This window comes from Onychostruthus taczanowskii, unplaced genomic scaffold (genome assembly GCF_017590055.1).
Source record: "Onychostruthus taczanowskii isolate IOZ18803 unplaced genomic scaffold, ASM1759005v1 scaffold34, whole genome shotgun sequence".
Lineage (NCBI taxonomy): Eukaryota > Metazoa > Chordata > Aves > Passeriformes > Passeridae > Onychostruthus > Onychostruthus taczanowskii.
In genome coordinates this window covers 2,691,680-2,762,671 of record NW_024500794.1, presented here as the reverse complement: position 1 = coordinate 2,762,671, position 70,992 = coordinate 2,691,680, and the positions used below count along the sequence as shown (strand labels likewise).

Sequence of the window (70,992 nt, the reverse complement as noted above, 5' to 3'; positions counted from 1 at the left end):
TGGTATTGCTGTTGTTCTTCTTAGTGTGTTTAAGACACATGAGTTTGGTTTTTCCCCAGTGGGAAAAGAAAACAGGTTCTTTTTTTTCCCCTTGCCTTTTGCAGTGACCTTTCACCTGACTGAGGCCGGTTGCAGTGGCTCCTCACAGTCTCCTCCAGGCTGGATGAAAACACAGCCCATGCCTTCTCGCCTCCCACCACAGTCAGAGTGGGGGAGGCAGCTGAACAAACCTTTGTGCAATTCTTTCACTGTCTGTGATGGTGGTGATACAGAGGGAGTGGGTAAAACCAGAACTGGTCAGATGCCATCCATGCTCTCTACTCACAGAGCTCAGCTGGGAGCAGTTCACATGCATCAGCACTGAGGTGCCTTCTTCAAAACATCCAAAGGCCTGAAGCTGTGATTCTGCAAAACTGCCCTCATCATCATGAGTCACTGGACAAAGGAGCTGCTGGATTTGGACTCTGTAACCTGCTTTGAACCCTCTGCTGATATGAACCCTGGGATCTCTTCTGCTCTCACTCTTAACCTCTTACACCACTGAGCTTCCAGGAAGGCTTGGACTGAGACCCAAACACCCATTCTGTGTGGGCACGTTCAGAGGCAGGTTTTTGCAAGCCGGTCTTTGCTTCACCCATGGACAAAATTTTAATTTGGATGGTTTTCCTCCAGCCCCATCTGTTGTTGTGGCCTCACATATACAGTTCATGGCTTGTTCTTGCCTCCTACTCCTTGGCCTGCCAAAGTCCCATCCCTGTTGCAATTACCACAGCCCTGAAGCAGCCAGGTACAGTATTCCTCTCGCGGAACTGGAAAATCAATCCTTTTCATCCACAGAGAACTAGAACTGCATTTAACTATTTTCTGAGTTAGCACCAGTCTTGAAGCTACTGAAATGTCAGGATTTGGTCCATGATTTCTGCAAGGCTGTGATACGGTAAACTTAGGCTGATTCCTTCTGTGTAGATGAGGCCAAACTCTGTTTATGACAAGACACTGTTCCGTATCTAACCTATTGCACAGGCACACTTCCTATCTTTAGTGTTATTGTCTAACCCTCTGACACCCGGGTCACCCCAACAATATTGCAGTGGAGTGCAAAATTGCCTTGCTGTATTCAGCAAGACGAAATCATGTTTGCAGGTAACATTTCAACAGCTCTCCTTAGAGCTGAAGCCTGGGGCATTTTTAGGTGCTGGGAGGTTCCGCCTGTGGAAGGCTCTACAAAGGCAGTATGAGGCCCCTGCACTGGGGCTTTTGCTGGGACGCAGTTGTCACTGCACAAGAGATCTTTGTGATTCACCCCAGTGAATGGGCTCACAGAGGCTTTCGAGAGCAGGCGAGCAATTTTCACAACCACAGCAAGTGTGTGTGCAGACCAAGGTGCACTTCATGTTGGTGGCTGGGTGCCATCTCCCAGTGGCAGGTTTTGGTTGTTCACTGAGGCAGGGGCCACACTCAGTCCTCACCAACCAGCACAGCAGTGCCTCTGGCAGCTCAGCATTACTGTGCTCATCACTGAATGGCCTCACCTCCGTCCCCAGAGCAGCTCTGTCTCTGACCTTGGAGATGTGGTAAATTCAACCTCACAGGTCCCCACGCAGGCTGCATACAAAGGAAACATCCTCAAAATCATAAATATCTCATATATCCCTTCTGTTGAGGGCACAACTCAGAATTCCTGCCCTGATAAGGGAGTTTTCCAGTAGTGATCTGTGCAAAGGGTCTGTGGAAACACCTGTGATGGGTTTGCTTTCTACATGGGGTGCAAAAAGTATGAATCTTTTTGTGACTCTTATGAGTCACACCTCTATTGCAGAAATGCAGATCCTCCTACAAACTCTCCTGATGTACACTGACCAAACACTGCCTGTCTTCTTAGGTTCCCAGCTCCAAATGATGAATTTTGAAGCTCCTGGCAGAATTTATTCTGAATTAATATTCTAGAAGAGCAGAAACTGCTCATGCATTCCCTTATTCCAGAAAAGAAACTATTGGATGTTGACCTAGCCTTTAAGGTGCTGCTTTTGTTCAAAGGGTTTCTTACACTGAAGGTTTGGTGCTTGCTTAGCTGCTTTGAGCAGCATGAAAATGTTGAATTATGTGGATGTCAGAAAACCACGATGAGGATTGTCCACTTGGGAAATTTTAGGGATGTGACTTCTGTGACTGTGTGAATTATGTGGTGTAGCTAAAGAGATGATAGATATGACCACCTATGACATGTCGCTCCTTAGCTAATACCATGCGAAGATTGCTCGATGTGGGCAATACTCTGTTTTGATGTCTCTGGCCTGCGTCAGCTCTGGCTTCCTCAAGACTGCAATCAATTCCCAAGATTGCACAAAGGGTATGGACTGCCTCCAAACTTCCAGCCTGAGACCACTGCTGTGTGCAGGGGTATAGTAATAGCTAAACTATATAATTACATCTGCTCGCATTCACATGAGGGACTTGGGGACCTCCGCCACATCTGCTACCACTTAGGGCTGGGCAAACGCCGATCTTGGGCTTCCTGAGCTGTGTCAGCAAGCCCTGCTGTGCCCTGCACAGAGGAGCTGAAATAAACTACAACTGCTAGCTGCTGTAAAGCCCCTCATGGTTTGCTGTACAATGTAGCGGTGAGCTACATTGAGAAGGAGTTTCTTAATACAGACTTAGCAAGAGAGAGGCCAGCCAAGAGAATTTTGAAGCTGGCAGCCAGTAATCAGTCTGCATGAAGAAAGTTTGGGGGTCTGAAGGGCAGTAATGCCCAAAGCAACTGTGTCCCACAAATCCAAGCAGTCAGATCCCCGCAGTGATGACAGCAAAGCCTAACAACTCTTTGTGCCCTGCCTGGTCCTCCCTGCCTATGGACACCTTGCTGGCTTCACTACCTGCGGGGGGAAGCAGGCTCCCAGCAAAGAGAATGGAGATAGTCCTCTTCCACCCTGTCCTACATCACCAGCCCCATCAGGATCCCAATAGCTCTGGAGATGGGCAAGACAGAAACCCTACAATTCTACCCAAGTAGAAATGTCAGACATCTCTTTTTCTGCAGCAAACAAGCAGAATCCAGTCTTTACCATTTGCTTATGCAAGAGGGATGATGAGGACAGGGCAGAGCTGGGAGGCTGAGCAGCCCAGGTATAATGGAGATGCATGTTGTGCTAACAAAGAGCCCTGCACACACGGTGCCATTTGCTGAGCCGCTGTTTGGCCAGGTTCCTGCAGCTCAGCCGGTCACACAACAACCTCTCGCTCTCATTAATGCCAGATTGGGTTCCTGCCGCCGCTCCCCTGCTGCTTTTAATTATGTGGCCACCAGCCAAGGACTGCTGGGGAAAACCCTACCCCTCAGTTTGGGTGTCAGCTGATCCTAACTAAAACATATGGCTCTTGGAGGGGGAAGAGGGCATAAAGGAAAACAACAGAAATGGAAACAATTCACGGGAGAAAGAGGATGAAGGTCAGAGGTTAAAAGTGTAAGAACAGGGAACCAGGAGGGGACATGGAGCAGAACACCACCATTTCTGCCCACCTCTCCCTACAGGCATACAAAGTGCAGGGAGGGAAATAGTCTGTGGTCTAAAAAAACTGTGGTCTCCTCTCTTCATCCTCCTTCTCCTGGGGCTGCAGGTGGTCAGTCTCACCAGGGCAAAGAGGAGGCTGCCGAGGTCTTGTGGCATAGTGGGCCTGGAGGTGGAGAAGGTGCTGGCACAAAGGCAGTGAGAAAAACACACAGCCCTTGGGGAAGATGGGAGGGGCACTGGGGCATGCCAGGTGCACGTGTGCCAGGTTCTGTCTCATGCTGCAGAAGGGATTTGTGTCCAGGAATCCCATAAATCGTGCTGTGACCGTGCCTGTGCCTGCTGCTTCTGCAGGGTGTGGAGCTGGCCCATGGAATTATCAGTCCCACTGGTATCCTTCAGCATCTTCTGAGGGTGTTGGAAAAAGGAAGCGAGTGGGGTCTAAGCACCTGTAGCTCAGAAAAGTGCAATTTTTGGTGATACCTACCAGGACTGCTCTCTGGAGAACTTGGGTCTCTCTGCCACTTGCACAGATGTGGAAGATATACAATGGGGACTGATCAAGGGCATTTCCCCTCTGTCCCTTGGTGGTTGCAGGAGACCTGGCTGCTCTGAGCTGGAAAGAAATCAGTAGCAGAGACAGTTCTGGGCACCCCGGGACAGCACAGAGCATAGGCAAAGGGACACACGTGGCTGGTGCTCTGAGCTGCACTGATGTGGGCAAGGGAGGCTGCCGTGGAGGTCTCCACATGCCCCAGCTCTGCTCTTCAGCACATGCTGGGAGCAGCACCTCCCATCCCCCCTGTCAGCAGCCCCCTCTCCTCGCTGCACAGAGAGGCAGTGGTCCCTGGCAATTGAGAAATCCCAGTCTGGCAAGGCCAGCCCAGAGGCACTTGCTGTGCTGGGATATAGCACCAGTACTGGGTGGTATTTTCAGGGGCAACGACAGCTGTGTTCCCAGGCATTCAAACACAAGGTCAATCTGACCCTGATACTCCTTCCTACTGCCCAGCCTCAGGCAGTTCCCCACACAGGCCCTCTGAATTGCTTACCAACCTCCAAAGAATTTAAAAAATCCCTAACAAGTCCCTAAAAATCTCCACTGTCTGCACACAGGGTCTTGGGAAGGGGGCAGGCCACCTGAATGACAAGACAATGGTACAGTGACCATGACCAGCTGCCCACTCAGCCACTCTCATTCCCCCCACCTCAATAGGTCAGGGGGAGAAAAAATCCCCTTGTGGTCGGGATCATTGTGGTTTAACAAGAAAAGCAAAAGCTGCACGTGGAAGCAAAGCAAAACAAGAAATTAATTCACCACTTCCCTTTGGGAGGCAGATGCACTACACAGGCTGCTGTGAAAAAAGTTGCCATCCTAACTCCATTCCTGACAGACCCAGCACAGACAGTAGACATGTCTTGTGTAACACACTTGCAAGTGCTCACCTTTTTTTTTTTGTTTTTCACACTCCTGCTATCTCACTTGGACCCGGGTCTGTCTCCCAAGTGATACCCAGTTCTTAAATGCCATCATGTCAGCTCCATCATCATTACAACGAATGAACCATCCTCAGATGCCCTCAACAACCTCAGGAGTGCTCCCACCCACAAATGCCCATTTCCCCTGTGCACCTTACCACAAACACCTGCAAATGAGCCATTACACAGGTCTGTGCTCATACACACCCGTTTGTTCCTACCACAAATACAGCTCCGACATGAAGCTGGACCTCTGTGCTGGCAAGCTACTTAGCAACATGAACTCTCAACATAAATTAGGCTGACTGCACTGGTGAGCAGCTCTTACAATAAAAATCACATTACCTTCCCTTCTGGCTTCCCATGCAGACAATGTGGCAGCCTGGGAGTCATGTTAGGTCAAGAGATGTAGAAGTCTGAACTAGCTGCAGCTGCCTCAAACAGCTCTGGAAGGATCTTTTCCTCTTTGTTCATTTTGATCCTGTTTTAATAGGCGAGAGTAACTGGTTTAAAGCAGCACACAGAGTCCCTGGGAAACCCACGGCTAGAGCAGACACTTGGCTTTGTCCGGTGCCTGGGCACCTCATGCAGAATGGGGACTTTGTATTTGCTTTTAGAAGATAACCAATTCATATAGGAGGTTCATGAATATTCAGCTTGTGCTTAGGGCTGGGGAGAACAATCCTTAAAACAAAGAGGCAAATTCTTTTACTCTTCATTTGGGGGAATGTGTTTTTCTGCCCAAGGGCTGCAAGTAGCCTGCCATCGCTTTCTGTGCAGGATCCATTAACGACCGGTGTTTTTCCAAGCCTGAGCGTGCATTGCTGCTGAAAAATAGATGCAGTCAGTGAGGGCTTGGGGTTAATGTTTCTGGATGAAGGAGAATTTGGAGGTGAGTCCAAGAGCATAAGGAGCCAGGCTGAAGTCAGTCAGTCTTGCTGTTGTAGCCTCTCCGGCTTTGTCCCATTTCTGTGGCTGCACCTGCCCTGGGAATCTCTAGCAGAGCAGTCTCCCAGCGGTGGGAAGACGTGGACATGTCTTTTGCTGCATAGCCACTGCAGTTATTCCTCTATGCAATGAAAAACAGCCAGCGAAGCCTCTTCCCCAAAGAGGTTTGTTAGTTGCATGCTATTCCCAAAGCTGCATTTAGCCTCCCCTCTCATTTTCCTTGCACAGCACACATTTTAGGGCTTAGAGACACTGTCTGGGTGTGGTAACAAACTACCAATAAATAATGACTGTAGCTTGTTGTCACTGCATCTGCAATGACCCCACTTGTGTTGTGAACTCAGCTGTTCCACCCCAACAAGCAGCAGATGAGCGGGAGTTTGCCATACCGCAGTGACCTGAGTGCATTTCTAGGCTCTTGTATGCATACTTCTCCACACAAAAACACACCTTGTTGGTGTTGTTTACAGGAATTTCCAAGTGAATTAGGCTTTCCTTGAAAAAGTGAAATAACCCTTCCTATTAAAAGTACTCCTTTGCAGTGTAACTGTACCCATACTTGGGTTGTTGCTGCTCCGAGTACTGTCTTCCCTCCCCTTCCCAACCCCCCTTCCAAAATGATTACACTGGTAACACTTTTAAATACAGCCCTGTTTTCCTTGTCTTCATCTTCATGGGAACTGTCCTGTAATTGTTCCGCGTCGTCCAGCCAAAGCAGCAGAACAAGTTGGGTGACCCCTGTGTGACTGATCACCACCCTGCCACGGAGAAGACAAACAGTCAGGGCTGGAGCTGGGCAAAGTGGGCACTGTTTGCACCAAATGAAGGGGATGTTACTTCTGTGGATCTCTGGCCTGGTCCCAAAACTGTTCCAGCATTGCCAGGTGAAGCTGGTTGCTAACTGAGTGCATCAGTGCTACCAGGCACCTGCCTGGAGCTGTGTGTGCTGCAAAAGAGCCTCTGTGTGACCTCTCATCTTTTCTCACTTGCCAGGAAATGTGTGCAACACCAGCTCCAATTGACAGACCCTCCTCCATGCTTCCACCTGCTGCCTTTCTTTTGCAAGCATGTCTGTGTGCTCCTTTCTCCCCCTCCAGCTTTTACCTTTTTTTTTCCTTCTGTTCAGCTCCAGATTTTCCATCCCACCCCCTGCTGCAACCCTCCATTCCCCCTGCCTCCCTCCAGCCTTGTCCTTCCCTCTATCACCATTCCTCTTCTGTTTTTCCCAGGTGAGAGGCTGCTCAAGCTGTCCGCCTGCTGACCAAGGGCGAGGAACAGGGATTAAGGAGCTACACGGCCGTGGGCAGCAGGACCTGGTGCTCTTTTAGCCCCAGCAGTGATGGAGAGGGCTGTCAACCTTATTGTTGTGTTGGCATGGCAAAGGTGGGAGGAAGGAGGCAGAGGATGGGGCGGGGGGAAGGGATTTGAAACTTCAACTGCCCCTTTGTGTTTTCACCTCCTCCAGTTTATCTGGTGCCCTGTGGAATTTATGATCCTCCCCCCTGCAAGGAGCTGTTGTATTTCAAGTCACAGAGTGATAGACCAGCTAGCCTGCTCTTTAACAACCTCCAAGAGTGTAATGAGCAAAGCCAAACTTTCTCCCAGCAACAGTTTTAGGAAGACTGATTATCTCCCTTTTATGAGTGGGAAAACAGTGTCAATCCATTCCAAATCCCCGTGGTGGAGCAGAGCAATGGATACAGCCCCTGATTTATATGCTATTCCAAGGCTGCTAACAATCTCTTTTCCTTTCTCCCTCTCCATGTTCAGCCGCACATTTGCCCGACTTAGGGAGAATAAGGAGACTGACCCTTGTCATTTGAAGAGGCAGAGAACAGGTAAAGCAGAGGAGAACAGGAGCAAATACAAAAGTCAGACAGAAAACTCCCATCTCAGCAGTAGGAGTTGCCATCCAGGTCCTGCTTTCCAGGCACCCCAGATGAGGGACTTTAGGACTCTCAGCCTTATCTGTTTCTCGCCTCATTGCTTTGGTGGGTTGTGAACAGGCCAGGAGGCACATTTTCAGAGCATGCAGCCCATGTGATGGGCAACTGGAGAACCACAGCTCCCAGAGCAGCTCTGCCAGTGATGGATTACACAAACAGAGCAGCCCCTCAGTGAAGCCCCAGTGCTAGCAAGCATGAGGAGCAGCCCCTCACTCCATCACCCTGTGTCAGGTCACTGTCCAGGGTGCACCCACCCTTCCCTCTCCTCCAGCAAGTTCACTGTGGGATGGGCCCCAGGTCAGCCCTGGCAGCAGACTCCTTCTGAGCACCTGTGGCTTTTTCTGATTAAGGGACACAGAGCTAAGAGGCACTGGGAATTCGAGATAAGTTCCAGCTCTGGGAGCACTTCTGACAGCCCTGTAGCACCTAGAGAGACAGAGCAGTGCAGAAATGAGGATTTCACGAGCCCTGTGCGAGGCTTGAGGCACACCCAGCTCTGGAGGATGGAGTTGAGCCCTGAGCACCTGGGAATGTGGCAGGCTGGCCAGAAGCCCTCCGAGGAAGGTGCTGATGCAGACAACTGCACACTGAGTGAAGTACCAAGTGCCCCACTCCTGGAGCAGGTGCACAGTTGCAAGGTGTCACATGTTCCTGGTGGCTCCATGCCCTTTGCCAGCTCAGCCAGGGGTGGAAGGACACAGAGCTCAGACAAGCAGGATGCCTTGCAGATATTACTTTCTCCAAACATCACCAGCCCAGTCTGTTTTGCCTGCACACCTGGGGTGGCTTTTATCTTTGTGGTACAAAATGCAGCTGCACCAGTGCTGCTGTGTGCAGCCTGAGAGCCCTTTGCTTCCACAGGTCACCCCAGACTCCCTGCAAGCCTCCCTTTCTGTATGCAGCCTGAGGGCCCATCAATCCACCCCTCCTCTCTGCCTGGGCACATCCTGTGCCTTCAGGCAGGGGTAGGAAGCTACAAACTGTTAACTCCCTCCTCCCTGTCCCAAGAGATAAAGACACAGATGCACTGAGCCAGGCAAAGCCTCCTGGCAGCTGAGATCCACACTGGCTGCTTGACAGGAGTGGCTGTGTATTACCTGGCACTCCAGATGTGTGAGTCTTCCTTCTGGTTGCTAAACTTCAGAGGTCAAGCTGCTACCTGTGAGATTCAGCTCTTGCTGTCACTTTCTAACACATGGTTCTCAGTTACTATGACAGGAAACATTATTTCATTTGCATTTATTTTTGTATTTATAATTATGAAACGTGAAAGGCCCATTCTTCCATAATCTCTGACACAGCAGTACTGACATCCTCTCAGTGGGATTTGCAACAGGATAGGCTGGTGGATTGCACGTTTATTGGATCAATTCCAGCTTGCCTTCTTCGTGCTCTGCCACAGCTTCTCTGGTTACCACAGGTAGATGTGCTGAAACCCAGAGCAGTAATGCACACCGTGCCTTCTGCTGTCCTTGCTGGTGGGACAGGGAGAAGGAATGTCACCTGCAAAGGCTCCTCCACCTCTGCTGTCATAGAGAAGTCACGCAGGCCTTGGTGCTGAGACCTGCAACTCAATCTGTGGACATGACCTTTTGGTAAGTCAAGCTGAGGGTCCCAAGTTTCTAATTCTTGTGCATTATTAATGTCTTGCTCAGGAATTAATGTGGGTCAGGCTCTGCTTATGGGCCCATGTGTGCATTTCAAGTGTAAGTTTATCCAGAGTTCAGAGATGGATAAAGGCAGGATTTTGGCTCAGTCTTTTTTAGAAAAAGAGTCTATGAAGTAATGACCCAGTGACAAGTATCCTCTTTGATTTGGTTTCTGTTCTCTCACCAGGGAATTTGTTCACTTAGGGCCACGGTGAGTCTTATGTAGGGGCCAGGATACAGACTTATGTTTGCACCATATCAGAATAAAGGGTTGGAGAGGTGAGCAAAAATTTTAAGAGAAATTAGCAAGCTGGCAGAGGGCTCAGAAAACATGACCTCTGAGGAAGATGTGGTAGACTCGGTCATGTTTTTCCTCTAGGCACAACTGTAAAAGTCGTGATGCATTATTCTCCATGTCCATGGATGCAAGGCAGGCCTGACTTGATTTACAATAAAGGTGATTTATGGTAGGCATAGGGACAATATTTTCAAGTTTTTAAGGATTGCTAGTCTTCCAGTAAGTACCCACAGACAGTGCTGCTGGGCTACCACCCATCGGTCTTTAAAAACCTGTCTCCACAGTCGGGGGAGGGTGAGGTATCCCGGATCCTGTCTCAGAGCAACGGGAGGCTTAGATCACCATGAGCTAATCGCTGAGGCAATTGGGCATGGCCCATGGCCTTTTTGGAAGAAGGCTTTTAGGAATGCGTCCAAGCAGCATCCCCTTCATTCAGCTGGGTGGGGCTGGGTGACAACAGCCAGAGATCTCACGGCTGAACTGCAGGAGAAAATGTGGAGGGCACCTTGCACAAGGAGTGCGTGGTGCAGTGGGGAACTACAGTTTTCCACTTAGGATATAGCTGGAGTTTCCTAGGCTCTGTGATGAATCCCCATCAATCATGGTATTTGAGATTATGTAAGGCTAAAAGCAGGGCAATGCCTGTGAAGTTTACAGCTTGATCTCCTTCACAGTTCAGGCCTAAACCCTACCCTTTGGATCAAACTTTTCTTTCTCTTTCAGATGTTGGGTAGAAATCTAGTCTTGCAATCCAACTAGTGTAAAGGTCTAGTAAGAGTAACATTGCAGCTACACAGTGCTAAGCACAAAATTACCTTTTTTTATTACACTGCAGTGTTCCTTCAAGGCATTCCCTTTTATAGAGGCAAACCCAGTCCATACTCATTAACTCAGATGGACTGACGGCAAGGAGCTTGGCTTTCCTGTCCCAACCACATCAGACAAACAAAAAATAATCCTGCATCAACAGAGACACAAGACTGCGTGCCAACAGGAGCCAGAGGTGTAACCTGCATCTATTTCCATGGTTGTTTTCCATCCCAGCCTTCCCTGACCATTACATTTCCTAATGGCATTGCATCTGCAAGAGACATTTTGCAATCTACTGCCCTGTGACTGAGCAGAGAAATGAGGCTCCACACAGCATAGCAGGAGAGTGGAAATTTAAAGAGTTAACAGCACAAGATTGAATACCAGTCATGGTCAGGTCCCTCTGCAGTCCTGAGGACCTCCAGGTGAAGAAAGGGAGCTGCCATCTTTTGACTGTATTCTAGCTTGCCACACCTGCCTCATGGCACCCTGCCTGGTGGCACCCTCCCCATATCTGATCACACACCCTTCCTTGTCCTGTGATCTTTTTTCTTCCTTGCCATATTATAGGGTGATTTGAGGATTGCTGGATGTCCACAGAGCACAAAGGCACCTGTGTTTTGCTGTCAAGGACTCTGGAAATGCTGCTAGAATCTAGCTGACTCCTCCCACCCCTCCCCCAGTGCTGCCTGTGTTGGCAATATTAACAAAAAGTTATTTCCAAAACTGAAGAGCCAACTCCCTGATTGGAAGAGCAATAAAAGAAATCTCACTCCTCTTTTACCCTCACAATTTTTTCTTTTCTTCGCGCGCCCTCCCTTACTTCTCAGGGGGTTATGCCTTTTTATCACCATATCTGTTCTCTGTCTCCTGGGAGAGCTAAAAACTCCAGCATGAGAAATCCATCTTTCTTAAGGTGGAAGCTCTCCCAAAAGCCTTAGCACACTGGTGAAATCCTGTACCTCAGAGAACCACCCACTTCACTCATGCTAAAATCATTGCTTGAAAGATCACATAAAACAATCTGTTACGCAACTCTCAGAACACCAAATAACCCCCTTATTTATAGTATATACACTTGCAACAATAAACCTCCCTTTTGAACTGCATTGGTCAATACAGATTTAAAAGGCTTTTCCTATTTCAGCCAACATCTCAATTTGTTGTTTAAGCGTTCAGTGCTTTGGCTTGAGAGGAGCTGGCTGAGTGACTTCTTTAGGAGTAGGTGATTAGGTTTGCAAAAACTTCTCTAGTGTGGTTCTCTGGGAGGTGGTACTGTTCCAATTTTTTTAATGCCAGCTTCTTCCTCTATACATTCAGCCTACGTCAGGAATCCTATGTTTTGAGTTTGTAAGTATACCTAGAAAATGTTGCCCCAAAAATTAAGGAAGAAGATAAAGGCTATTTCTTCAAGCTGCTAAGCAAGATTTTTAAAGCATCTGTAACATTTGAAAGGCCCTTTCTGCGACAGGTCCAGCCTATAAAGGCCAGCAGCAGAGCACCAACCACTTGCAAGCGATCCCCTGCATGCCCGTCACAGCCCCTTCGGTCAGAAAGCAGAAATAATGTTTTTCCACAGTGCCCAGGGCACTACACCAGCCGCCAGAAGCAACAGATTTCTTCAAGCTCCCTCCCCGATGGCCAGGAGAGCCAGACCAGCTCAAGCTGGGGGACAGACACTGGGCAGGTGCAGTGCCTGAGCCATCCCAGTCCTGCCAGCAGGCCGAGCTCCTCCCAGGGCCACCACAGCTGCTTGGGGTGGGCTGAGCCACCAGGGGAACTCTCTGCCCCATTGCCCAGTGCTGCTGGCCAGTGTGGAGGTTTTGGCTTCTCCATCACCCAGCTTCATGGAATCACATGATATGCTGAGTTGGAAGGGACCCACAACGATCATGGAGTCCAGCTCCTGGCCCCGCACAGAACCATCCCCAAGAGTCACCAAATGCCCAAGAGCATTGTCCAAACGCTTCTTGGATTCCGTCAGGTTTGGTGCTATAACCGCTTCCCTGGGGAGCCTGTTCCGGTGCCCAGTCACCTTCAGGGTGAAGAACCTTTTCCAAATATCCAACCTAAATCTCCCCTGACTCAGCTTCAGGCCATTCCCTTGGGCCCTGTCACTCCCACCACAGAGAAGAGATCAGTGTCCCTTTATTGCAGCGACCAACACTGCACACAATATTCCGGGTCAGACCCCTGTTATTTCAACTAGAGAAGAGCTGACCCCCTCTAGATCTTCCCCAGTCTTTTCCATTTCTTTATTGCTGTTAACTTCCTCAGGGCAAGGAAATACTTTCTTTTATGCGTTGGTTACAACACTCAGCGAATGATTTGCATATTTTTATGGGCCATGCTCGAGCCCTTGCCTGGAGATGCAGGAAAAGAGGATTGTATGGGTGTGACATGCATTAGCTCTTAAGAACATACCTCCTGGAGGCTGTCTGGTGAGTTAGGCAATACCCTTGGAGAGGTTTGTGTGCACACTGTGAGGAAATAAGCTTCAAAGAATGAAGGCAAGGCTGGCAGTGTTTGTTACTGTTGTCTTCCTACTCAATGGGGCATAAATAAGAGACAGGAAGCTCCCTCTGTTTATGTAGGAACTGGAAGCTTTCTCATCTGTCCATTGGGATAGACTGGAGATTACTCAGGCTGTTTTCTTCACCACCTCTTTGCAATATAGCTATATTTCTATGTATTTACTTCAGTGATGTCTTAGTCTTAAAATTTCCAGGTGTAGGTATTCTAGAAGAGCTGTCCAAGCAAACCTTCCTTGTGCGAGTACTGCTTTTGCTGTCACAAGAGAGTTCTCTTGGTTTAGCTGATTTCGATAAGTGAAACAAAAATGATTACATATCGGCAAAAAGACTTTTAAGTGGATTCAACTGCATTGCACTAAGGTTCTTGTCATTATGGAAATTTCAACTTCTCTGCCAAAGGGAAAAAAAAAAAAGATGAAATAAAAAAGGAGCTGTTCCTTAACAATATTGTTATTCTGGCACAAAAAAGCCTGTCACAGACATGCCTTAAAATTAATTTTCCCAGATATTCACTGAACTGATGATTATCCTCTCCCACTAAATATTTCCAATTTAAGTAGAGACCAGGCTTGAAACAAGATAATGCATCCAACAGTCTATCTGAACATTCATATATATATGAGAGCAAGATCTGAACTCTGACACAGCCCTCAAACCAAAATAAATTCCTCAGGCTTTTTAGAAGTGAGAAAATTCAGCTTTGAAAATGTTGGGTTTGGTTGGGGTTTTGGGTTGTTTGGGTTTTTTTGGGCTGGTTTTATTTTTTTTTTTCCTCCTTTTATCGGCAAGAGAGGAATCTGCTGGATTTGAGCACTAGATCAGAAGATCTTGAGGCTTAAGGGTGGATCTCAATTATCCAGCCCAGGTCTATCACTAACCATAATGGGCTTTTTGCATCGTTTCTTGAGGACATGCCCATGCAGACAATAGCTATGTGCTGGCAAGCCACGGTCTAAATGTATCTAAATACCACATAATCATTACAAAAACCACACCGGGGGACGGGGAACTGGGCTGCTGTACTGCATGTACTTGGCAGATACCTGTGCACTGTGCAGGGCAGTGTCATGGGGGGAGCAAGGCACGTCCTCCTGGGACATGCTCTTCCTCAGAGCTGCTCCCCCGCTCTGCCGTCTCCACTGTAATTGCCTCTTGGAGTGCTAGATGTTAACGCTGTGGCCCCAGGGAATGCTGCTTTTTCAGCAGCCTGTGGGAAAGAACAAAGCGGACAACAGGAGGGCGCCTGGAGTAAAGCACAGGGGTAGACATCTCGCACTTCATCAGGGGAAAACCCAAGCTCCAAGTCAGCAGATTTACCACAATTTCAGGTGCTGTTAACATAACAGTTGAGGTCCTGCTACACATATGTGTATGTGTATGTATGAAAGGAAATCTGCACTTGCCCAAAAGCAGCCAGTGCCAGAAGGACTTCGAAAAAAAGCATCAGCATTCTGGTGAGGAGCTGATGATATCCCCCTAAACAGGGGCTGGGCTTTCAGGTTTGCCTGGAACCTTGTGATCGTAATCAGAACATAGGCAGATCTTCCCCATGAACTTTCCAAAGACCTGAGCCAAGACTAGTGTTTGTGCAATTCACTGCCCCTAACTTTAGCTTACTGAAAAGTTTAAGTCTTTGAACAAGGTCCGAGTTAGTGGGGAAACATGGGGTCTTCCAGAGTGACACCTAGGATCAGTGGTGGATATCAACAGAATGAGTTGCTCTTGGAGAGGTGCTTTCGAGTGAGTTTGGAAGTAGCACACATTCAACTCTGTCCTCTTTGTGCTGTGTTTCCCTCTCCCTCCTCTACTATGTAGACAATGACATGATGGGGCTTTTAGTATGGGACTACAACTGGAGAGTCAGTTTGCCAGCTGGGTAAATGCACGAGTGGCTAATGCAGTGCATCAGAGCAGCCAGGAGAGCACAAGCAAGCTCTCAGAAGGGTGTACCATGTGCACTTCTTCTGACTCATGGCAAATGGGCAGCATCCTGTCCTCAGCCTTGGGCAGCCACAGGAACGGATGCATTATAACCCACACGCTCTTCCCTGGCTATAATTTGTTCCCATGGGCGTGATATGTGCCTCTATCAGCTGCCAGCTTGTACTTTTGCTAATTTCATCAAACACAGGACCAATTTCTCCTAATCTGGGCGTAATCCCTCAGACAGAGCTATCACTGCCTCTGGTCTATGTGCAACTTTTATCTGGGGCAGCCAGAGGAGTATGACAGCTGCATGATAGTCTGCCTGGCACAATGGGTGGCCCCACAAGAAAGAACTTGCCACCCTGTTCCCCTCAGATGCACTGAGGGATCTCTGAGGTGCCTTGATGGTGCAGGGGAGTGCCTGGAGCAGCCTGAAAGTTCTAACTCACCAGCATATCAGGATATGTCGCTTGGAGTAGCCTTGTAGCCATCTCAGCACAGGGCTGTAAATCCCCTTGGCCTGCAAAGCCCCCCAGGGCCAGAGAAGGTGGAGGAAGCAATGGAGCAGCATCCTCTCCAGAGCTTGCCCTTGGCATCTGCCTCTGCCCTCCCAACACAGGACTATGTGACCTGCACGCCCAGAGGAGATAAGGCAGGTCCTTCTCTGGTTTTAGCCTGAGCCATCACTGTTCTGCAGGAATTTTTGGAAAGGCAGTGAGGTCCCTACTGCACTGCTGTGCTCTGCAGTCGGGCCATGGCCGTGCTCAGCCATGGCCACGAAGGGGTGCTGGGCTGGCAGTGTCCAGCCGTGCTCCTGGGAGTGTGTCACACACCAGTGCCCATGGCCCATGCAAACCCTCTCTTTGCAACACATGCTGAAGCTGATTAAAGTGTGAGAGCCTCTGTGTCCTCTGGTCTTTATGCAGACTAAGCAGCACTAGAGACAACACTTGCTAGGACTTTGCTCTAATTTTTACAGGTCTAGTGAACTTCATCCACAGCACAGGTGAAACTGCAGGTTTATGCAGGTTCTTTCTCAATTACTTCTAGCTGAGGCTACTTTTTAAGGTATCTTCTTTGGATTCTGAACATGAAGGCACAACATTTTTAAAATGACACTCTTGTTAAAGCCAGTGACCTTGTCAACTATGCCTGTCATCTGAGTTCTCTCTCTCACTCAGCAATTCTCCTAATTAATTTTCTTACTTTTTTTCCATGGGGTAATATTACATTGTGTTGATAAGCTGCTCTTTTCTTTTGCCCCAGAACAGTGATGAGTGCAAACAGGGAGATTTTAAAAACCTTGAGGAGAAAGATTTTCTGCAAACAGGACTTACTACAGAATTAAATTGTTACAGAATTAAAATTCTAAGGAAGACTTGAAGCAAAAAAATCTATAGCTGGTCAGTGTTTTGCTTGCTCATGCCTATTTGAGTTGCTCTGAGCTGTAAGTACTGGGAATATAACACATCCTTGGGCTACAGCCCATCTTTACAGAACAATTTTGCTGCTGAATATGCACTTCTTAATAAGGGTAACTACTCATGTCAAGACTATAATGATACCAGTGCACTCATGCCATGGACTGCAACCTACTGTTCTGGCAGTTCTCTTGTTTTATTTTCCCACCACAAGAGCTGGAATGAAATGTATTTGTTGGTGAAGCTTATTTTTGCTGGCTTTCCATCTCATGCAGTGTAAGATTTTATGGAGCTATCATGTCCATTTCAAAGCCTTTTTTTAAATCATCCTTTTCCCCAAGTTACATTGTCCTGAAGTAGCCCTGTATTTAAACATCAATCATGCAAATGGGCTTTGTGTTTCCCAGGGTACAAAACTCCCTCTGCAAGCACAGCGTAGGAGAATTACTGTGAGCCTGCACCTTCTAACCACCAGCTTGGCTCTGGTTGCTGTAGGTGACATGCTTGCTCTTTCCTAGATTCTTGTGCCTCTCAGCTAAGATGGCAACCAATTTATCTGCACATAAATTCCAGGAGTAAGGAGTACTTCTGAGTGTCAGGAATTAGGACCATACTCAGAATGTCCCAAACCCAGTGTGGGGTGAGACTTGTGTGTTTCACAGCCCCTTCCCCAACTCTGTCACTTCTGCAGGAGCCCAGGGGGATCCTACTTGAGGCCCTGCCTCTGTTCTTCAGGAAGACAAGAGCATTTCCTTAGTAACTCCAGGTGGGCAGGATGCTTTTCCTAACAGTGAAAGACTTGGCCATTATAAACTATAGGAACTCCAGCTGATTACCACCAAACCTGGGGACTCCTGTCTCCCACACTGTGGTGGCAATACCAGTCTATGACAACGCTGCCTTGTGCTGGCAGTGCTGTTTGTGTGGGTCTGGTGTAAAAGCAGATCTCCAAATAAAAGACTCCATGGGAAAAAAAATGGGGGGATGCTTTCTGCATGTTTGTTTCAAACAGGACCGGTTCTCCAACCTGTTTCAGTGTTTGTCCATAGCACTTGAGCCCACGTAGCTGCTGGGGGAGATGGGAAGTGCCAGGGCAGCAAAAGGAAAGGCGAGGGGATTGTGGTGGAGAGACAAACCTTTTGCCTTGTGAGTGTTGATGGATCTTTTGGGGATATCCAGGCAGTCTCACACTCCTGAATGATGAGATTGCCCTCCCTCTTTCTTATTGAGGCATGTACCTGGGGGATACACCTTTGATCACTTTGATTTCCTCTTACCACATGGTGGTTTTTAGACAATTACACTTCAGGCACTACTAAAATATCTCCTCTGCAGTATTTGCTTTATCACAATACTAGACTTTGTTACTTCTGCAAAAATCTTAACGGGGGCTAGATTCTTATACAAGTGAACCTGCAGGAGTGACTCCATTTCAGAGCCCAATACTATCAAATTTTTCTCTCTTATCCTAAGCCTGTACAGAAGAATTTCCCTGTTTCAGGGAAAGAAAACCTGCAAGAAATCAGTGTTCAACAACCAGTGCCTTCCCAAAGCTCAAGCACTGCAATGACAGTTTGATAACCAGCTGAAAAATGTGTCTGGTGGAAGATCCAGAGTGGGAGTCTGGGCCTTAAAAACAGGGTCCTAATCCATAACAAATTACTGTGTGCAACACTTGTCCAGAGAGCCCACACAGTGAGGCAAGGTTGCACCATGCTCTCTCTCCTTCCTTGAATAAAAAGTGCCTGCTCTAATGAGAGACAGGTCCCTGATTCAGCAAAGCACTTAAGTGTTTTGATGAACTGGGGCCAAACTGAACATCTTGTGCAGAACTCAGTTGTCTAGTGAACAATATCAAATATTTTATTCATGGATGCAGACTTAAATGAAAATTAAAGACATGGCTATTTAAGGCCTTAGGTGCCCAAACTCATATTGTTCATTTTTTATTATCTTAAAGTAATCATTTGTACGGGAAAAGAAGCAGCCACCTCCAGAAAATCCATCCCTGTCATGCTGGGAAGAATATTCTCAGTTCTCCCCCAGCACCCTGTCAATTTGATGGCTTATGTAGCTTGCTTAGAAACTTGTCACATTCAGGCTATTTCAGATCAACAAGTTCTAGCCTACCTACCAGGAACACCGAACTTTAGTACCCTTATTGGCTGCATAAGGTGTGGGCAAGAAAGGCACAGCCTCCAGTAGGCCAGATCAGATATTAGAAGGGTCTTAATTATTGTGCCATCACCCTTACCTGGCCATCAGTCCCCAGACAAGGCAGAGAGCTCTGTGCTGACCTCAGCCCCTGAGGCTGCAGCCAGCAAGCATCCCTGTCAGGCTGCTCTCCTCACTCCAACACCTTGGGCTGTCCTGCTGAAAGGGTCTCTCCAACCCAGAGAACACCAGCCTTGGAAAATGGAGGATTACAGCAGGTGAACACAAACCTCAGCCTATGAAAGATTTTGCTGAGTAGTGCTTCACCTGAAATGCTGGATGCAGCAGCATGCTGTGGCTGAAGGCTGCACCACAGGCATGTGGAGAGAGCAGAGCCTGGACTTGGGCACATCCTGACTGCAGGGTGTTTCTCCTTAGAAACATCATCTTTTCCTAATGAAAAATTTCAGTAGAACATTATCTATGCCTTTTGTGTATTTGAAAATATTTCCATAGATAGTAAAATGCCAGAGAGAGCTGTTTCTAGTATGGCAACACATACTTTATTTTCTTCTCCTTGTCCACCCTACAGCAAGAATCTTCAACTCACTTTTACTTATCAACACACCCACTTGTCCTCACAGTTAGGCAGAAAACAGTCAAAGTATGGATTGAAAAGAAAATCTGGCATTTTTTACCACCTTGTCTATACTTAGATGCAACCACCTCCCTGCCATGGAATACAGACAGATGCAAATGGGAAGAAAATGAAAAAAAAAATTAAAAAAAACCAGTACATGCAGACATTTTTTGATAAATCTTATGCTCTCTTTGATTTATACAGCTACTAGTGCTCAAATGATTTCCAGAGCAGGCATAATTTACATGGCACTCAGTTTATCTGCTCTGGAATGGCAAAGTGCACATACAGATATACACTGTGGTTCCAGGGAGTCTAGGGATTTCAAAGGTGCTTTATCTCTCAGATAACTCACTGGCAAAGAAGGGTGAATTAATAACAGTGTTGGTGACTAAAACCGAAATGATAGATTATGAGTATGGGCTTTAAAAAATAATTGTCAGTTAAATGCATGTTACAGATTTGTTCAGAGCAAGATACTAATGCTTTATTTTCTTTTTTTTTTTTTTAATTTGTGGATTCCTAAGCATTTTCTTGGAGAAGCACAAATCCTTGAATTGTGTACTTCAATCTACTGGCAATGGCTTTTTTCCCTGTGCTCTCACAGCATCGCCCCACTCCAAGTACTCTTTGGGGATCTGTGAACCAGAAGTAAAGCCCCATCTCCTAGCAGTCAGACAGGAACCACATTCCCCTAAATCCCACACACTGATCTGATTCACTGCGTGACTCTTGTAAGCCTCCATCCACCTCCTCTCTGGGAAAACACAAAAGATCCCCAGTTTTGAAGTTCTCAGGCTGAGGGACTTTGAGCTTAGTACGGAGAAAGGCTGAGCAGCCAGAGCTCCCACTTACGGAAGTGCCAAGTGCACAGGAATTTTGTACAGGCATAGCACTGAGGCACTTGAAATGACGGGAATGCTGTGTATTTGTGCCCTTTGCCTCTGCAGTCCTGACACCGTCGCTCTAAAGGAAGGTGAATCTATTTATATGCAGTGGTAGAGGCTGGAGCCCTCATTTTCACTGGGCCTTTGAGGAGCCTTTGTCATGTTTTTGTGACACAACAATATTTGAATGACTTGGAAGGCTTCAGAAAAATAGTAAATACTGTCAAAAATGCAAAATGTTTGTATCCCTCGGCCAGGGGGAGGGAAAAAACATGCCGGAAGCTTAGCCAAGCCTGACAGAGTATTGTGGATCTTGATCTTTGCTCACCCAATAGTTAGATATTGTTCCCCCCCGCCCCCCCTTTTAATGGAGTCCCTGCCTTATCTCTTAAAATGATCTCATTAAAAGCAGGGGACAAGACAGCAGAGGGTAGAAGGCCTGTAATTACAGATGGAAGGTTGATAAAAATACCACTTCATGGACCTTGTCATCTCTCAAGGGGGGTAGTCTTCAAAAAAGCATGAACCCCTTTTGACCACTTCTCTGAACCACACTGACAGAGAACTCGTGGTGGAGATGTCACACAAAGAAAAAACAGATAAGAGATGGGATTCTTTCCTGTTCTGGGGACTGTCCACTGCTGGGATCCTAGTTTTCCCAGCAAATGCAGCCCTAGGCTGCGGCAGGTGTGAAGGGGTAAAGAAGATTTGCTTCTCTGTGTCAAGCTACACAGAGTCTGTTACTGGAAGAAGGAATATGTTTGAGAGCAAGCTGTCATATCTAGCAGCAGGAGCAAAGGGCTTTCAGGCCCTTGGACTCTTAACTGGAACCTGCTAAAGCTTTTCTGCATGCCAGCCTTCCCTCAGTGTGACTGTTCTCCTGTTCTGAAAATGGCCATAATAAAATTCCCTGCTGTAAAACAATCCCTGCTTCTCAAAGTAAAAAATGTGGCAGGAGGGCCTTGTGATGTCCACAGCAGCAGGCAATGCCCTGCACTGCTTAGCTAAGGCTCATCCTTCTCCTTTCAATGCATCCTTGGAATTCGACTGCTGTGCAGCAGCCCACAGCCACACCACAGCTGCTGTCTGAGGGGAAAACGATCTATGGTTGCAGTGCTGCAAAGTGACGACTCAGGATTACTCCTGGGATGACCTGGAGTGGGACACACAAGCCAAAGAGCAGGAATTTTCAGGTACCAAAGCCTGACCGGGATTTCACCTGCTGGCAGGAGTGAAGTTCCCTGTATGTTATCTCTGCTTCTTCCAGTCACCCTGCCAAGGTCTCAAAGAGTTTGTAATTGCTTGTAGATACTGAAAACAGAGCTCTCCTGATTTTTCTTAAGCTAATCTCACTGATACCTATTACGGAAAGAGAACACAAGCATTTCCAATACAGAACATTAGAACCCCTGCCTGGTTTGACGTAATAAAATTTCTTTTGATCTGTATGGATTTGTTCTCCGTTTAAAACAGTGACACTGAGACATTAATCCAGGTTTACAGCAGCACAGCTGCACGCGACAGTTTCGTATGATGCAGAAATGACAATGCATCAACTGCCCCATGGAAAAGTGCGTGACAGCATGCCAAATCAACTACACTGGTTGGGCAGCACTTCAAGGGGCAATATACTGCAGAAGTGGTCTGGAGGTCTTCTTTTAGTGTCCTATTGATGATGCTTCTTCAGTGCCACATAGAAAGAAAGCCAAGGTTGGTACAGTGCATTGCTCTTCAGGAGTAAAATGCTGTGAAGGAGTGAAAACGAAACTAATAGATGATTTCAGGCACTGGAATTTTGACCCAGTTCCCAATGCTTATCCCCTTCTCCCCACCCACAGGCAAGAGCCAAGCATTTCCTGGGAAATTTCAGAAGAAAATCTCAAGGGTAAGTAATGAGAGCTATCTGAGTGTCGCCTCAGGGTTGGGTTGGTGCAGCTTGGTAGGGAGACAGCTGTCCAGGTATTTTCTAGGTAAACCAAAAGCCTCAACCTCCCACTCTGTCAGCTCAGTGCCAGATCTAATAATGACCACGAGAGGCTCCAATAGGGAGATTATGCATACAACTAAAAAGTGTCCCTGAAATGCTGGCCTGCTGTCTAAAATTGCATCTGATCTCACTGCTGGTTTTTGCTTTCATGTTCAATATGTTCTGTTGCAGAAGCACCTCAGAACTGAGAGATCAAGATGTTTCTAAGTCCAGCTGGAGCATCCAGCCAGTAGATTGAAATATACAACGATGGAGCATCTCCCACATCTGCAAATAGCAAATCCATCAGAAACGCCACAGCTGGTCTAGGGAGCAGTGACAGGGCCAAGCTCCACCACGTGTGGTGCCCCTCTACACGATTGTTTAAATAAACATGATGATTGCAGTGGCAGACATTCCCCTAACAGACTGTGGTTTCGTGGCCAGTTTGATGAGCAAGCTCTTTGTGCAGGATGTTTAAGGCTTGAATTCAGTTCCCGTGGAAGGGTTTCAAGCCATGCTAAGCAGGGAAGTGCTCTAACTATGTTCCTCCTTCCCAAGAAAGTTCACAGCTATTTTTGGGACCCTCAGCAGGTGAAGCCTCCTGAAACACTTTCTCATTTCCAAGTTTATACAGGGTTCCAGGGCTTCTACTAAGCCGTCGAGAATAAAAAAGAGCATCAGCTCATTTTGTTTGTCAGAAAATCTAGACAGAAGTAAAAGCAAAGTCAACAAACTTCTGGAAGAAAACCCCAAAACCAAACAAAGTGAACAAAGTCATAATTTCTTCATCTGTTTCTCCCAGAATTTGAAGCACAAGGGAAGGATGACCATAGCCAAACTTGGTCCCCTAGCCAGGCTCCCTGAGCAGCAGAGGGCACAGAAAGCTGTCCCCTAACTCGTCCCCGAGTCCTCAATCACCAGAAGTAGTTTCCGGCAAGAGCATCTCCCACGGATCGGGCACGGAGCGCGCTGAGGCTCCGGCAGGCTGGCAGTACGGCAGGGACCATGCCCAGCAGAAAAGCCCGTGGGTGGAAAGGGAGCACCAGGGCTCTTGAGCGTCTCAGCGAGCGGCGGCAAAACCCGCGGGGAAGCGGCGGCACCTGGGGGCTCCGGGCGGCCACAGGGCCGAGCCCCGCAGGGGCGGCGGGAAAGGCGCCCGGGGAGCCCCGGCCTGGCAGCGGCGCCGGGGAAGGGGCGCTGGCTCCGGCGAGGCGCGGCCGGGGCAGCCTGGGCGAGGCTCAAGGTGAGCCCCCCGTCCCAAAATGCACCCGGGACGGCAGAAGGGCCCGCGGGCGCTACTCCCCTCCAGCCCGGCCCTGGCCGCGGCCGCCGCCCCCTCCCCCAGCGCCGCCCCCCGTTCACGCCCCCTCAGCGCACGGGGCGTGGTGCCACAACGGGCTGGGCGGGGCCGAGCGAGGCTCTTTATGCGGCGGGAACCCGGCGGACGGAGCTGCGCGCGGTTGCGGCGCGGGAGAGGAACGACCCGGGCGGGGGCAGAGGGGGGCGAGGCGAAGGCGAGGAGCCGAGGAGGAGAAAGAAGAGGAAGGAGCGCGCCGGCCGGGGTGCTCCTATTGTTCCGCACCTGCGCCGGCCGGGACACGTGGCGCCGCTGAGCCCCGCTCTTCGCCCCCCGTCACTTGGCTCGCACGCAGTCGCCCGGCACCATGGGCAAGGGGGTGAGCGGCGGGGCCGGGCCGGGGCGGGAAGTGGGAAATCCAAGGAAGCGGACGGTGGCCGGTGCCTCTTTCCCTTCAACGAAGCTGCGCTTTGTGTGCGCCGGGCAGGGGTGGCCACGTCGGGGCGGGTGCGAGGGCGGCCGGGGCCGTTGGCGAGCGGCGCCGGTGCCGCCAGCCCCAGCAACGTGCGAGGGCGGCCGCCGCCGGCCGCGGGAAGGAAGAGCCGGGCCGAGGGCGTGGCTGAGCCCGGGGCGAGGAGCCGGCGTCCCAAAGCCCCCGGCTCCTCCTTGAGGCCGTGTCTCCCCGACCAGGGGCCTCTGGTCCGCCCGCAGCCCCCGGGGCTGGTGTTATCTGGTGGCCTTGCGGAGCTGGGGAGGGAGCGCGGCTGCTCCCCGGGCTCCTGAGAGTACTTTAGACTTTCCTTGAGACACGCGGGCCCGGCGTGGGGGGGCCGAGAGAAGGGGAGCCCTCAGGGTTATTAGGGCTAATCTGCCTGTTGGTAGCAGTGACGGTGTGATGGGAGATGGTGGCAGAAGGGAGGCGGACACGCTTGAGGTCTCCTGTTCGCTGGGGCGATAACTTGGCACGGCAGAAGGCTGTGCAGCGGTTCCTGCTCTGGATCAGCCTTGTTTCTACTTATAGCCCATTATAGGGCTATAGGGAGGAGAAGTCCTTAATTCTTAGTTTCTTTTAACTAAAAAGAAAAGTGTATCTGAAGGATGTTGGGGGGTGTTGTGCTCAAGCACCCGTGTGTGGAGCAGAAACGCCTCTTGGCTTGCTCTGGTTTTATTTTATGTCAAAAAACTAGAGACCAGTTTCTGGGGTTTGTTGCCTGGATGTTTGTTTTTTTCCCTTTGAATGCTTCCCTGTATATCTTGTGTAGTTGGAGGTGTGTAGATTCGTGTTTACTTTTGGTTTAGACGCATTCCTGTAAAATTCCCAGGTTTCTCTATTTCCTGAGGAGAGGGTGACCGTGCAGGGCCATGGCAGCGGTGGTAGCCTGTTCCCTGCCAACAGGTGTTCTGTGCTTCCAGGCGCTGTTCAAACATTGGCTTGACTTTGTATTGTCCTCATCGGTGCAGTACAGCAGCAGCGGTGTTGACATAACTGCGTGAGTGGTAGGGAGCGCTGCAAGAACATGGCTGCATGGAGAGTGTGTGGGGTGGGCTTTCAGCATTTGTTCCGTGTATGGGGTTTCTTTTTCTTTCCCTAAGGAAGTCCTTCTGTTGCTTGGCAGCCCAGCCTGTTGCATTTCATCCAGTAGGCAACAGGCGGTATGGACAGCAAAAGCTCATCTAGGAGATAAAACACTGAGGAGAGGTCTGGCAGTGTGGGCGGTGTTCTGAATCTTGTTTAAATCATCAGAGCAGCCTTCGAGTTGTGTGTGTATGTAGGACTGCAGCACAAAAGGCTTCAGGGGCTTAGCCTGCCTTGGTGGGGCTCATAGAAGGTACGAACGCCTTCCAGTGTACAAAGCTGTCTTGCTCCACCTCAGATTTCGGAGGTCGCATGGATAATAAAGCAATTAGCCTGAAACTGAAGCGCCGCCACAAGGGATAATTCAGCAGGGATAATACGGCTGCCTCATGCTTTCTGGTAGCAAGTCACAAGATTTGCTCGTTGAGCGCTGAGAATGTGTGCGTATGACTGGGGACCCCCTGGAAAACGGGCATGTGAGAGAGCGAGGCAGCGAGAGAGGCCGAGTGTGGATGCAACACTGAACAGCATGTGCCTGCCCTGAGCTAGGGTGCCCAAAAAGGAAACTTCTTTCCCATGGTTGCATGGGATGGAAGAGAAAAAAAGAAGAGCTTAAGTGTGAGAAAACAAGTTTCTTCTCTCTGTGGCTGTGAGGAGAAGCTGAGTGTGTTTTACTTTAAATGGTAATGGGGCAAGGAGAGGGCCAGCTGCTGCTACATAGCCCAAAAAGCAGATTATCCAAAGGGGGGGGGGTGGTGTGTAGCAGAGGAAAGCACTCTGGATTTCATTCCTGTTCAGAGCTGACTGGAAGCTGTTTGGTAGATAGCAGCATGTTTCACTCCATCTCCCTTGCTGCACAGGCATTGCATGGAGTTGGTGTGTGCTTTGGGTCACTTCTGGAGGTCAGCTTTGCCTTAAAGGCCATGAGGAGGAGATGTCCTTAATTCAGATCATATCTTCTAACTAAAGTGTTTGTGAAGACTGTTAGAAACAGTAGTGAAGACTTTGAAGCTGGATGCTGTGATCAAGCACCCATGTGTGGAGCAGAAACACCTCTTAGCTAGCTCAGATTTCCTTGAACCCCAGTTAAGGGTTTTTTCCCCCTGTCAGAAACTAGGAAGGTTTATTGCATAATGGAACCAACTGAGGGGAAATAATGCAAATCACAGCAGTCCTTATCTGGTGCAATTAAAAAAATCTTAATGTATTACCTTCCCCCATCTTCTTGATTCCTTTATTACTATGGCTATTTTATGGCAGTTCACTTTTTATTACTATGACTAGAGGATCATCCTTTTTCCAAAGAAAACCCTGGGCCTAGTCAGCGTGTGTTTCTGGAAAAACAGGGGAGCAGGGACAGGGGCCTGTGGCACATGAGGTGAGCTGTGCAACCTACTTCAGACCTGACCTGCTGAAAGCTGCAGCTCATCCTTCCCCCAGGCCTTTCCAAGGGGTAGCCTTCACCAGCTTGTCTAGGGGAGAACTGGGTCCAGTCCACTCATCTTGATGTGTTTGTCAGCTACTAGAGATGTCTGGAGTTATGGTGACTATTTATTACAGGCGAAGAAGTGAGGAAGGCGATTCTTTGTAGTTGGCACAGCACCAAAAAACCCAGGATGGGCTGCTCAGCTGTGCAGTGATGACATTTGGAAAGCCCTCTCTGCTCTTGGGTCTTCACACAATTCCAGAGCAGTAGAGTTGTTTGTGCTAATACCCAGACAGGGCTTAAGGTGTGTGGGTGGTCCTTGTTTTATCCTGATGATTAAAAACCTGATTAGGTTTGCATCTCTTCTCATGGGAGAAGAGCTTGTCCTTTCATAATTTGGGAAGCAGCAGACAGTGCACAATTAGCAATTACTAGCTGTTGAGTAAAAACTGCCTTGTACTGTCCTGGATGCTGAGAGTCTGATCAATTGATGCAGTTTAAATTTTTGATTCAAGATAGGAGATTGAATACAGCTCTTGGGAGGAAGAAGGATCCAAAGAAGCCATCTCTTGCTAGGATTACATAGGGTCGTGGAGCAGTTTGCAGTCCAATAGGCGGAGTTAGTTTTATGACTCATGTGGTTAATATATTTAGTCTCATAAGGCAGCAGGACAGTAACTTTTCTGTTTTCTCTGCACAATTGATTATAATGACATAAGCAGTAAAACAGACCAGGCCTCCGGAGACTACATAATTTGTTTTGGCTCTTACTTGACATTTCTTGTTGGATTAGGTGATCTTAGAACACGGTACTTCTGAGCTTGTCTGCTGATTTGTACCCCTCCTGTTTCCTGGTCAATCATGGCTTGTATTGAGAACGTCAGCCATGAATGGCTCAATTAGTCCAGAGCGGAAAATCATCAGCTGTAGCTGAAAGACAATAGGATTTTCTGGGGGATGTATAAAACTTCTTACGCTGGTGTGTACAAATGTTGTGGTTAAGCCAGTGGAAAAAAAATAAATCTTGCATGGAAAAAAAAAGAAGCTGCATTGTTTTTTTTTCCGAGGCAGTTTTGATGAGTCAGTTCTTGGGCTAAGTCAAGGAACAGGGGTGACATTTCTGATGAGACAGACCTTCCTTTGTGTTCAGGCCATGTGATTAAATCGTGATAAGATGTGGATGTGGAGTACCACAGGCCTTCTTCTCTTTGTATAACAGGAAAAGAAGGGGAGAGCAGGGAAATCCTACAGCGCTGAGGTGGGGGATGAAAACCTCTTCCCCTGGCAGCCCAGCCAGCACAAGCCTTTGTTGAACAGATTGGGCTCATCTTGCAGGAAGGGAGGCAGTGGCCCTGGAGGCACAGAACAGGGGCAGGACTTGGACTCTGATGCATGTGTCAAGTCCAGATTTGAATGATGGAGCAGGAAGCTCAGATTCTGCATGGAATGATCCTGTAACAAGAGCTGAAGCTGATTCTCCTGACTTATCTACTTACCTTTTCAATACGGGTGGGATGTAGCAATAAAGGGAAAGTATTGGAAGTATTGTGCTTTTTTTTTTTCAAGCTGAGGAATTGCTGCGCTCCTCTGTAAGATAGACTCCATTAAGACCCAAATACTTGGGTGCTTAAAGAAACAATTAACTCTATCCACCTCTTTGTTCTGACTGGAGCTGATTGCCGGGGTATTTGGGTTTGTTTTTTTTGGTCGTTTATTTTTTTTTTTTTTTTTTTAAAGCAAATCATGCTTGAACAAGGGCAATGAGCCTTTTCATGTTTGCCCACTTGTAGATTGATTCAGCTGCAGCTGAAAAAGCCTAAGCACTCCTATATTCCTGGATTATTCACTGCCCCCAATGAGTAACTGTATTTCTCACAGTAGTTTCAAAAACCAGGAGGTTTTTAGATCACCTGCAAGCAGTTGCCAAGCATTTCTTGGGGAGAAGGGGTGAAGCTGAAGGTGATGGAGTGGTAGGCAGACAAGGCACTAGCTCCTCCACCTTGGTTAGGAATCATTTCTCATCTCAAGCAGTAATCAAGAGGCATGTGTTTTGTGCCGGGTCGTGTTTGGACTTGTCTGTCACAGCTCCAGCAGAAGTCAAAGTTGTTTCCTTCAGAGACTGAAGGAGAGAGATGTTTCATGGTGGCTTTTTGTGACTTGCCCTGTGGCAAATTCCTGTTATGCTGGAATGTGAGGACCTTGCTGGTTTAAGTACTGTGGCTTTCACTTTTTTAAGGGAAATGGGAGTTTAGGTGCAGGGAAGAGAATGTCAGGAATGCTGACAGTCTGGAGTTCTGTGTCCTTTTCCTGGATCAGTGGAGGCAAATAGCTTTGCTCTGCTGTACTTATTAAAAACTGTTTCCATTGCACAGCTCCGTAGTGTCGTGCAAAGCTTGCCTTTACTGAGCAGGGCAAGGGGAGACTTCTGTGCCTGTGAAATATGTGACTGTGGCTGCAGAGTGTTGCACACAGAGCTTTCTCAGCACAGTAAAAAAACCCTTGTCTAGATGTGACTTACGGGTTCTTCCAGAAAAGTAATGGTCTTCCTTCTTTTTCGTGCAGTTTCACTTTTGGTTTTGGTTTCTACTTCTCTCAAAATAGATAATAATTTCCTCTGCTAGCTCATCACGACAGGTCTTGGATGCAAATAAGAGTTCCTGTGTCCAGGTCACTCAGGAATCCAGCTTTCAGGAGTCCAGTTCGTGGTTTGAGGTGTTCATGCAAAGAACAAGCAAGGCAATGCCTTTGAAACTTTTTCTTAATCTCGTTAAAGATTTGACTCTGGTGCTACTAAGTGCTGTTTCATCTTAAAGCTCTTCTTGGGGATCTTATTAGGTGAAAATCTCATCACATAAAAGTTGGCAGAGTGTGGGGATGTAATTGGTCCCACACAGAAGGGAACAGAAGATTAAGTGATGTTTATGTGCACTAAGTCATAATTTGTTTGTTCTTAGATGCTTGTTTACCCCATTATGACTAGATCTAAATCTTTGCATGATGTCATGTAGAATTAACCATAATAAAAATGAATAAAAATCCTACTGAATAAAGAGGCTTTAAGCGAATCATCTGCTCTGTGAAGTGTAAGCAGGACTAAGCACAGATTGAATCTGCAAAAGTGTACTGCTTGTATACCATTCTTGCTGCTCAAACTGCCATAAATTGAAAGCAGATTTCTGTTGTGTAAACTGGCCAGCTAGTTTGCCAAACTGAGAATGAAAGTGTTGGAACTTAGCTCCCAGAATAGACCAGCAGAGGTACCACCTCTTATTTATCTACAGTTGATAGGCTGCTCCTCCTCACCAGAGGATGTGGAAGGCTGGGAAGGGGGAGGAGGAGTTAATGTCTTGAAGGAAACATACGTTTGCTCTCAGGAATTGGTTTATTCTGCTCTTCATCACTTTTTCAGCTTGAGCCAGGGCTCACACGTCAAGACTGCCTGAATAGTGTGTAGCTTGCTTTCCTCCTTGCTAGGCTTGCACAATGTCTCGGTCTGGTCTGTGTATTGGGTATGATACCGAGCAGACTTCTCTGTTCACTAGCTCGTTTTTGTTATTTATTGTAGTGGCATAACTGTCGTAGAATCATGTAGGTTGGAAAAGACCATTAGAATAATTGAGTCCAACCGCTAACCCAGCATTGCCAAGTCTCACTACACCATCTCTCCAAGTGCCACATCTACACATCTTTTAAATACTGCTAGGGATGGTGACTCAACCAGTTTCCTGGGTATCCTGTTCCAGGGCCTGACAGCCCATTCTGTGAAGAAATTTTTCCTAATAGCCAATCTAAACCTCTCCTGGCACAACTGGAGGTAATTTCCTCTTGGCCTGTTGCTTCTTGGGAGGATGAACCAGCACCCACCTGGCTACAGCCTTCTTTCAGTGAGTTGCAGAGAGCAAGAAGGTCTCCCCTGACCCTCCTTTTCTTCAGGCTCAACAACCCCAGCTCCCTTAGCTCTGCATCAGACTTGTGCTCCAGACCCTTCCCCAGCTCTGTTGCCCTTCTCTGGGCACTCTCCAGCCCCTCAATGTCCTTCTTGCAGTCAGGGGCCCAGAACTGGGCACAGCACTCAAGGTGCAGCATCACCAGTGCCGAGTACAGGGGGACAATCATGGTGGTCCTGCTGGCCACACTGTTGCTGACACAGGCCAGGATGCCATTGGCCTTCTTGGGCACGTGTTGGCTCATGTGCAGCCACTGTTGACCAGCACCCCCAGATTCTTTTCCACTGGGCAGCTTTCCAGCCACTCTTCTCCCTGCCTGTAGCTCTGCCTGGGCTTGTTGTGATGCAAGGGCAGGACTCAGCACTTTGTCTTATTAAACCTTGTATTGTTGGTCTCAGCCCATCAATCCAGCCTGTCCAGATCCCTCTGCAGAGACTTCCTGCCCTCCAGCAGATCGACCTTCCTGCCCAACTTAGTATTATCTGCAAACTGATTAAGGGTGTACTCGATCGATTTGTCTGGATTACTGATGAAGATATTAAACAGGACTGCCCTCAATACTGAGGCCTGGAGAGCGCCACTGGTGGCCAGATGCCAGCTGGATGTTACTCTGTTCACCACCACTTTCGTGGTTGAACCCTCTAGCTGTTTTTTACCTAGCACACAGTGCACCTGTCCAAGCCACAAGCTTGTCCAAGCAGCCCATTTCTCCAAGAGAATGCTATAGGAAACAGTGTCAAAGGCTTTACTGAGGTTTTGTAGAGAACTTTAATAAACTGTGATTATTTTGTCTGCCTGGCAGTCATGTCTGTGTATAGTTCATGTCTGCTGCTGTGGTATTTGACTGTAAGATGTTTCTAATGCTGTATCTTCCCTTGCAGGCTGGAAGAGACAAATATGAGCCCACTGCTACATCAGAGCATGGCGGAAAGAAGAAGGGAAAGAAGGAGAGGGACATGGATGAACTTAAAAAGGAAGTTGTGATGGTAAGAGTGCAGGGCACAGAAAGAGCAGCTTTAAGGATGTTTGTTATGCCCAAAGCCCTGTCCCTAATCTGACTAAAAGAGAAACGAGCTGGTGTGCTGGCAGTATGGTGTGTCTGAAGGCACTGATCTCCCTTCTCCTCCCCTGTGTCCCCAAGTCAGATGTGCTGTAAGTGTTTCAGCATCAAGATGAGCACACAATAGACCCCAGCAACATCACTTCTCAGAAGGCACTTGACACAGAACCTGAGTCTGTGCTTGCCTGCATTACCCATAGGACAGTATGGCTGAATTTCCTCAGCCAGGCGCGCGCTCTCTGCATAGCAGCATTACAGGCTTTATTGTGCTGTCATGTGAGTGGGACTGCTGTTTTCATTCCAGCTGAGGAGTTGAGGCTGTACAGCTCCATTTACTGCTGGCCTCTGCTCAGACTGACCTCAGTGTTATTCCTTCTAATCATGTTTGAGGCTGTGGGGAGTGTCTCCCATCTCCATCTGTGAAAGCTGGATGATGCTATACCCGTCTGTGAGCATCATCTGGCTTAGATCTGCTGTCCTTAAAGGTGATGCAGATTTTGGTTCTGTTCCATGGGTTTGAGACTGTGCTTTAATATTTTTGACCCCTCTGTTAGGAAGAGGGGTCTCTAAATATTGTTCAAACATTACATTCTGTGTTCGGTAGAGATGTGTACTTAAAGCATCTGCTCCTCCAGATCCAAAACTTTTTAAGTGAGGCACTGCTCTGAACCAACTCAATCCAACTGAAAAATAGGCAGGCTGTGAAAAGAAGCCTCTTTGGGGAAAGAAACACTTCCCCCAAAGTAGTGCTTAATATGGCAACACTACTTAAAAATGTGTGAAATTACAGGTTTAATCTTCTGTGCATTCCTACCTTCCTTCCCAACTCCTTTTCTTTCCATTCCTCTCTCAACCTCCCAGAAAAACCCACCCACTGAGGTTTCACAGAATCTGCTGGGAGTGTAAGGACTGCACTGAGAGAAAGTCAGACTTTTTCAAAAAAGTTTCAAGTACCCAAATAGTCACAAGAATGCTAAAGACAAGACTTTGCTGAATTCCAGAATGAGTTTGAGATTTCTCTTCACAGAAAGGATGAACTAGAGTTCTATCACACTGTTACAGATAGGAGACCTGGGGTGGGAGGTGGAATTGCTGAGTTCTTTTCTCAGATTCTTTTCTCTTCCACCTATTTCTTGTCTTTCAGGATGACCACAAGCTGAGCCTTGATGAGCTTCATCGTAAATATGGAACAGACTTGAATCGGGTAGGTAAACATTGTATTCCTTCCTTCTTTGCCCTGATCTGAAAAGAAACAGTCACAGCTCAGAGCATTTCACAAAGGAGATCTGGGTGGTCTGATTTGGGAATGGTTTTTTGTTTTTTCCTTTTTGTGTTTAATGTCCCCACCTCCAGTTAAGTTTCTCAGGCTTTGGGAGAACTGTTGAATTCACAAATACTTCTCTTTATCCTCCCACTGTACAACTTGACTGCAATACTTTAGTGATTCTGCTTCTAACAAAGTCACTGTTATCTGCCTCTGAGTCGTTCAAGGTCAAGTTGATTCTTGGTTATTTTTTTTTCTGGAGGAGCACGTAATGAAGACAAATGTTTGTTATGTTGCTAATGTAACAGCTAGCTCTGGAGAGCTAGCACATGCCCAGAGACTTAATGATGGCTAATACCAGTTAAAATTCTGTCTTTCTGCATTAAGAGGTGTGCAAATGTCCTAGGCTGCCTTAGAGTCCAGTGCAGAAACACTGCAGTGGTTTTACACTTCTGTTGTTTGCTTTGCTTAATGCATTTCTTGCATGATTGCATATAGCATCAACTCTGCTCTTTAAAACAGTACAGAGATTTGTATTTTTGTGTCCAAGATCTTGGCTTCTGAAAGCTGAACCTCCTGGAAGGTTGTTCCAACATGTCATCACTTTTATGGCCTCCAGCTTTCACTTCCTCCATAATTTGATGAGGCTGGATGGCACTGAGCTTTTCCTTAGAGCTCAAAGTCTGTGGCTATAACCTTCTTGTCCTGCCCTTCTGTGTTCTTATGCCCATGGCCTGCAGGCTCCTCAAGTAGTGTTCAGCATCCTGTAGCTCCTGTTTTGGCATCAGCTCTCACATCCTGCACTTGTCTTGTGGAACCCTGGCAGCTTTGGACATCTCCGTTTTCTGTTAGCAGCTCCTTCTTGCTGTGGTAGAACTTGAGCAAATTCAGACCTACCTTCTGTAGCTGGTCTTTCCACAATGCCTAAAAAGGAACCTCTCTTGTAGGGTTTGACTACTGCACGTGCAGCTGAGATCCTGGCTCGTGATGGCCCAAATGCCCTCACCCCCCCTGCCACCACTCCTGAATGGGTGAAGTTCTGCCGGCAGCTCTTCGGAGGATTCTCGCTCCTGCTGTGGATTGGTGCTATTCTGTGCTTTCTGGCTTATGGCATACAGAGCTTGATGGGGGAGGAGGCCAACAACGATAATGTAAGTAAAAATGTCTGGTTTACCTCAAAGGCAGGCTGAGCAGCCTTTTGGGCTCGAGGCAGATTAACTTCCTTTAAGCATTAAGTCCAGAAGCTTTCCCCATAAGCATGGGAAATTCAGTGTGTGAGCTTGACATGTTTTGGAGTGCTTCCACATAATGAAATGAATAGGCAGCTTCCTTTGTGTTAACAACACCAGCTTGTGGACAGCCTTTGTGTTCAAACTCTACAGAGACTACAAGTACCTTCATGCTTGTGATGGGGCACTTAAATGCCAGGCAATTAATTTGGACAAACTGGAAGCCTTTCAGGCAGATTGTCCTCTGACTCACTTTCTCTGCTCTTTGTAGCTGTACCTGGGTGTTGTGTTGGCAGCTGTGGTTATCATTACTGGCTGTTTCTCTTATTACCAAGAAGCAAAAAGTTCCAAGATCATGGAGTCCTTCAAGAACTTGGTGCCTCAGGTATGGAATAAATAATTTCCTTGATGTCTGGCAAGCCATAGCTTGTTCAAAGGTATTAATTGTTTTAAATGTCATCTCCAATTGCAAGGGCCTGGCTATTAATGTGGGTTACTAGCTCTTAATTTTGAGGGATCTGTGAGACTGCTCCAAGTAGCTATGCTAATAGGCCAATGTAATTCCTGAAAATCTGTGGGTTCCACCAGCTTGTTAACAATAATAGACTTTCTCCATAGAATGGGGAATTCAATAACTGGTATGATAAGCACTAAAATTTGAATTCCTTCATGGACAATCTGGATCATAACTGTCTATCACACTGTCACGTTGGTAACAAGGAGCTTTAATATCAAGAAAAAAAACCAACTTATTTTCTTAACTCACATATATATCAGATACAAACATCTTAGTAGAAGCACAGCATAACTGTTTTAAGACTGTCAGATCTTCTGAGCCTTTTCCTAAGATTTGCTTTTGACACAGATTGTTTCTTCACTGTCTTTCAGCAAGCACTCGTAGTCAGAAATGGTGAGAAGATGAGCATAAATGCAGAAGGTGTTGTAGTTGGAGATCTAGTGGAGGTAAAAGGAGGAGACAGAATTCCAGCTGACCTTCGGATCATATCTGCACATGGTTGCAAGGTACAGTAGTGACAGGCTGTTGGGAAACTTCATTCTGAAGAAGGATGAATTAGTCTTCTATGCTGTGAATGGGGGCTGGAGTGGAGGAGAAAGGTGGGGAAAGTACCTAGCAGGCTCCTGTATGACAAAGTACTCCTTTTTGTGTAGGTGGATAACTCCTCACTTACTGGTGAATCAGAGCCTCAAACCAGGTCTCCAGACTTCTCCCATGAGAACCCACTGGAGACCAGGAACATTGCTTTCTTTTCCACCAACTGTGTGGAAGGTACGTGTGTCTCCTACTTCCCTGAAGTATGAGCAATGATATTGAGCTGTGTAGATAAGCAGTGGGAATGCAAAAGCAGGGTGGAAGTTCCCATCAAAGTCCTTGCCCGTTCCAACTGCACTACTGTAGACAGTGGTTAAAGACTCCACAGCACTGCTGGGTGTTTTGTTCTTGCTTTCAGAGGAGCAGCTAGGTGGTGTGTCTTACAGCCTGCCTGTGTTATTACAAGTAAAAAGTGTTGAAGTTGAAAGCAGATAACGTAGCGTGAACCATGAGGTAGATCTGTATCAAGTACTGCGGCTGCTGCAGAAAGCAGGAATGTCAGACACATCTGGCAGGATTTCTGCTGCAGCTCTGAATATGGGGTCTTTGTGCTGAAGCCCACCCAGGACATCTCTTCCACACCTACAGGATATTAAGCTGTGGTTGTTTTTGTTTTCTCAAACCCGTCTCTCTTCCAGGCACTGCCCGTGGCATTGTCATTAGCACTGGGGATCGCACTGTGATGGGCCGTATTGCCAGTTTGGCTTCTGGCCTGGAAGGGGGGAAAACTCCAATTGCCATGGAGATCGAGCACTTTATCCATCTCATCACTGGCGTGGCTGTGTTCCTGGGTGTCTCCTTCTTTATCCTGTCCCTCATCCTTGAGTACACGTGGCTGGAGGCCGTTATCTTCCTCATTGGGATCATTGTTGCCAATGTCCCTGAAGGGCTGCTTGCAACGGTTACGGTGAGTGAAGTTGGAAAAAAGATTGAATTTGGTCCTTAAGGAAGTGGAGTGCTTTATCTCAGTGTGCATTCAGAGAGGTGAACACTGCAGTAATGGAAGGTGTGTGTGTGTAGGGTTGGGCTCCATAAGTTCAGTGTATTTTAACTAATCAAGTTCTGCAGCAATTTATCTCATAAAGATGGGTCCCTAAGTTAAACCTGCACAGAGGCCTGGCATCATACAGCTGAAGTGAGCAAGACTAGGAGTTCTAAGTCCTGCCTTTTTCTGTGTCAGTAAGGAGTTTTCCTGCTACAGCCATCAGGGTTTCTACACCCACATGCACACCAACCCTTCCAATCTTTTAGGGCTGGCAGAGCATCCAGCAAGCTTCACTCTGGCCCCAGCTCTTGGTCTGGGATCTGTCAGAGGTCTTTGTAAGTTTGGTTTCCTTAAGAGGTTGTGAGAGTATCTAGGTGTTCTTAGGTGTATGGAGAGTGGTGGTAGACAGGAGAAAATGCTTCCATGCTGCCTTAGGAAGCAGAGTAGCAGCCAAGCCAGGAAATGAATGGTTGGGAACTGGAACCAGATAACAGCCTCTAGCAAGAAAGTGAGCTGGAGCTGCTCACTTTCTACCCCAGCAACTTGCAGGCCTTATCACCAGAGCTAATTTGGGCCTTCTCATATGTGGCTTGCCTTCACCTATTTTGAGAACTCTTATCGTTAGGAGGTGGCAACTTTGACTGAAACGTTAGCCTGAGGCATGTTATTTCCTTCCTAATACACTGAGAAGTAGGAGGCTGAAAGCCTTTTCTGGAGATTTTGTAATGAGGAAAATGTCATTTAAACCTAGCACCTGAGCTGAAGTGTTGCTGTTTATTTTGCACTGACAAGGTGAACAAGACGTTAAGGAATCACCGCAGGGCATGGAAACTGGTTGTTATTCCATGTGCACATTGAGTTGGATAGCAGTGTTATTACTGCACAAGTGCCTCTAACCTGACATCATCTTTCTTGTCCCCAGGTATGTCTGACACTAACAGCCAAGCGTATGGCTCGTAAGAACTGCTTGGTGAAGAACCTCGAGGCCGTGGAGACCCTGGGTTCCACATCCACCATCTGTTCTGACAAAACTGGCACCCTGACACAGAATCGTATGACAGTTGCCCACATGTGGTTTGACAATCAGATCCATGAGGCTGACACTACAGAGAACCAGAGTGGTAAGACAGCCTCTCTGTGCTTGAGGCATTTCATTAAAAAATGGCTTTTTCTGGGCCTGCCTGGACACTGGTACTTCTAAGAATCTGTGTTTGTAGCTCCTCAGTCCCAAGTGATGTTCACAATGCAGGGATTTCTAATGTACAGTGTAGAATGAGCATAAAAAAATTAAAATGACACATAGAGAGCTTTGCACTGTAGCATGACTCTGTTTAATCCTTTAACTCTGTTTAGCCTGCCTTTTGTGCAGAATTACTCCATTGGAATTTGAGCCTCTTGAATGTTCAGCCCCATATGTTTTTCCTGTACATAGAAATATTTGCAAAGTACCTGATTATCTTTGCTAAAATGTATCTTGATGAAATTGCTCAATCTTAAGTCTGTTGAAAGTAATGACAGCAGAAGTGTTGGCCCTGATAATAATTACTTGAGGCTGGACATAGATGGAAAGTTCCCATGTGGAACTAGATGGTTGCCTTGGACAGGGGTTTTCCCAGAACATGCAGGTTGTGTTTGCATAGTGCCAGCAATGAGTGTAAGACTTTAGCAGGAAGTTTCTTCTAGTTGATAAGAATCTGAAATCTCAGTGTGCTGTACAACTGAGAGAAATGCTTACCTCTCCAGAGCTGTTCAACACAACCAAACTCAGGAGTTTCCTAGCTGTCATCTACCTTGTGAAATGCTGTGCTTGCGACACATTATTAGCATCGATATTTTTCCAGTAGTGCTGCTGCACCCTGCCCTGAACCAGTCCAAAACGTTGTGCTTGTCTGCACCGCTTAAAAAAGCCACTTTATTTAACACTAATGCAAAGTAATGAGCTATAAATAGATGTTTTGGAAGCCCTAGGCCTGGCAGTGGTTGGCTTGGCTGCAGTGGAAGTAAACCTAGAAGATTTCACTTCATGGAAAGTATGTTAAGTTATCGGTTAACTGTCTCTTCAATTCATCTCCTTTAAAGCCAGCTTAAGAGCTAGAATGAGAGAGTATCTTTATTTAAGCATTGTTCCTTTGGGAGCTATTTCATCCAGTTCCTGAGTTGATGGATAAAGTGAGACAACCTGGAGGTAGAACCCAGCATCCCTTACGCATCCCTCTGAATGAGTGTTATCTGTCCAGAATTCCTTGGTTTTGTCAGTGTGTCCCTCTGTTGCTGCTGGATACAGCCAGTAATCTGGAATCTTGAAAGCAGAGGTGTTCTCTTGCACTGCTGCTGTCTTAAAATAATCAGCTGCTCATCAAGTATCTGGGAAGGCAGGAAGAAGGAAAGAGGTGTAGCGATGCTATGAGTGTTTCCTGTTTCTGAGATGAAGGTTTCTTGCTCTTAAACCTGTGGGATTTTGAGCTTATGTGACTGTCTTGAGGGGTGGCTTTTTGACATTCTTCCTCTGCTTTCAGGTGCTTCCTTTGACAAGAGCTCAGCCACTTGGACTGCTTTGTCCAGAATTGCAGGTCTCTGTAACCGTGCTGTGTTTCAGGCTGGCCAGGAAAATGTACCAATTCTCAAGGTAAGTTCCCCAAAAAAGTGTTGGTCTTGTTCCTCATCACCATCCTCTCATAATGGTAGTGAAATTACATCCTGTGGGTCATACAAACCTGCAGAGTAGAGGTAGCTGCCTCTCTTAATCTTCTCTGCAGTCTAGCACTCTTAGAGGAAGTGTGCTGTGGGCAAGGGAGATGGGATTGAAAAGACATTTTTTTCCCACAGCAGAATCCCTGCAATCCACTGCCATTTACACTCAGTTTGGGAGGCCAGATATTTCAGACAGGGCTCAAAAAGACCAGAAAGCGTTCCTAGGCATTGCCCAGTATCTGGCTGTTCCAGGAATGGCTATCTCTGGCATTTGTATACTTCAAAACTACAAACACCTGGTGCTGGGAGAAGTAAACATCAGAGCAGGGGGAGCAGTGGTTGTGGGAGACTAGCTAGAGACAGTCTGCTCTCACTGGCAAGTCTCCTTAAGCTTTCACTGGTTCAGTGCTGGTGCAAATGCTGGCATAGCACCAGTTCACATTCCTCCTTCTGAACTGTGACCCAGCCAGGGCTGAAATTAACTGTACAGTGCTTATAATCTGTCAAGTATTAGTCATGTTGCTTAGTAAACTTATTCCCAGGGTGTTCTGATGCAGTGGTAGTAGAGATGATGGAACAAACTATTTTCTCCCAGCACTCCTCTGACTGTATCTTAAGTCTACAAAATGTGACCTGAAGTTAAAGAGCTGGAGTTCTTCCTGTTTAAGGAGGGCTTGGGAGAGGGAAGTTTTGAGAAGTCGTTAGATACCAAAAAGTAGTACAGAAATGAAAAAAAAAAATTGCTCACAGACAAAGAGAGAGACCAGAAAGGCAAAAAATACTTGGTTTCAGTGGCAGCAAAGGAAGCTCCACCAGGACACTGAGCATATTCAGATCTCCTGGGCTGAGAACCCCCATCTCTGAGTGCCAGCCTTTATGGGACATATCAAATTTCTCCCAGGGGCTTGATAAGCTGGTGTTATCTTGGAGTGGGGGAGCACATGGAAGCATTTCTGTGTGCATGTAGTCAGTCATCTCACATTAGCTGTTCTTCATGGCAAGCAGCTTACAGCAGTTCTTCTCAAAGATTACCCTTCTGCCTCACTTGGTCTGACTGTACCCGGTTATGTGACTTTCTCTAACCCTTTTAAAGGGCTTCTTGACTTTGTCACAAGGAGACTGCTGCTCTCTTAAGATGGGAGGCCTGGCTTTTTGAAATGCAGCATTTGTTGGTACTAGATAATAGAATTATTTATCATTTGCTTTCATATAATCTTATGTAGAAGCTGGGACTGGGCTGTGACGAATTCACTCTTAAAATCTATTTTAAATATCCAGTCTTCTGTGGTTGTATGTTTTGATAGTTGTCTTTTTTCCTCAGCGAGCTGTGGCAGGAGATGCCTCTGAGTCTGCGCTTCTGAAATGCATTGAATTGTGCTGTGGTTCTGTCAAGCAGATGAGAGAAAGGTATCCCAAAGTGGTGGAAATACCATTTAACTCTACCAACAAGTACCAGGTAAGCAGGTGTGCTCTTGAAAGAAGAGCTGCTGTGTGAAGTATTTGTGTAAATTTGCACACAGTGTGCCTCAAAACATGTTCTGGCACCCAAATCTTGTCTAGCCATTACTTGCTTGAAGACTGCTCTATAAATCTAAATTAACAGACCATAGTTACATGTGTAGGAGCTGCACTGACACTAAGGTGTTAGCTGCTAACAAAGGATCAGACATGCTCTCAACCTGTGTAGCAGTAGTGCAGAGAGCATGGAGGAACTCAAATCTGGGAATAGAGCGAACTGCTGGGAAGTGACCTTAACAGGTGGCACTTGAATAGAGAAAAGGTCATTACAACACCTGCAGTTACACATTAATGCCAAAGAATGCTCAGATTCCGTAGTTTGTAAACCTCTTTAAAGTGTGAGTAAATGAAAACTAGAGCAGAATATCACAAATGGCCCTGAGCTGCCATCGTTGCAAAACACTGATGTTGATCACTCGTGTCCTTCACAGTACACGTTTATAGAACAGGTTCATTTCTTCCACCCTTAGCTGTCTATCCACAAAAATGCAAATCCGTCAGAATCCCGTTACTTGTTGGTGATGAAGGGAGCTCCAGAGAGGATCCTGGATCGCTGCAGCACTATTCTTATTCATGGCAAAGAGCAACCACTGGATGAGGAAATGAAAGATGCTTTTCAGAATGCCTACCTTGAGTTGGGAGGCCTCGGGGAGAGAGTGTTAGGTAAGGAAAAACAGCCTGATTACATTGGAAAAGATTTGTCCTTCATGTTCCTGTGCAGTCCTCACAGATTAAGTGAAGGGTCACTCTGTTCCTGCAGTGTAACCGTAGTATTAAGGTCACTTCAGCAATCCATGTAGGGACAGTCCTGCCTTTAATCTAAAAGGCAGCCTGCAGTGTCTGGTCTCTCTCAGCAGTGAAGTCACTGAGATCAAAATGCAGCAAAGCATTTGGGACCTTCCATGGGACCACACAGTATTGCTGGGTTTATTCCACTGCACAGGAACCAGGCTGTGTCTGGGCACCTAGCCACAGCTGGTAGTTATCAGAATAGGAGCATGACTCCTGTCTCAACAGCCCTGGCTAAACCTCTGACTAAGCTGCCCTGTTATTCTTGCACAGCTGTTTGCAGAAGCAGTAAGTGTTCACTCTCTGCCTCCTGATGTGTAGGAACAGAGTAAATGTGGGTTTGATGTGTTACAGGATTCTGCCACTTGGCTCTGCCTGATGATCAGTTCCCTGATGGCTTCCAGTTTGATACGGACGACCTGAACTTCCCTGTAGACAAACTCTGCTTTGTAGGACTGATGTCTATGATTGACCCACCTCGTGCTGCTGTGCCAGATGCTGTTGGCAAATGCAGAAGTGCTGGGATCAAGGTAATTCATTCCTGGGTCGAAAATCACCTCACTTCATACGTGTGGAAATAAAAGGGCTTCCTTGACCTCCTGTATTACTGTAATGTGAGTGGATGAAGTAATTGATCAGGATTTAACTACTACTATTTCAGGCTTAATTTCTAAGCTCAGTACAAATGGTTGTGTGTTCATGAACTGAAAAATGAGTGAAACTCCAAACTGCTAGGGCCCTGGCAGGTGCTGAGAGCATGGTGTCCCAAAGCACATGATTTGGCTCAGGGTGAGTTCTGCATGGGCCACAGTACTGATTAAAATGAGAGGGAAGCACAGGCTGGAAACAGAACTGGCTTCATTAGCTCAATATGAACAATCTTTTGTCTTCCACCCACCTCAATCTCTCACATACTGGTAGCAGGCTACTGCCTGTACCTCAGACTTGCTCTGTGCTAGGGCTAGCGAGTAGAACAAAAGACATGTGGCCTTTTCATTGCAAGGGACCCTGCCTTTTGGGCTGTGCTGCTCTGCAGTCAGGCAGGGCTTCCATGGCAGTGTGTTTGCATTTCAGGTTATCATGGTTACTGGAGACCACCCGATCACAGCCAAAGCCATTGCCAAGGGTGTCGGCATCATCTCCGAGGGCAATGAAACAGTAGAAGATATTGCTGCTCGACTCAACATTCCTGTCAGCCAGGTCAACCCTAGGTAATGTCTGCTGGGAAAGGCCAGAGCTGTTCAAAGAATTCAGCATTTGCCTCTCTCCTTGCCTTGGATAATCCCTCAGCATCTCCCCTCTGGACACGAAAAACTTGGCATTTGCTTAGCTCAGCATATTGTGGCTCTTCAGTGTGTATCATGAGTTATCTGAAGAATGCACAAGATTGTATTAAATGTGCATGTCTTGTGTGTGGGAAGTACTTAAGGGTAAGATTGTAGGCGAGCAAAGGGAGCAGGACTTACACCAGGTAGAGGAGTTGACATTATTGCATACCTACAGGCAGAATAAATGTAAAAAGGGAACTCCTTCCTTTTAAGGGTTAATGCTTGCCTTCATAGCCTAGCTAGGACTGCGGCATCCTCAGAAAATGTGCTTTGGCATAAGCAGGCTGTTTGCAGAATGGCTGGGCTGTCTGCATTGCTTAGCTTGACCCAGCCTGTGTTTGGGCTGGAGGACAGCCATGTAGCTTATGAACTGTGAATAGAGACACCCTGTGAAATGAAATTGCTTGGGGTTTTTTTTTTGGTTGGGATTTTTTTTTTTTCTTTTTTAGATTTTGAGGGCGACTTCAAAACCCAGTAGTGCAGGCTGGAGTTTGCTGGACTGTATGACTGAGGAGGTCAGCAGCTGGCTGTGAGGGTGGGGAAGGAATTTCCCTGTCTAAACTGGGTGATGTCAAGAGCTGTGTGGATAGTCTCCTAGACCTATAAGGGATGGTATGCTGGGCTGGAGAGATGGTATTTTGCTGCAGCATGTAGGGTACCAAACCAGTCTAAATATAACATTGCATGCTTTTGTGGCCAAAGGGTGTAAATTAGTTGGAACTTGCTGGTGTGAACACTCTGTGGAGAGCCATGTGTCACCAGTCACATGGTCATCAGTCTGTTGCAAAAAGGGTTGCCTGCAGAAGACAGCAGCATCTCTTGAAACCTTGGGAGCTAACTACCTGAGCCAGGAGTTCCTTTTTTTCAGTGAGGCTAAGATTTGTGGAAACAACTAATCTTTACCTTGATGCCTTTTAGAAAGCTATGGAAAGAATTAATTTCCTCATGAGGTTTTTTGTCTGTTTGGTTCTGTTGTGTTGTCTTTTTCTTGGTGCTCCCCACCTGCCTCTCAAAATTCTGTGCATCAAACCAGGCAGAGGCTGCCTGGATTAGTATTTAGTCATAGCAGAAGTTGGTCTTTCCCCAGATCACTGAAGAGCCTTATTTTTATGGGGCAAGTACAGGTAATGAGAAACTTACTGCAAAGTAAAACACACCTTATCTTGTTTTCAGGGATGCCAAAGCTTGTGTGGTTCATGGCTCAGATTTGAAGGACATGACTAGCGAGCAACTGGATGACATCCTGCTTCACCATACAGAAATTGTTTTTGCCAGGACATCTCCTCAGCAGAAGCTTATCATTGTGGAAGGCTGTCAGCGACAGGTAAAGAGAGGGAGAGTAAGGATGTCACATTGGAGAAATGCACAGACATATAGATGTAAACTACCAGGCAGTTCTGCTGTTGAAGTGCTAGGGCTAAGTCTCCTCAGTGCCCTCATGTAAAGAGCCAGATTAAATCTTGTCTGTCAGCAGCCTTCAGCTGCTCATGTCAGGCTGCTCTACAATACATAAATACAAGGGTCTGACAGGAAAACATCTTCAGTTTGTACTGAGGCCTTCTTCTGATCCTAAGGTGTTCATTAGTAAACTTAATTCCTAAATTCACTGGATGTGCTTGGGAGAGGAGGATCCAGCATGCTCATGTGTTCTCCAGTATCTCCTTTTGAGAGAGCAACGTGGTTCCCTTGATGAGCCTGATCAGACCAGGGAAAGGGTGAGGGGAGGGCAAGGAAGAACTGAGGTCTCTTTACAGTAAGGTGAAATAGTTTTTTGTGCTTCATCTGTAAGGTAGCAGAATGCTTCTCTGCCAAAAGCATCTTACATGATGATTTCAGTCTCGCTGTTCCTCTCTTTGTGAGCAGGGTGCCATTGTAGCAGTCACAGGTGATGGTGTGAATGATTCCCCAGCCCTGAAGAAGGCTGACATTGGTGTTGCTATGGGTATTGCTGGCTCAGATGTCTCCAAGCAGGCAGCTGACATGATTCTGCTGGATGACAACTTTGCCTCCATTGTCACTGGGGTTGAAGAAGGTGAGTCTATAACTTGTGTTCAGTGGTGGTAAAGTAACATGCTTCAGCATCCCCTCTGAAATAGAGGCACCTGGGGCGCTCTTCTTTGAGCTTGCCTCCATGCCAAGAGTTTTCAAGGAGAGCAGTACTTTTCTTCCTCCCTTCAAAGTTTTATTTCTTTCCATGGGTGTTCTGCATGACCCTTTGGGGATGGGCAAGAGTAGGAAGCAGCTGAGTAACAAAAGCACCTTTGTGCTGTTGCCTAACACATGACCTTACAGTCATCTTTGCCAGCTGAGTGTGACGTTTTCCTCCCTGATGGAGAAGTAGCACTCAAACAGGAGCAGAACAGAGGGTCCCTCCAGGGACTCTTGATGATGTCCAGAAGCCAAGGCTTAGTATCCTACTGCTGTATGCAGTGAGCCCTGATTGCTGTGACCAGAAGTGTCACTCTCCACAGGTGTTGCTGTGCATGGAGCAGTCTCTCACCCTTACATACAAGAAAACCCTTTCATTTGCTGCACTAGCTTTTTGCCTTTTGGTGTTAGCACTGAGGCTGCCTGTGAGCTGCTTGGCTGCCTTCTGCTGACAAGTGAGAGTTACCCTGTTCTCTCTTCCTTGCCCCAGGTCGTCTGATCTTTGATAACCTGAAGAAGTCTATTGCCTACACCTTGACCAGTAACATTCCTGAAATCACGCCGTTCCTGATCTTCATCATTGCAAACATACCCCTTCCTCTGGGAACAGTCACCATCCTCTGCATTGACTTGGGCACTGACATGGTGAATGTGGTTTTTTTGTCTCAGGAAAAAAATATGGATATTCTTAGGTACCTTAAAGAAAGGACAGGTGGAAGGAAAATGCTTAGATAGTTTTCTCTAGTGTTCTGATTTAAAGTGAGCAACTATCTGATACTCCTTTTATTCACATTCATCTCATGGCTCTTGAATCTGAGGATCTTTCAGCTCTCTGTAAGGACAAACTAGGGAAAGGGAGGGGGGGTAAGGTCATTTTGGAATATCACTTTTGGGGAGTGCTGTTTCTGGCACTGAATACATGGGACAGGGAAGACTCTGTGCAGTGGAGAATTGAAACTCTTCTAAGAGCAGTCCCGCCACCCTCAGGTCCCTGCTATCTCCCTGGCATATGAACAAGCAGAGAGTGACATCATGAAGAGGCAGCCCAGAAATCCCAAAACAGACAAGCTGGTGAATGAACGGCTGATCAGCATGGCCTATGGGCAGATTGGTAAGCTGCTCTGTTTTCTCTGGCACCAGTTTGAACTTGGTGGTAGCAGGGGTTGTACACAATCTTGAGTCAGTGACTGCTCTGCTTATTTTGGTAGGGTTGAGGTTTGGGGTGTGTAAACCAAGAACCTCAGGCTGTAAAGAACTTGCCATGATTCTTCCCCCATGGCTTATAGCAGTGGTTTGTGCAGCTTGATCCATTGAATCGCTTTCACAGTAATTTTGTTTAATTGCACAGCGCTGTAAAGGAACTGGCTGACAACCAGCTCTCCTCTGGTTCAGACTTGTTCAGCAAGAACATAGATCCCATTGTTAGTTTAATTAGAAGTAAAGGATTCTCTCCAGCGTATCCCTAAACACACAGCATTAGGAGCTTTGATTAAAGGCAGCTACAGAGACGTGCCCAGTTCACAGGATGGGAGCTCATGCTTAATTGCAGCAGACCTTGGGAACCTTCTTGACTATTTTGCAAGGGCTGGGGGTGGGCAAGGCATAATAAGAATACAAAGGGAGTTTTATCTTGTGTCCTTGAGTATGGTGCCATCACAGCACAGGGCAGAACAGAAGTAACTCTGTACAAAGTTGGGGGCAGAAGCTGCTCAGCAAAAGGGTTGCAGCTGAATTTGATGTTAGTGTGAACTATTTCTACAGCTGCTGCTTGGGACATTGAGCCCGGCAAGGAGTAATTTTTAAGGGGGTAAGGGTTTCCTGCAAACAGTTGTTCTGTTACAATTGCCCTGCACAGTAGCTTCATTAGTTTTATCATCCTTTCTTACCTGTTTAGGTATGATCCAGGCCCTTGGAGGTTTCTTCACCTATTTTGTAATCATGGCAGAGAATGGGTTCTGGCCTTCTGGCTTGCTAGGGATCAGAGTTCAGTGGGATGACCGATGGATTAACGATGTGGAAGACAGCTATGGGCAGCAATGGGTGAGTTTTGAAGCACAGCTTAGAGGCTGCCAGCCAGAATATTAACACCTGCTGAACTTGGTGTGAGCACCAGAGAGCAAAGGCAGCGTGTCTGAACAAACGCTCTCTGCTTTGTCTGCTTCCTAGACCTATGAACAGAGGAAAATAGTGGAGTTCACTTGCCATACAGCCTTCTTTGTCAGCATCGTGGTCGTACAGTGGGCAGACTTGATCATTTGTAAGACCCGAAGAAACTCTGTCTTCCAGCAGGGAATGAAGTAAGTCAGCCTGTCCATGGAGGATTTAGAATGGGACTCTGTGTTCTCCAGCACACAGCATTCTAGTCCTTCATCCCAGCAGTGTCTGGGTGTTTTGGCAAAAGTCCTGACCAGACTGCCTCGGTAGTAGGTAAAAGACTGGGTGCTCTCTTCCTTTAGTACAGTTGTCAGGCTGAGACAAAGAAATGGTGGCTTCTGTTGGCATTGTCTGTGGGAGCTAGGCCACCTCACTAGCCCACGGACACTCCAGCACACAGCCTTGATCTCCTGATCTTGTACATCAAGAAATCTCATGGCATTAGCCCCAGCCACCTCCTGAATTTGTGATGAAAGAAATTGCTAGTTGACTTGACCATGAACTAAGAGACTTAAAATACCATCATGGCAACTCTGCAGTTGGCTTGGATGGATGGCCTGGTAGTCCTCACCTGATTACCCTCTGGGCTGGACTGGAATGTTTGTTTCCATTCACTCCCATGTGGCAACTAGGTGTTTTTTAGGAGGTCATTGCTGAATGTCTCTCTTTGTTCTTGACTTCTTTCCTGTCTCTTCTAGGAACAAGATCTTAATATTTGGTCTCTTTGAGGAGACTGCTCTGGCTGCCTTCCTGTCCTACTGCCCTGGGATGGATGTTGCTCTAAGGATGTATCCTCTGAAGTAAGTTGCATCATGCTTTTTGTGTAACAGATCGTACCACAGAACAATAGTGCTTGGGTGGGGAGATGGATAACAGTAGTTGTGAACCAGTGGAGCATTAAACCTAGTCTTAAGAGCTCAGGCTAGAGGGTGTCCGTGATCCTTTGCTGTCGTGTGGCACACTGCGGTTTTCTTCACTGTGTGTGGAATGTTTATGAGGAGCCTCCTGCTCAGTGCCTCACTAAAAATCAGCAATACAACTTCAGTACCAGTGTGCTCTAGTGCAGCTGCCTCTTGCACTTATTTCATGGAGTATTTTTATGGGTAGGGTAGTGCACCTCCAAAGAAAGCATTGCTGTAATTCATAGGTCAGATGACTCTTGGGTACTGAAGGGCTGCTGATGACGTCTTGTGCTTTTTTCCTACATCCCTTGGGAAGAGAACCACTAGTAAAGTCTTTTAAAAGCTGCTACGTAGATGCAGATGACCAGTTGATGCACACTGACTTTCCTAATGGTTGGGAAGGTGCCAACATTTTAAGTGTTGCTCAACAGCATTGCAACACTTCATGGCAGGGTTTAGTCTTAAGCCAGAGAACTGTTCAAAGTTTAAGTGTCATGAAATCTTCATGGAAAAAAAAATAAATCCTGGTACATCCTGCATTCCAAGAGCTGGGTGCTGAAGTCTGAGCGTTTCCTAACAGGAAAGCTGGCCTCTGCCCAGTGCCTGCAGCAGCTGGATGTTAGTATGTGTAAATCACGAGGGGAAACAATACAGTTCCAGCAAGCAAGGCTCTGGGCACAAAGGTTGTGTACTTAGAGGAAATATTGCTTGATTGGTAGGTGGGGAGGTGCTGGTACAGAGATGAGCAAAGGTGCCATGACGCACCTCGTGTTGGAATTATTATCCAAAAGTGAATTAATCTATTGCAGCAGAAAACCTGCAGTTCTGGGCTTGGAGGATTCTTGACTGAACTGGCAAGCTGGATCATGCCAGCCTTTTTGTGCTTGAGTGTGCCATGGAGTCAGAGCTGTGCCAGGCAAAGAGCATCTCCACAGCCCTTGTTCTCACTGTCTCCTCTCCCAAACAGGCCGACCTGGTGGTTCTGTGCTTTCCCATACTCCCTCCTCATATTCGTGTATGATGAAGTCAGAAAGCTCATTATCAGGCGCAACCCTGGCGGTAAGAATCTGCTGCTCATCTGTGTGTTTCCTTCCCAACCTCTTCATGCTGCTGAGTTCTCCAGAAACCCCAGCAAAGCTTGGGGACCCCTAACCACTATTTGGGGCTGTATTTTGCAGTTAGTTCACATTAATGCCTTCTTGCTGTCCCTACATTCTCTCACATTATATAAAAGTACAGATGTACTGAAGTAGATGGAAAAGACTGATTAATGCTTGGATAGTTCTAGAAAGCTGGAAGAGATCCTGAAAGCTGGAGAACATAAATTTGGCAAGATTTTCCCATTGTGGCAGGTCACTTATTAGCTCAGGTGCTACAGTGCAAGTTTTCAAGAGCTGAAAAGGAGCTCACATGAGCCTCATATTTGGTTTGCCTTGAGACTAACTCTGCTTTCTCCTCCTTTTCGTTCAGGCTGGGTGGAAAGAGAGACCTACTACTAAAAAGTACCTGTAAAACATTCCACGCACAGCCCATGCCACCTCTCCACCATCTCCCCTGTGTGCATACTTCATCTTTGCAAGAGCAGAACTGTGTCTGAGCAGGCGTGAGCTGAAAACTAAAGGAAACATGAAGAAACGTGGACTGGAGGAGAAAGCAACGGGGAGGTTGGGGTGGGGGGGAGTGTCCGACCATCAGTCCAGGGGGATGAGAGTTTGAGTAGTTTTATGTGCCTTTATGTTTTTGTAAAAGGAAACCGAAGATTTTATATGTGGATTTTTACAAATAAAGATGGATTATAAGAGGATGCCCCCACATGGTCTTAGGTGGATGTTTTTCTCAAGGCAAAAACTGGTTCAGGGCAGCTTCCCCACCCTGGCTTGGGGTGTGGTGGTGAGTGCAAGGGTTAGTCCCTGGCTTCCTGTTTTTTGTAATAGGGAAGCAGAGCTGCTTGACCCACAGACAACAGCACGTGTAAAAGCCCCAGTGCACCTTACACTGGCTCAGTGCTTAATGCGACAAACTGTTTGCCAGCACTTGGATCTCACAGCCTAAAGCTCAGGAAGCTTCCTTGGCTGTGCATCTTGGCTTCTTGAGCAAATGGAGCATTGAGTAGAGAGAAGAGCTGGCCTGCCTTAAAGGGGCTCTTTGCTGGGTTCTGGGTGAGTTCTACTGACTGGCACTTGGATCCAAGCAGCCTTGTTCTCAAAATTGACATTGATTTTCTTGCTTGCTTATCCAAGCAAGGGATAATGTTTCCTGGTGTCCTCTGTGCATGGCACTTGCCCTGTCCTGATACTGGCTCGTGCCTCCTGTGGAATGAGGGCAGGGGCTGATCATGAATTCTGCATCCTCGACTTTTGAGGAAGGTGTTGCTGTTGTCTGGGGTCTGAGCCTGTCTTGTGAGCTGAAGTGAGTCATGCTGCTTCCCTCTGAGTATCTGACCTTTTTCTGTATGCTTTGATTTACTGTTAATGCCTGTATGGCTCTCTTTTGTGAGAACTCTGTGAGAGAGCTGGCCTTTTGCATGTGGGCAGTCACCATGAAGTCCTAACTATTCATTGCTCCTAGCGCTGTTATGCTAAAGCAAGCTGGAGATGCTTCAAGCCCTGTTCCTGAACTACTGGCCTGTGCCCCTCTTAGATACGTGTCTGCCTCTTCAAAGGATCGCTAAACCACAGCACTGAAAGGCTCTGCAATTAAAACTCCATGTTGTCATCCCTCTTTCCTCATAACTTTTTGTTTTTTTAAGGTGGTGTTTTGAAGCTGGGTCGCTTACCTCATGTACTGAACAATATAAACTCAGAAAGCACTAGGGAGGGAAAAAATGAGAAGTTGAGGGTGGCAACGGTTTCACTTTGTCTTGGACACTCTACTGTGGAACCCCCAGTTGGAGATGATTAAAAATAACAATAAAGTCTTCCAATTGTTGGAGTCTGCCCATGCTAACAGTTGAATTGATGCAACTGGGCGTGAGGTGATCCTGGTTGGGAAGGGGAGATGATGAGTTCCACTAGGGGAGGAAGAAAAAAAGGTGGGATGTGTGTTACAGGATCTGATGATGACTGAGAAGTGATGCAGAAATGACACTCGGTCCACCCAGGCGTGACACTTCCTTGACTTTGGCATTACACTTCCTTAAACATTTTGGTCTGTGCCTGAGGTCCGCTGCAGTGAAGTTGCAAAATCAATGTTGGCTGTCAGATGCTGGCAAAAAAAAAAAGGAAAAAAAAAGGTCCTGTTACTCTCCCTGACATTTCAGCTTTAAACAGCCTTTGCACTGGGCTTCTCACTAAGACTCAAAGGTGTGGGTGAGGAGGGACCCCTGGAGGTCCAGCTGCTGCTCAGAACATCGAGGCCAGAGGTGACCCCCTCCCCAGTGGCTCCCAGGGCTCCTTGTTGGGCTGTCCTTGTGCTGCACTGTAGTTCAGGCTCCTTTCCAGACACATCCAACCACATCTTGCAGGAATGCTTTTTTTGGCTACAGTTGCTGCTCAGGAGTTCCACCTCACCTGGACATCTCACACTAGTCCAGGAGCATTTCTTGCACTTCATGCTGTGACTCACCTGTTTAGTTCCCATCTTCTATAGGAAAACTACTCTGAAGCCAAGTTGGACAAGCAGTGACTCGATAAAGGAAAGCTTCAGCCCACTGTGCTCTGACATCCTTGCCTGGGTAGAGGGCTGAGGGAGCTGTGACTGGGGTGGATGGGGCTCCAATGCTTGGGGAAGGGAGCAGGTAACCAGGACCAGGGTGGTAGAGAAGGCAATGGAGGATGTTCTATATTGGCTCTAGGTGCTGGTCAACATTCATAAGCTAAGTAATGAGCAGTAACTAGAGACAGCATTTACAGCAGCTTCCCTGGAGCACAGTGAGCTCCCATCACATGGCTGAGCCCACCCTGACTTTTTTCCCACCCTCAAAGGGCAGGATGTGCTTATGATGGCAACACCATCTCCTTTAGCCTGAAGTGACATGGAAGATTTTGCATGAGATGCCCATGACTCACCACCCAGCAAAGGAACCTGAAATAGCAACAGTGCCTGAGTGGATGGACACCAGATGTCTGTGCCAGAATCATGCATATCCTTTGCTGGAGGTGGGGGCCTGAGGCAGGACATGGGGCCGGCTAGGAATGGTACCCCCCAGGATGTGGGAGCCTCAGCAGATCTCTACAGAGTAGTTATCTCACTCAGTGCTGGGCTCTTGCAGAGGAGTTTTTTTTCCCTAGTAATCCTTCGTTTTCACAAGATCTGCCAATTAGCAAGAAGAAAGGCACTAGTCCCTCCTGGGGACCTGCTCCCCAGCACCATTCCTCAAGGGATAAAGCACTTTTCTACCAGACTTGACAGCAGGCAGCTCTGAGCCCCTCCACAGTGCTTGCTTGCCCCTGACTACATGGCCTTGAAAACAGGAGGAGAGCAAAACATCCCCCCTCAACCTATTAGGCCTCTGAATCAGCTGATTAGCCAAAGCAGAGAGCAGATTAACCCCAATTAGGTGAAAATATATAAACAATTATATTCAGTAAAGCTCTGTGGATAGGCTTCCCAGGAGTCTGGCTTTGGACATGCATCCCAGGGACCTTCCATTGCTTACAGTCGCAGCTTCTTACTCCATTACCTCCTAAATTGTACCAATGCTTAGAGCCCCTTCTGTGCTCTCCCACAGCTCACTGCTGCAGGCTTGCTCAGATCCTGCCTGCACTTGCTTCAGATGTTGCTTTGTTCTCCTCTCCTCTCCTCTCCTCTCCTCTCCTCTCCTCCAGTCTCTGCAGCCCTTCTTCTCTTTCCCCATCACCCCATGTCCCATCCCAAGGGCTTCTGGACTCCTGGGCTTTGCTGATGAAAAGTATGGCAGAAGATTTTACTCCTTATATGGAAGGATAGAAATCCCTCTCATCACACTCATCTTTGCTCCCATGAGATCATCTATCTCCCTGCTTCTTTCATCTGGCTTTCCAAGCACAATAACTTCTTCACTTGTGTGAACCTCTAAGCTCTCTGACTCTTCAGAAGGCTGGAAAGAAAGTATGGCTGATTTGCCCAGCTCTGATAACAGCAGATGTACAATCTTGCATTTATGCACTTCCTTTCACTTTAGGAGGCCCCACACTTTCCTGCATGGTACACAAAACTTTGCCTCTGGGAGGCTTGTGCTGCTGTCCGGCAAAGAGCCAGTTCAAACAGCCCAGCGGGGAGATCCGATCAGGAAGGAGATACTGAAAACCCTCCCGTGAAATGCCACCAAAACTTTCCAACTATAGCTGGAAAACAGCTGTGCTTCCTAAGCATGCCTGGGAAGGTTGGTGTCACCTCCCAGAGGTTTGCCAAGCCAGCACCCCCATGTCCTATATGCTCAGTTAACTGGATCCCTGATGCGCTGAAATAAGCCAGAAAGTCAGGGATGGTTAGAAAATCATCAGCCATGAGGAATGAGAAACCTCTCCACAGGCACAGCAGCTCACCTTTTCCCTTTACTGTGGCAGAAGACATTGAACAGCCAGCAGAAGAAAACCCCACAGTTGTTTTTTAAATGTTACAGGGTAAAAAAAAAGGGATTCTTGACAGGGTGTCACATTCATGGACTGGGACCCACAGCTGACAGGAATTGGGGCTAAAAATAGACATCAGCGCTAATGGGCTCAGAGCAGCCTTCGGCAAACGAGTCCCAAGGTGAATTATGAAAGCTAACACGCGTTCTGTCCCTAACAAGTGTGGTTTCTATTGAGGCTTATTTACTTTGGTCTTCATACCTGCTGGACACAGGATACGAGGGTCGGGTTTCACAACTAAACAGAGCCAGGCCTGACGGGGAGACAGCCAAGAAGTCAACAGGAGCACTGTTGTGGAGGATGCAGCTCCACACAACTCAGCAACAGCACTGGCCAAAGGAGTTCTGGTGGTGACCCTTGCCCAGACAAACTGACCCAGCTCAGTTGTGACTCCCCTTGGTGACTTGGCTTTTACACAACCTCCTGAAACCCTTCATTCATACAACACCTGCCAGTCTATCCACACGTGTCTTTGGTGACAGCTATTCTGTGGTGATGATCTGATAGTTTTCATCCAACCAATGCCCTGCATTACCCATCCTTAAAAATCTGGTCTGGCTGAGGCATGGTGACAGGGCTCCTTTCTGTTGAATAAGCATTGTGTGGTGCTCTTGATGGCTTCGTCCCATGTGTGGGAGAATGAGCAGCACCCGACCCAGAGAAAAAAACAGAGCAGCACAGGCATGAAGCTTGGCTATGCAAGAGCTATTGTCTCAAAAACTCAGCAAGTATTTTGAACCAACAAGTTTATACTTATCTGCCCTGTGTATGGCATGGCTGGGGTGTGTTTGATCTGATGGCAGGAGGTTTACCACATTGTCAAGCTACAACCTGAAATGGCTGAGAATAGTTTTCCCACAGCTCCATGCTGCCCCAGCAGACAAAGCTGGGCCCATGGGCAGAGGAGAAGGGAAAGGGAGTGCTCAGCAGACAGCTGGGCTTTTCCTTTCCAGTTAGGGTATTTTCTGCTGCTTTTAAAAGTTGCATCTACAGCTAATAATGCATGGACGTTTTACTGTTCCTTTTTAATGTTTTTTCCCTTTTACAAAATACTTTCTAAAAGCAAGCCTGTACAACAGCTAGTCTGAAACATGGCTGTCCCCAGTCTATCCTTATCACACGTGCTTGCCTGCATGCTCTTACTTCTCTGCTCTTCCAGGTTTTTTTTTTTAGGAGGCAATTAATCCCCAGGGTGACTAAAATAGAAACGAAGGGAGTTTTTCCTTGGAGCGAACATTTCCGTGTGACCTTCCTTCTCCTCCACAGTGAAAATTGACCATCTTGGACAAATCACTCCCAAAGCAACAGATGCCACTTGAAGGCTTCTGCCAAAGCCTTCTAATTACCATAGGTCAGGGGTCAGGAACAGCTCAGCTGCACTGCTGGCAGTCAGAGCAAGCTACTGGGAACAGTGTGATCACCTGGAAATAATGAAGGTATGATAGGAAAGAAAACTTAATACTGAGATGACCACCCTCAGGATCTGCTGGGGAAGGTCTATTTTGGTCACAGACAGAGCAGGCAGGGCAGAGTCCTCACTACCTCCTCTGGAAGCAGTCAGATAGCTACAATTTGCCTGAGCCTTCCTCTTTTTCATTCTGGATTTCAGTGTATTTTTTGTAATCAGCTGCCTGAACTTATCCACATCTTTAAACCCCCACGCAGCATTACTGGAATCAAGGAACTTGCCCTGGTGTCAGCAGGGTCATGCCATGGGTGAGATCCCCACATTACAACCAAATTTGGAAGAAGCACCCAGAACTTCTTCCTGCCCTCAGTGCCTTATCCATGAGTTACCCCCCACATGAAGCTCTCCACCCAGTGCTGCATGCACATGGTTGCTGGATTCTCAGCCAACATCCACCAACCCTGCTCCCCAGAACACACACACGTGGTGTGTAACAACCACTTCAGGAGTTTTCTGTTTGTGTTGTCCTGGAGGATTGTCCTGTCCACTCATATCAGTGAAATACTAACACCTGAGCACTCAGGCAAGATCTAGTTGTTTAAATACATGCCCACAGATGTCTTACAGCTACAGCTGTACAAATACAGCTACAAACATACTCTTTTGCCTGACCACCTTTCAGGCTTGAGTAGGCTTGTCCTGCTGTCTAGGGAGAGCTCAGCAATGCTACTGCTCCCAGGGTGTCACTGGTGCTTGAGCCCCAGCAGCTCAGCATGCCAGCTGTGCCCTAAGGAGATCAGGGAGCTGGATCTGGATAACATCCAGCAGCAGTCTGGGAAGGGTGCAGCAGTCCCCAGGGACAGGTATTGCATTGTATGTCCAACAACGCAGGGAGAGACATGTATTCTACCCAGGGTTCCACAGAAACTGACTGAATAGCCAGCAGATCTGAGCAGCACTTTAGGACATGCCTTGGTGGGCCATAAGTCTGTGATGGTTCATATAAGGGGTGGGGGAAGCAAAGCTTCCCAAGCCAGTCTTGAGAAAGACACCCTGCTACCGTCAAGCTTGAGAAAAGAAGGAGCAAATAAAAGCCTTTTCTTTCACAGCTTCATGTCTATCAAATCTTGAGCAGGAAAAGGGAGGTCAGTCCCTCTCTGAATTTCAGGCTAACATTAGTGATTCCACTCCAACGAGACCTGTCCCACCTAACCAAGGAACAAAAGTGTCTTCAGATGCCATGCATGTGTTACTGTTAGAAAAACAGCTCTTCACACATCTGTGGGATGAGCTTCTGCACCCACTGAGAGTGCTGGTGACACAGCCCTCCAGTCCTGCAGAGGTGAGGGGTAGGTTTCTTGGAAGGAGATGTGGCACGGGCAGGAGAAGAAAAGCCCTTGAGCTCCTGTACTGTGTGTCCCACCTCAGCCCATTGGCTCCCCTTGAAGCTGTTCCTCCTCCTGGTGCCTGTTCCTGACATCTCCTGTGTGTACCCTTGACAGTCGTGGTGTAGGCTGAGGCTGTTCAGCAACCCACAGCTCACATTGCATTTCTTACCAAAATAAGTGAGGAAGGGGATTTTTGCTTTCCTTTGCTGTTAAGCACTTGGGAGCAGATAGATTTTGCCACAAATGGCAACTTTTTTCTGCTCCGTGGGGGAAGCTCGGCATAGGAGTACAGAGCTAGCCAAATTAAAGGTATTCCTCTGTACTCACATCATTCCAGCTCCCCAGACCTCCCATCACCAGCCAAGGCCATGCATTAGGGAACACAGGTCAGGAGGTGAGAGGCAGGAGGGGAAGGGGTTCTTAGAAGAAGATCAAATCTCATAATATCATATTTGCATTCATTAGGAGGCAGTAAAGAAGCTAGGCAAGCAGGGCAATTAGAGATAAGGGTGAGCAACACACTGTTCCCAGACCAACGTCCTGCCTGCTGGTAAAAGTGGGGGTGCAGTGCGATGCATTCTTGACATTTTGTTCTCCCAGCTGATGCCAGCCCAGTTCTTATCAGATATCTCCACGGCCAATGATTTTTCATAGTGGATAATACAACTGAGCTGCATAGAAAATAATCATAAACCTCTGTCCAGGCAGCTGAGCAGAATGTTCCCTTCCTGGCCTTCAAATATTTGTGGCTTTTCTTTTTCACTCTTCCTCAATTAATCTCTTTCCTGCTCTGCACATTCAAGGCTCTGATCCACACCCTCAGTTACATGAAGGTAATGAACTTCAGACGAGATCTTTCCTCCACTCCTTGGATCCAGTCTGTTCTCCTCTTCCACAAAAAACACAGTCTTGTCTTTATCTTGAACGAGATTGGTAGTTTCCTGCTGGTCAAACAAACCTTAAATTGCAGGGACAGTACAGCTAGCATGCACACTTGGATCTGGGGCAGAAGGGCACAGCCAGAGCAAGGCTGCCATCAGTGACCAGCATGACAACAGGAAAGGCCATGTTTACCTCCTGGCTCCCCAAATCTCCACAGCAAAAGAATGCCTCCATCCCTCTCTAGTGAGGAAAGCTATCTCCATGCTCAAGGATGCCCCCAGCTTGATAGTTTCCATGGGAAAAAATTCCACAATCTTGGCAGTGCTGGACGAGGTGGAGGTGCATCTTCTGCCCACCACCAGCATTTCAGACTCAGCGTGGAGATCATCTTGCAGCCAGCAGAGCCGCCTCTGACAGGAATCTGACCTTGAGCACGCTGGCCTGACCTCCCAGCAGCAGTGGCACCTGAAATTCCCTCTTGGGCAGATTTTGGCCGAGGCTCAAGGATGCTTTTGCTGCTATTCTTCCTTAATGCTGAGCCTCGTGAAGGTGGGCTTGGTGTCACCGCACTGTGCAAGGGACACCTTCCTTGTTCTGCTCTGTGTCCAACTCTCTGCTAAAGCAATATTTGGGGAGCTCAGTTATGTGTGCCAAAGCCAGGGGAGCTGAGGATGCAATCCAACTGCTTCCCTTTAGATTCTGCACTCCAGAGTAAGGAAGCTTTCCAGTAAGCACTCACACCCTGGTGATAAGGGTGACAGAAGCACACTCCTGCCCAGGTTAACACCTGATGGTACTGTTAACTCAAGCAAGGTACTGCTCTGCCCTCCACAAGTGCATACCACAGCTCGGGTCTCTTTCAGAACTCCCTGGGATGAGTCCTACAGATTAGGCAACAAGGAGCATGTTAATTTTGGCCAGGAAGTGCTGGCTTCAATTTACCCTGGGCTGCTCTGCCCTTGGCTATGTTCCCCAGGGGCTCTCCTTTTGCAGTGCCCTCACTGCCAGGACACAGAGCACACCCACTGGGGCTGTCAGTGATTCTGGGGCTGTTCAGAGCCTCAGGCTCTTTGAAAGAGATTTCTGTGTGCCATCCGTAAATGCATACATATGCAAACATACACATTTATGTATATCTCTGTAATCTGTGTCTGTGTTTACACACATGACATTACACCGTCACATCATAGTTGCCCTGCACTGGAAAGCTTCTTGATAATGTGACAGCAGGGTTTCTGGGACATGAGCTGTGTAGCAAGTTTCTGAGCCAGTTTAGGCCCTTTTTGGGGTCTTTTTCAGAATAAACAGGATAATTTCCCATTTTGTCCATTCCTTCATTTTACTGGCAATGATAGGTATCAGCAGCCACCAAACTAAATCTCTTCTAAGCTTTGTGCTCTACCCCTGCTGAACTGGAGCCAGTCTCATGCACTATCATATTATGGCATCAGCTGTATCCAGCCACGTTCAGATTTTTGTGACTTGCATCCTTTGTCCACACACTCTGCTCTGTAGGTCCTAGCTCCCTTTCTTGCAGTGATGTGGATTCCCAGCTCTGCAAACAGTTTCAGGACACTATTCACCCAGGCATAGCCATGTTTTTAGGGGGGATGCACTTGTGTTTCTTGGCACAGCCAGGGTTAGTTCTGGCTCTCCAGCAATCCTTGTTTTCAGTTCCAGCCATGGGCTGGTCTCTTCTAAGGGAGCTGGCTATGCTCCTCTTTTCCCTTCTCCTCCCTAAAACTACCAAACCTAACAAGCACATCAGAGTCAGCCAGTATAAAAAACAGCACTATTTCTTGAGATCTTTTTATTTGCTCACATTTCATGCAGGCACTGACTGAAGCAGTCTTTGACCTTCCTCTGCTGATTCCCATAGCCCCAGAGCTCCTCTGGATCTTTAAGACCTCCAGCCTTCTGCTCTGACGTTTTCCTGGTATGTCTGGCACTGTGTGACCATCAGAGATTACTCAATTATTCAGTTATTAACTTGCAGGACAGGGGCCTGCCTGTGGTCAATGAGGAGACACCTTTGTGTTTATTACATGCAAACTCTGCCCCTTCTCTGTCCCAAAAAGTCCTTCCCAGCACCTCTAACTGATGGGAACTTTTCCAAACAAAAGCCTGTAAGCACAGGAGTGCCAGTTCCCAGCTCCTTGCAATAGCAGGACTATATCTGCCAGATGAAATCCTGGGCAACCAAGTCACACTCACACAATTCTTCCCTACCTGACCAGAACAAAGATTTTTTTTTTCCTGTCTTCAGTCTGGACACTGGTTTACCCTTGAATTCACAAACAAGAGATCCGTGAGAGGTTTCCCAGCTCAAGCTGTACACATCCCAGCTCATCTCTCTATCTGTGGCCAATCTCTAGAACTTCAGAGTCAGCCAGAACTGCCCTGATTTTACAGGAATATTCACCAATGGGAAGTAGCTAAGCAAGTGGTTTACAAAGACAAAATCTAGGCCAACAGCATGCCTTCCTCTGGACCTTGCAGACAGTAGGCACACCTGTGATGGAGAGGAAACTTCAGAGAGTGATCTTCACACCTGGATAGCAGTTCAAGAGAAAAGGGAAGCTGTAGCTCAGCACCTGTTTCTGTGCACCAAGGGTGCACTGCTACAGGTGCCACAAGGACACTGGTAGTGTCATGACCCTGTGACCTGTCCCCTCTTTCTCACTGCACCAGCTGCCTGGGGCCCTGCGAGCGTGAGCCACAGGATCAGGACTGCATTTTTCAGCAGAGAGGAGCAGGGCCCTTTTGCCCAGCGTGGATGGGTGGCAAGGGCAGGGTCAGCTCACCTCAGCTAGCTCCTGCCCATGGAGCTCCTGGTTGGCTCTTGTTCCAGGGGTTATCTAATGGCAACACAAGGTCACCGGCCAGCAACCAAGCGTCACTCCATGGCCTGGCTTCCTTGCTTGTGCTCCCTGCCAAGACCAGCCCTGAACAGGGACTGGCTGTGGCCTCTCTCCCAGCCCCAGAAGAAACTTACTGGGAGACCCTGATCCAGGGTCTACCCAAGATTTTGGCAGCCTGAAGGAGCAAGGTGCACTGTCCCACTCATTTGGGTGGACATGGCACAGCTGATGCACACCAGCGGTGGTTTCAGTGGTTAACATTGTTTGTTTCCCTGAGAGCTTTGTTGGAAAAACATTTGATCTCTTTAGCAAGATAAATACGCAGCTGTTTCCTCCAAAATAGGAGCTAAATAGAAGGGAGAGGAGTGAAAGTGTGTGTGTGTGTGCATTTGTGGTGCCTGTATTACAGAGAAAAAGGGAGAGGAAATGAGGCTTAGTGCAAAATACAGGAAGTGGAAGAAAAACAGCACAAAGCAAACGTTGCATCCATTGAACGGGACTTGAATTGGTATCTTGGCTGCTGTTTGACTAACTTATGGTATCACTAAATCCCATTCTCCTCACAGGGAGAGAAACCCTGCAACTGTGCATTGTCAGTGTGACGGAAGAAACAGCGGCAGCTGATGCTGGTTGGGTCAGTTTTACCCCCGGGCTCACAGAGCAGCCTTTGTTCCCAGCACGGTGACAAAGGGCTCCCTTCTTCCCTTCACCTCCCGCCAGTTGTTCATAGGCGTGTTGGAACAGGGCATGTTTTAAGCCTCTATCAGCTATGGCTGACATGCCTTGGCCAGCTCCCATCAGGACCTCGGCCACCCCTGCCCCGAGGGAGGTGTCCCTCTCATGCACCGGAGCCCTCCGCAGAGGGGGCAGCCAAAGGCTCATTTCCTTAGCACTTGGTGGAGCTATGTGCTCCCAAGAGTCTCTTGGTACTAAACATGACCACAAGCCCTGAGCCAGCAGGTCCAGGGGATACCAGGAGAACACACAGTGCTCCTATCACTTCCTTGCTCACCTCTCTGGTTACCCTCAGCACTCCTAGACTTGTCCCTGGGGCACTCTGCTCCCCCATCTTTCTTGGCAGATGAGCACTGGGGAAAGGGAGCTGGTGTTGGTGAGTCTTAGCTGGCATTCATCATTCACCTCCTTCTCCCTCCACCTGGAATAAGAGACTTTAGAAGTTTTGGCCAATGCCTGACAAGGGGCAACTTCTGGCTGTTGGTGTAACCCCAGCCTGTGGAGCATCCTTTTTCCAAAAGAGGTAGCCTCTAAGCCAGTGATTTTTGGTAAGTGGCTGTGCCCAACATCTGGCAGAAAGGAAGGATACAAGGCATTGTGCTGGGTGGCAGAGTTCTCCCAGACAAGGAACTCAGCTGGAAAACACACTTCCCACATTCAGCCACCCTCTGACTAGTGGGCTCTTTGCCACCTCACTTCCAAGCTGTGAAGGTCTCCCCACCCTGCTTCTCCCTGTTGCAAAGGGAGAGCATACACAGTGGTACAGTATCTGAAGACCTGAGATGTGATATTGCACTTGCAAGACCATTTGATGTGATCCCAGCATTCCCCATCTGTGCACACTGAACAGTTCTAGTCTGGGCTATTAGAATGGCAGGATTATTGTTATTATTATTATTAGTCACATTTCTAGTGCTCTTTAACTTGCCAGCATAAGGACTTTTCCCTCATTATCTTTCTCAGTTCCTTGGTACAGAGGGTTGAACCTGCACAGAGACACATAGAGATATAAAATAGTACCCATACCCTGATGCACGTGGGTCCTGACATGCAAAAAGACATATTTAGAGGCTGATACTCAGACATCCACTTGCAAAGAGATTCTATGGTCTTGCATGGACATGCAGAACAGTACATGGAGATAATGACACAGGCAGACATCTTCTAGTGCTCTACAAGAAGTCAGAAGTGTCATTGTCCCCTAAGGGAACATGGAAAAGGCAGTATAGTGCATTAGTTTAGGAGCTGATGTTTCAGTGTCTCCCTTTCAGAATACAGGGAAATTACTTTCAACTTCTGAGAGTATCAAACAGCAGCATATGGAGAAGTCAACACAGGAGCCTCTGCTTCAGCTGGAGTTCAGATGCAAGAAAAGGCCTCAGCAGGAACACCACATGCTGGCCACCGTGCCTGCACATGGGTCCCATCACTGGGAGATGCCTGCAGTCAAGTGATCCCAAATCTTTTTTTGGAAGTTATGTTTCCAGGTCACGTTTGTACAAGCTAGCACAACCACAAGGAGCAGTTCCTTGAACAAAAGAACATTTCTGAGGAACGGCAGCTGAACAGGTGGAGTTGACCGCATCAGTCATGGGTTCAAGGGGTTTGTGACCAATGTTCTCCTCTACCCTCATGCTTCCTGGGAGCTTATTTTCGCCCTTAGGGCTTTGTCTGATGCCAAGCAACACAACTCTGTCATGAGGCCTCCACAGCAGCCCAGAAACACAGATCAGACCCTCCTCTGGGGCTTGGATCATGGAGTGCTGATTTTTGACAGTAGGGATGAGCCAAGTGACTCCGTATATAAGTAGTGTGAGTTCAGGAGAAAAATGAAAAGGGAAGATAAAAGTTGTTCATGGGTGCAAGACATCCTGCTTAACCCATATGTGTTTATATCTCCCTTATCCCATGTAATACTGTCTGGAGGAGCTGTGGTAACATCCCCAGCTGTGTCAGGGACTGCCCAGTGGTGAAAGCTGTGCCAAATATGCAGATTTTTGGGAAAGTCAGTACAGAAGCTTCTTCTGTATGCTAACAGGAGCCACCTATGCATTCAAATCCCAGGAGCAATGAGACCAGGGACTGTACCTCATAGCTCACGTGAAGCTGGGCAAAAAACCATGACCTTGAATCTGTGATGTTTAAAGAGGAGGTGGGGATTGACCTGCAGCAGGATTTACGAGTTGCCTACAGCTTGGCTTAGCTAACATTTCCCACAACAGAGCAGAGGGAAGGGCTTGAGCCTGTTTGAGATTGTTTGAGGGAGAGAGAGAGCTTGTCTCCAGAGCTGTTTTTTATGGCATACCTATGAAAACAGTTTACATGTGGCTAGAAGGAAACCTCTTTGTTATTGTGGTTCAAATGACCTCCTAGTATCTAGCCTTTATTTTAAGCAGGTGATGCGTGTGTGTTCTCATGCCAGTACTCTTCAGCCTTTTAGCTGAAATAGCAGCTCCCTTTCTTTGGGATTTACCCATCTGATGTATTAATAGGCAGAAATCATATGCCCTCTTAACATTCCTTTTGCTAGGCTAAAAAAAGCAAAGACCGTCTAGACTTCTACCATCACCTCTCTTTTTGTCCAGAACACTCCAGTGCCATTCTTTCCACTTGTCAGAAATTTCTCTCTCCTTTTCCAACTTTTTTGGAAGGCATTTTTCCCTTTCTCTGTATCAGCAATACTTCTTTGTTTTGTCTCTTCAGCTAATATTTACATTTCTTCTCCAAGGTCATCAGTGAAGATATGAAATTAGCTCGTGCCAAAACCAGTCCCTAAGGAATTTCATTAGCCCACAACTTTATGTTTCAGGATCTTTTCATTAAGCAATTTGTTACTTTCTTTTGAGTTAAAGTGTGTATACCTGCACTGCCCAGCTTTCACAACTTCCCAAGCCCTCTCTGTGAAACCCAGATATCTTTCATATACCACATAACCAGTGCTTTAAAAATTATTTATTCTCCTAAGCAAATATAAAAATAATAAAAAATACTTTACCTTTCATACAGCCACATCAAATTTTGTCTGATTGTCCGTGCACTTCCATATCTATAATTGTTCCTATTTTGCTCTAGGATAAAAAGAACAGCTGTTCTAAGCTCTTGGGTCTGTAAGTAACTACCTCCCTTTCTTTGTTCCTTAATTAAGTTCAGGTAAATTTGTTGATACTAGGCAACTCCCTGGTCCCCATCCAACCTCTATCTGCACAGGCTGATTATGTATCAGTGCTATTGTATTTACCACTTGATCTGTCTCCAGGAACCTTCTGATCTGAACAAACCTTGCAAATTTTCCCTTGATCTCTGATGAGACTGTTTGTGTTTCCAGAAACTTTTAACCATCAACTTGTAATTCCCTTCTTCTGCACCATCTTTCCAGCAAAATGAAAAACTTCTGGTTTCTGAAGCATGCCTTGATCTTATCTGCGCTGCACAGAGGTCTGATGCCTTCCCTGTTCTTTTTACCTCTACAAAGAACTTCATTCAGCAACTCTGCCAGCTATATCTCACCTGGATTTCTGCTGACTGACGTGTCCTTTTCTCTAAACTTTGTGACCTCTGCAACATAGATTTCTTTGCTGACCACTCCCATTTTTCACTGAGGATTTTTTTCCCCAGTCAGCCACATTTTCTATACAGTCTCCTCCTGCTCTTTGTTTGTGAAAGTAAGTTAGCTATTGCCATAGTAAGCCTGAATGCCTTGCACATAGAAATACTTAAGAATTTTAACTCAAATTGCTTCATCACTTCAGTCTTAAAACTTCTCTGACCATTAATATTTGGAGATTGAAAAATCTTAGCTGTGGCCCCATGATATTTACTCTTCCATTTAATTGAAACCGAATCAGCCTGTGCATAGTCAAGGTTAAAAGTTATCTTCTGCCACATTGTTCTGCAATGTCTCACTGGCTGTCAAGACCAGGTCAAACACAACAGCAGCTGTGGTTCGTTTGCTGCCTTTTTAGTGAAGGAATGTCAGGCAGTGCATCCTAGAAATCCAATGTTAGTAGCAATTTTTTCTCCATGTATGAAGTTTAAACTTGTAGTAATGGCAATCCCTCGTTCTGTATATCATTCTAAAAACATAAGGGGCCGTCATCAATATCCAGACACAATCTTGGATAACGGCAGCAGAACTACAGCTGTCTTTCCTCAAGGTGATTATTTGAACCCAAACAAAATCTGTTTTATCATCTCTGCCCCTGCTTTTGCCTTCACAATCAAAAATATCATGTATAGGCAATACTACCACATGCTCCACTGGTCTTTGCTCCTCTGAGCAGCACAAATCTTTCAGTCTCAGAGGTCCAGCCATGCCAGTTGTCTATTCAGCCCCTGAAAGTCCTGGCATACACAGACCTGCTCATGAGGTCCTTGTCTTAGCATTCAGGTACTTCCATTGTTTCTCCTAGTTTCCCATATACATTGGTTATATAATCTTGGATAGAGTATTGGTTTCCTGCTCAAGTTAGTATTACACTCCTGCTCTCATATGTTCCTTTAGTCATCATTGTATCTTAATATCTGTGCTCCTCCTTCAACTAAACATGAAAAGCCAGGATGGAAACCACACAAATCCCACCTAAAAAACCCAGACAAAATCCCAAGCCCTCCTCCTTATGTCTTAGTCTAAAGCCTGTCTCGAGTGTCTCACTCCTGGCAGGCTGTGTTCTTCCACATGCACACTCGAGCTGCCAAGGAGGGTCCTCTTTCTCTGGATGACTTCAAAGAGAAAACACACTGCTGGCAGGAGTTCCCAAAGAATCTGTAATGTCAGTGCCATGGATTTGCCCTTCTTCTCCTAGGACATGGTTTACTGAGGTATGTAAAGTGCCTTGAGCGGTATCTGCAGTCATCCTTCTTCCCTTTCAGTGGGAATCTAGCTCCCTCATTTGTCTCAACATTAAAGGAATCACTGGATTATTCTTTTTCCTGACAAGCACCTTTTCAATTCCAGATCCCCTTTGTTACAAGATTTGTCTTAAAGTGTTCCCACTCACACAGACCTGTTTCCCCCGGTGCACCTGCTGGTCTCTGTAGCTTCATTTTGTCTTTCCCCCTTGCCCTTTGCAGTGCTTCCTGCAGCCTCTTTTTTCCAGGTTTATGGGCTCATGCTTCCCTGGCATCTGACCTCAAGCCATCCCTATCTCTTCTTTTAATTTTCTTCTAGGTTCAGTTTTTCTCTCCTTCTTTTTGCTATTCCACAAGCTTTTTCTTGAACTCCAAATGAAGAAGTTGCAGGGAAAAACTTGCATGTGCCTGGTAAACTCTGCTCTGTTTGCTCAGAAGATATGGTAGAAATTACCTGAGTGCATTCCTGTCTACAATGAAAACCTGAAATCCTGAAAAGAAATCTCAGATTTCAGCAGCACAGAAGTGGTAATCTTAATTTAGATTTACCCAGATCCCAGCTCTAAAGTGGCCTGCTGATTTAAAGCAGAAAAGCAGGCTGTAGCAGCACAAGACCAGAACATACAACAGCCTTTACTTCAAGGCAGCAATTAGAAGTTTGAATGGAGAATCTAATTTCTCCAGGAGGTGGGCAGCTACTACTACTTGCATTGTACATGACGGTGACAGAGGTTAAGTTACCTGCATGTTATTGTTGACCCAAGCTAGCTCCAGACACCTCAGTTGCCTGCTCCTTGGCACCGGGTGAGAGCTGCCAGGAAGGTGGGGAATGCCTCCTTTGTAGATAGCCTAACTGTGCTGCCTTAGAAAACACAGGTGGAGGCAGAAGTGATGGACATATCTTCAGCACTGTCATCCAAGTGTTTGAGCCTCCCATTCAGAAGCACAGTCCTGCCCCCAGCTTGGGTACAGCACTGTTCAGCACAGCACCATTGGGTAGCATTCCTTCAGTGGAAAATATGTGCTTCCTCCACAAAGTTTCCATCCCAGATAGAAGGGTTGTGTTGTCTAAGGTGAGTGACATGATGCTCCCTCTTGCTGGGCCAAGGAGCAAATTGCCACAGCACAGCAAAGGACATTGTTGTCATGGGCCCATTTCCCCATGTTGACCTTGCTCAAGGTCATGCTGCATGGCAGCAACAGGAATAGAGCGTGTGAATTCTAACTCCTTATCCCACTTGACCCAGAGCCAGGCTCAGCTGGGAAAAAGCAATATCCGTCCAAGCGCAGCGGCGGTGCCCGGGTGTTGTTGTGCAGCTCAGGAACAGGTTAACACTCGTGCTGAAACCCCCGCTGTGCACACAATAGGCAGCGAGAGGTGCCAGCTCTGGAAGCTGGAGACCTGGGGACACGCTGTGCTGGAAGCGCTGGGGCCCCATCCAGCTGCACCAGCACTCCCTCGCCCGTGGGACTGCGAGTTCCTCCCTGGGAAAGCAGCAACGCCCAGCTGACTGCGCTCCAGCCCTGGCAGGAAAACGCTGATTTTATGGACAGTGCCCAGCTGGGGTGATTAAGGCTCTTCAGCAATGCATGGTCCCACGAGTGAGTGCTGTGCACACCTCAGAGCACACCTGCACTCTGGGATGCTTTTTGTGCTTATTTTTCACTAAGTTCTGTGCCTTTGGGATGCTTTTTCCTAGAGAGGCAAGGGAAGAGCAGAGTGTGCTACCCCACTGCCCACCAAGCAGCTTCAGCTCTGCCCCAAAGGCCCTCCTGGAGGAGGATGTGTGGTTGTTTACCCTCATCGAGAGCTATCAAATATGTTAGCGTGGACCTTGCAGAGCCTGAGGGATTTGGGCACCCAACCACTAGGGAGTAAAATGTGCTGCTTTGACTTCGGTGGAAAAGGTCATGCATCGCATGCTACTGCCAGCTAATGAGAAATTAGTCTGGACAATTGATCAATACACAATCTCCTCCGCTAATCATATTGATGGAAGATGAGCTCCATCCCCCAGGAAGGGCAAAGGCCATTGAGCTAAGCCATTTAGCAGCATTTATTTATATCCTTGGTGGTTCAATAATTTGAGTCTTGCCCAAAAGCATCAGGCTCCTGAGGGCTGGGTAATATTGTCCAGCTGGAAAAAAAACCACAACACAACAGGTATTACTTAGCAGAAAAATAGCCTTTTAATGGAAATGAACACTTTTAAGGGAAAATACATTCCTTTTCTCTGCATTTCAATCACACATGTACATACCAAAGAAATTCTGAAATATTCTATGTAAATGGTCATAAAAATATTTTCTAGGGGGTACACTTAAAAGAGTTCTCAAGGTCTCAGGACATATATTACTCTCAGTTGCACCAGAATGCCTTTCTGTAGAAGCCTACTTATTCTATTAAAATAGAATTTGTCCCCCACTCATCCATCCTAAAACCATGCCTTTCTTCTGGCAGGCACAACCCATTTTGTAAGAATGCTGGCCCCGTAGGTAAGGTGAGTTCACACTTGTGTAACTAAAGCCTATGTTGAAACACACATACACACCGAGGGACAAAGATGATGTCAGGCACAGCTGTTTCTGCAACACAGCTGGTTTCCCGGCTTCCCTGTACAAATCCTGCTCTTTCTGAGCTGCAGCGAAGCGGGTGGTAAAACTGTCAGTTGGAAGTTGCAGCTTGTCCCTGCCTGGTGTGTGGTGCTTAGGCTGTCCCTGCAAAAGCTGACAGAGCCCTTCCGCTGCACTACGTAAACTGTGGAGAAAGGCACTGGTGCTCCCAAAGAAGCTGTTTACTTACACAGTTGCCTGCTGGTACTTATTTACAGAGTCCTACTGACAGCCACCAAATCTGCTTGTATAGCTCTGGAGACAGTTCAAACTCTCCGTTCCCAGGCAAGTGATTAATGGTGTATGGAGAGAAATTGGGACTGAGAATAAAACTGAGCTTTCAAAACAAGAGCCTCTGATCTCAAACTGAACAAACATTTCCCCTTGTCTGTGTCAGCTAGTTTGATTTCCAACAAAAGAGCAGATTGCTTGGGAAACCACAGTCATGCCAGTGAATTACTTTTCTACAATCCGGAGAGAGTTCTCTCAAGCACCCTGTCCGGCTCTCTCAAATCAGGTTGAAGGCAGAGCTCCCTCTGCAAGCAGCCAGTGCAAATGACGCTCAGAGGAAGGTGTCCCAGCTCAGACCTTGTAAGGAACAAGACAAAACTCTTCAGAGCCTCACCTCCTTATTAACCCTTAACTTATAAATAGCCATAGGGCCAACTTGTGCTTGGAAGATGCACCCAATCCTGCCAGCAGCAGATACAAACATGAAGGCATCAAGGGAACAGTTAACTCACCCTTTGAAAGGACTACAGAAGCCAGAACAGTGTTTTCTCACCATATCAAAACATCTCTGAACAGGAAAGAATTACTGGCATTGGCAAAGAGGTGCTCCACGCAAACAGGTCTGTGGCAGCAACACAGAGAGCGCTGCGATAGCAGGAGCCCAAGGTGCAGTGTCTGGATGGCGTGGTCAGATAAGGCCAGCCTTCCCCTGTGCCCCATCCACAGAATGTATGAAATGTGCTGGGTGATTAAAAACAGCTCTGAAAGCCTGTGGGTTTTAGCCTACATGTACAGAGCACACATGCAATATAGACTCATATATGTGCACGCGCACACACACACACACACACATTACTCATGCTGTGGAAAGTGCACCCAGCCCGAAGCCATTGCCTCAGGCTCCGCCAGTAACTGATGGGATCTTGCTGAAAAGTGCTCTAAGCACAGGTTTAACTCTGTGTGAGCCTCTTCCAGCTGAGCCCATGGAGAACGCCGCTATTGTGAGGGCCAGAGCCTTCCTGCCATGCCAGCACACGCAAAGGCTGACGTTTCATAAGCCGCCTGCCATCGGGAGGACAAAGTCCCGTTGAGTGGGCATTGGCTCTGCCTCCCCTAGCAGATAGCAAGGGATCAGCTGAACTCGAGTTTGGCAGCCTCCCATGGTATGGCACAAAGCTAGCCAAGCATGTGAGGCAGAGCCATTATCACTGCCCTGCTCCTAACAAAGTGAAGACGTTCTCTTTCATCTCAAACTAATATTTGTCCCCGTTCTTTCCAAGTAGAGGAAAAAAGACAAACTCTGTGCCAGATCCCCTGCTGTGATACCTATCTCCTAATCTCTGGCTTGTATGGTTACAGGGAGGCTGCAGGCATGGGAAAACACTTAAACATCCGAATACAGGCTAATATCCTGAAATCAAGGTGTACAGTAGAAACAATAAATAAAGGTTCTTTGGGAAGGATGGAAGACAAAATTAATTCCGTGTGTTTTTCCACCACAATGGCTAAGGAAGTTAAGGATTACAGAGGGCAAGTGAAGAAGGCTGGTCCAGTCCCTTTCGGGAGAAAGAAGGTGCTGACTGCCCAGATTCCATATCCTGCTATCTCCTCAGTTGCCTTTATCACCAGAGGCAGGAAAGATGAAGTTCTAAGACTTTTCTCAGCTCTTTAGTCCTAATTTAGGGCACAGACAAGTCAGCCTCATGAGTTAGCCAAGATACTGAGCACTGAAGGAACTTATATCTGCAGAGAGTAATCCTGATTCTGCATGACCATTGTGTATTTTCTTTATAACTTTAACATATCCATGAACTAGATTCACTTGAATTTCTACTTAAAAATAATCCACCTGTAAACACTGACTTAGAGCTAAGCTGAACCTAAGTGATGTGACATATACTAGAGACAGACACCCTGTTCCTGCTAGGATGCTGAATATTTTACACAGAGATCTTCTGGAAGCTGCTTGCGTGTCTATTGGCCATGATGTAGTGGAGATGCTGAGTCCACAAAGCACTGAGCTGCAAGGTCCTGGTTCTAGGCAGGCAAAACAGGACACCTGGTAACAGAGGGGTGTCTGTTCCTCTGCAAAGGTTAGATCAAGACTCTAACAAGCAGGGAGGCAGGAGAGAGGCACAGCTCAGGGGGTCACTGGGAACTAGTTCAGAATGACCTGAGGATGACCAGACTGCCCTCATATCTTCAACCATGTGAGCCCTCAAGAAATCCCAGTGGAGAAGGCACTAGAGAAGATTTTGCTCTGTGTGATTGCAGCTCCCTGAGTCAGCCAATTGTGGAAATAGAAGACTAACATTCATTCAACACATTTTGCAGTTAGCTCTTGTCCAGAAACAGTTGATGACACGTGGCGTCTGAACTGTGCAGAAAGGCAGAGAGGAAAAAGAGATGAAAGCTCCTGTATGGCTCATGCCAGCAGTAAGCATACGTAAGTGGACTACAGATACCAAGAGACAGGTTTCAAATCAGTCTCAGGTCTTTTGCACCTATGTCTCCCCTGAACTGGAACTATTTCACATCCAGCCAACTCAGAGCACAGGCAAGGAGGTGGGCTTTGCCCCTGCTGCCTGTGGAAGGATGTGTCCTTGCTGGCTTCAGGAAGGAATGAAAGAGTGCAGTGAGCCTGGAGCAGGGCAGACTTTCAGCTGTGCTTTTTATTCGTGTTCAGGCTTCTCCAGTCTTTGCAGATATGGATCTCTTCATACCATCTCCCTGTAGTGCTGGCTGGAGGAGGGGATGGGGAGCAGAGTGAAGGAGAGCTGGTGATAAAATGGACCACACATCCCTGGAGTGCCAAGTGCTCTTTACTCACCAGCTTTCCTTTCCCTTAGCAGCCTGCTAAACTTTGATCTTTGCAGGTT

General features: G+C 47.2%; 1 protein-coding gene across 1 annotated transcript; it reads left to right on the top strand.

Moving 5' to 3' along the window:
• The first annotated feature begins 23,593 nt into the window (after positions 1–23,593).
• Positions 23,594–49,407, top strand: ATP1A1 (ATPase Na+/K+ transporting subunit alpha 1). The gene is made up of 23 exons (XM_041411127.1): positions 23,594–23,846; positions 31,298–31,402; positions 32,621–32,680; positions 33,688–33,891; positions 34,241–34,354; positions 34,858–34,992; positions 35,140–35,257; positions 35,719–35,987; positions 36,988–37,186; positions 38,582–38,691; positions 40,078–40,212; positions 40,745–40,937; positions 41,418–41,593; positions 42,138–42,274; positions 43,565–43,715; positions 44,255–44,423; positions 45,030–45,184; positions 45,527–45,650; positions 46,434–46,579; positions 46,706–46,836; positions 47,392–47,493; positions 48,563–48,654; positions 49,066–49,407. Exons 1-23 carry the CDS (start codon positions 23,835–23,837, stop codon positions 49,092–49,094), a joined length of 3,066 nt encoding a protein of 1,021 aa, XP_041267061.1. The 5' UTR covers positions 23,594–23,834; the 3' UTR covers positions 49,095–49,407.
• Positions 49,408–70,992: the final 21,585 nt, after the last annotated feature.

Excerpts from the sequence above, each read along its gene's own strand:
- ATP1A1 (XM_041411127.1), top strand. Across the intron at positions 31,403-32,620 it reads TTAAAAAGGAAGTTGTGATG|GATGACCACAAGCTGAGCCT; the intron begins GTAAGAGTGCAG and ends CTTGTCTTTCAG. Across the intron at positions 46,837-47,391 it reads GTCTTCCAGCAGGGAATGAA|GAACAAGATCTTAATATTTG; the intron begins GTAAGTCAGCCT and ends TGTCTCTTCTAG.